Source organism: Pseudoliparis swirei, chromosome 11 (assembly GCF_029220125.1).
Source record: "Pseudoliparis swirei isolate HS2019 ecotype Mariana Trench chromosome 11, NWPU_hadal_v1, whole genome shotgun sequence".
Taxonomy (NCBI): Eukaryota; Metazoa; Chordata; class Actinopteri; order Perciformes; family Liparidae; genus Pseudoliparis; species Pseudoliparis swirei.
Window position 1 is genome coordinate 15,690,823 of NC_079398.1, and position 70,946 is coordinate 15,761,768.

The following is a 70,946-nucleotide window of genomic DNA, read 5'->3' on the forward strand; positions in this document are numbered from 1 at the left end:
TTGCCCCGAAAAACCTGTCAGTGAAGTTGAGAAAATCACCAAATCAAAGACCAGGAGCTGGATTACTGACAGCAGCTCACAGACGGCCTCAGACTGTCTGTCTGTGCTTATGAACTAATTACAAGCTCACAGACAGAGTTCAGTCACAGCCATCACACTGACTGGAGTCACATGACTTGATGGCATTATGATGAGAGCTGAACTTACATGAGTTGCACTGACTGATCATGTTGTCAGTGTTGTGTTGTAATGTAAATAAATAGAACATTTATATTGGTAGTTCATCCAGCTGCTCATTGCAAATGTGTTTTTTCTTGTTCATATTGTGTGCGGTGAACAAATATCTTACTTTTTATATTGCACTTAAATTCTGTGTTCCTGGTCTCATCAATTTGAAAGCTGGACCAAAGTGTTTTGATTTCATTCAATTAGAATTAGGCCAAATAAAAAGCCTCAAGTCATAAGTCTAGTTTGGACTGTCGTTTCCTCTCAACGTCTCAATAGGTAGATCTTGCCGGTCATGAAGGCGAAGTTCAGGGATCTTGGGCTCAAAAAGGTTGGTGACCACTGTTCTAATAGTTAAAATCTTTTCATAAAAGAAGTTGATAAAGTCATTACCACTGAGGTCTATAGGAATACTCGGCTCCACAGAGCTGTGACTCTCTGTCAGCCTGGCTACAGTGCTAAAGACAAACCTGGGGTTGTTCTTATTTTTCTCTATAACTGATGAGTAATCGGCTGCTCTGGCATTACGGAGGGCCTTCTTTTATGTTTTAAGACTATCTCGCCAAACTAAGCGGGATTCTTCCAGATTAGTTGAACGCCATATGCTTCCAAGCTTTCGTGACGTTTGCTTCAGTTTGCGGGTCTGAGGGTTATACCAGGGAGCAAACCTCCTCTTCCTCACTGTCTTCTTCTTCAGAGGGGCTATCGAGTCCAGTGTCATTCTCAGTGAGCCTGTGGCACTGTCAACAAGATGATCCATCTGGGACGGACTAAAGTTAGACCAGGAGTCCTCTCTTATATTGAGACGTGGTATCGAATCAAATGCAGAAGGAATCGCTTCTTTAAATTTAGCTACAGCACTGTCAGTTAGACATCTGGTGACTTCCTGCCTGTTGCTGTTTGATTGACAGGTGGAAACCCGCCAGGCGGTCCGGGTCCTCTGGGCCTGAGAGGCGTGAATGGATCTAATTTACATTTGTAATTTTCACTGAGCCGAACGTAATATTGTATCCAAATGAACGTGACTTAATTATTTCCGTCTGCACGGATCTGTGTGTGCAATTAAAGGAGAAGCAGCATCACAAGGCCTCCTGAGGCCTCCTGATGCCGCGCTCACACCAAAGCGCCACGATTTTTACTCGCGCGACCATTCGTCGTGTTCACACATAAAGCGTTGCGAAGCTCTGCGAGGGGCGGGGCTTATCTCTGTGACTTGTCTCCTTCATCCACCAGGAAGAACTAACCACTAGTTCTGTTTATACTTGTTGAGGACATCACACACACGTCTGAACATGTAACGCCCTCGTGTCTGGGTTCATAACATTAATATATATTAATATATATATATATATTAATACATATGACATCACCCGTGCCTGTTTTATTCTGTGAGATTCCGGTACTCATAAGTAGGGTTGGGTACCGAAACCCGGTGCCAATATGGTACCGGTTCCAATACAACCGGTATTACCCGGACCGAAACGCAACGCACATTTCGGTGCTTCATTCCGGTGCCTGAGCCGATTGAAGTGACTATTTTTTTTGCTCCATCCCAATGCGCGCAGACCGGCGTCGGAGCTCTGCAGCGGAACAATCGATCGGCGTATTGAGCACCCCTGCATTCAAGCATTAAATAGCCGAGAGGTTTTTTCAGCGTGAGGAATTCGATGTGTGGCGGGAGTGCGTGAGATAAGACCGAAATGCGTGAGTCTCACGCTCAATGCGTGAGACTTGAGAGCCCTGAGGTTGTGTAATAATGTTATTATGTCACTTTAGGAAAATGGCATGGGCTTAAGTAGGCAGAGGACAGTGGAAGTGCTTGTGGAACTAGGAAGAGGGGACTGAATATGCTTGTGTAACTTGGACAGTGATGTACACAGGCACGTGCACAGATAGAGCCCTAGTGGTGCTCAAGCACCAGCCCTTTTGCCCTGGATGAGAAAAGTGCCCTTTCTGCTGGAGCCACATTTTTTCTTCATTATCAGTATTTAAGAAATAAAGTTACTCTCTGACATCAAGTTCCCCCAAATGTGTATGGATGTCTGTCGGGGCCCTCCTCCTCCACTTAGGCGCAGTAAGCATGAAAAACAACACTTGTAATGACTATACTTACTAATTGAGAATGAGGTCATGCCAGGAAATATCAGACTTCGGTGAAAACGTTATAATGCCTCAGTCTGATATTTCACGGCATGACCTCACTCTGGGTTAGTAAGTAGTTATTACAAGTGTTGTCTTTTCTTGCATTTACTCTTTTCATCCGAGCGGTCGAGGTTAGTAAGTCGTTTATTATATGGCATTTTTTCGCTCCTAATGTTTTGTAAATAAAAACAAATTGTAATATGTCATTTTGTTCAGCTCTCATGTCTTCTCACGACACGATGTGTTTCAGGTGTTTCCTAGCAACCAATTACTTAACTTCAAGTTACAGTGATCAATCGAAAAATAATTTTGCCGATGGGTGCCCTTTTGGGGGGGTTTGAGCACCTGCCCCCCAAAATGTCTGTGCATGTGCCTGGATGTACAGGACAGGGGACATTTTATTCAGAAATAACAGTTTCTCAACAGTTCCATCTTATCACCTATCCTTCTCTCCTCACTCTCCTAACTCTCCAAACTATTTCTCTCTCTAAACTCTCCAAACTCTCAACCAACAACCCACATGTTGAATGGAGCCTGAGGGGTTTATATTGCTGTCAAACCTCCCGGCAAAATCTGAACCACTTCCCGAAGCAGTCATGTGGTACAGCCAGGCAGCGAGGCTTCGGACGTCATCATTTTTGGCTCCTCCCCTAAATGAAGCAAGCCCCGATACGCGCTTCGAGGAAACGCCCCCTCCATTACTCGACACACGCTTCGAAGCGTCGGCATATCTCGTAACAACACTAATGTACAGCGATCCCGGCTGTATACCCGGTGTTACCGGGAATATAATGAGGGAGGAATAAAGACCGTGGGGCGTCACTTTGTTTCAGTGTAACTCTCCCTGTCAGAAGCAAAACTTTATTTGTCACGTGTCATCTTCAGTACCTCTGATTGGTTGTTCTCTTTGCCCATCAACACAGTGACAGGATTAACCCTATAAAGTCTGCACATGACAATACATATCACATCATATAATGGAGAACATATATTGTGTATGTTAACAGTCTGATATCCGTTGTTTGTCAGTGAGTGCGTTTACATGCAATCGAATTATTGGCTTAGTCGGACTGAAATCGAATTATCCGTTTCATGTAAACACCTTAGTCGGACTATGTGCGGTCCGACTTGATCCGATTAACACCCTGGATAGCTCGGTCCGATCCAGTTGATAATTCGACTCGCGGCATGTAACTCTGAATTCGATTCGAACTGGACTTTGCGTCTTTGCGCATGCTCGAGATCCGCCGCCCCTCCTCCTCCTCCCTCCCATGTCGTGACCCGGAAGTCGAAGAGGCGATAAGTTGTCACTGCCGGCAGCCTGGCCGGCAGAAAACAAACAAATAACCAGTCCCGCTGCTAACCATGTTGGTGCCCTAAGCATAACTCCTCATGATGCCCCCTGAGATAGGGTCTGTGTGCGCGGATGTGTCGGCGCGCATCACGGCAGAGCGATGCGACCGAGAAGTGTTAACGGGGTGCTGAGCGATTAAATATATCTCTTGTTCTGCCTGTTTTGTGATATACATGCCTAAAAGGCGCCTAATATTTCTAGACTGAAATAATATCGGCATTATAATTATTATAACTATGAGGATTTTATTAGTTGCCTATTTTGTGGAGCCCCCTCAGGACTTGGTGCCCTCTGGCGCGGCGTCGTCGCAGCGTTATGGGAGCGGCGGGACTGCAAACAACGCTATGGAGAACACAAGAGCCACCACACTCTGGACCGAAGAGCAGACAGAATGTATGCTTAATGTATTGAAGGAGTTGAACATACTAAAGTTCATGGTTCTTTCTCGAAATGTTGATGTTGTTGTTGGTGGTGGTGAAGAGGTCAAGCGGAAATGGCTGTATCACCACGAGTTGTAATGAAAACAGCGCCACCTATCGTATCGGATATGACATGCTTTCGGCCAATGATTCGAATTACTCACTGCCATGTATATTGGGATAACAGCTGATCCCCCAAAAGATAGCATAGTCCGACTAAAGCAAGATTCGAATTATACCATCATGTAACCGCACTGAGTGCTTCATGATAACGGCTTCTACAGGGAATATGGCCGAAGAGGTTTTTAATGTCCTCATTGTGCGTTTAAAAAAGAAATATCGGTTCAGGCACCGTTTAGGCACCGGTATCGTTTTAAAAGTACCGGTTTAGCACCGGTATCGGAAAAAACCCAAACGATACCCATCCCTACTCATAAGAGGTATTAAAGAGCTCCGGGTGCCCGCAAACCGCAACGATGAGTGCATCCTCCATCTTGTTCTGATTCAACAACGGCGGGACAGCGATGACTTGTGGAGCAATTCGAGAGCTGATTGGCAAAGGTTGTGAAGTTATCGGCAAAATTTGAACTGGAGGCAAATTAGCGCCACCCAAAACGCTTCGCCTATAACCCGCCGCCCAAAACGCTTCACCCATAACGCGTCGCCTAAAACGCACCACCCAAAACGCTTCGCCTATAACACGCCGCCCAAAACACGCCGCCCAAAACACGTCGCCCAAAACGTGCCACGCAAAACGCGTCGCGTCGTCCACAACGCGCCACCCAAAGCTAACGGTACTTCGTGTTCACTGAGCAGTTTCTCACTGAACTAAACAACAATACTGCAAATTACAAACTGAGTCTCCACGAGCAGAATGAGCTAAAATAGACAAATTGTACATTTAAAACAGTTAAAACTGTACATATTTTATTAATTAAAAGAAAAAGTATCCCAAGATAAATTTGAAATAATTTTAAACAGATTTTCAACCAGGAGATTTTGATTTAAAAAAATTTCATTGATAAATAAATGTGGATATTAACAGCAGCATGAATGTGTAGTTTATAAAAACGGATTAAGTTAGTTACATTTCTGGTGTGAAGGCAGGATTGCAAAATTAAACGAACAACAAACTTTTTTCGGGTTTCACTTTCAGTTTTCATAAATATCTCATTTGGATCCGAGGAGAAAAAAGATGAAGAAGATAAGAAAGAATGAAACAACCTGAAGAGCTGCTGACATATCACACACCGCCCAGAGCAGCTCAGTCACTGCTTCATTTCCCATTATCTAGAACACACGCATGCACACGCACACACACACGCACACACGCACACACACACACACACACACACACACACACACACACACACACACACACACACACACACACACACACACACACACACACACACAGTACTGCAGCAGCTGTCTGACCTGATTTAAACATGTAAATCTCAATGTTTATATTCGCACACTTAAAACTCTATTTAACTTCTATCTCCGGCCAAAATAATAATAATAGCTATAATAATACAAACCCATTAAGATGTCCCATGTCTCCCTCCAGTGGACGAACAGGGCATCTCAGTCATTGTGTGTTTTATCTCTTTATTACTTGACTCAAAGGTTGTTCACTATCAGCAGGAGGGTTAGTTACGCTAAACGCTAAAAGAAGAACACGGAGAGCAAATACTAAAATATTATTTTCTAAAAAAACGTTTTATTTTCTAAAAAGTTGTATTACTAAAAAAATATATATTTCTAAAAAAAAAGTGTATTTCTAAAATATCTATATATATATAGATATATATATATCTATATATATATATAAAAAAGAAGTTATGAAACCAGATCTACTGGTTCCGGGTTCAAACGACTGCAGTCAATCCAGTTTTATGGGTCCAGTGGAAATATACGTGTCATTTGATTCATGTCGCTGTTATCTCCACCAGGAGAGCCTGAACGCACCACAGGAACGCCTGAACACACCACAGGAGAGCCTGAATGCACCACAGGAATGCCTGAACGCACCACAGGAGAGACTGAACGCACCACAGGAGAGCCTGAATGCACCACAGGAATGCCTGAACGCACCACAGTAGAGCCTCAACGCACCACAGGAACGCCTGAACACACCACAGAAGAGCCTGAACGCACCACATGAGAGCCTGAACACACCACAGGAGAGCCTGAATGCACCACAGGAATGCTTGAACGCACAACAGGAGAGCATCACAATTACTGGTTATTGTGTTTTTACTCAAAGGGTGTTCTACCTTTAGGTTCATCTAATTGTACTTGTAGGTTCCTGTAGGTTCTTGTACCATCAGGTTCTTGTACCTTTAGGTTCTTGTACTTGAGGGTTTCCAGTGTTCTGTCACGTTCTACTTCAACATAATGAACACAGTAAGATGTTAAAGGTTAAAGGTTCATTCCTGAGCTCCCTCACCAACGTCTGGTGTCACGTTTCAGATGTAACTGTCTCCCTGAGTCAGAAACTGTCTCCACGTCCAGCAGCTGCTCAGGTAAAGGTACAAGTACACATGTACTCAGTACAAGTACACATGTACTCAGTACAAGAACACATGTACTCAGTACAAGTACACATGTACTCCGTTACAAGTACAAATGTACTCCATTACAAGAACAAGTACTGCACTTAAAATCACTCCTAAAACTACAGACGTGATACACATGTACTTAAACACTAAAACACTGATACAAGTACCTTGTATGGTACAGTAATGTAGTAAATGTACTCTTATCTAAGAATATACAATCGTATATTTTAGCAGAATAAATACTTTTGATAATTGGAGTCGGCTACTTTACTAAACATTACTGAACTGGTACTTTTACGTCCGTCATGGATCTTAAATTGTTACACGCAGTATGCCCGCATGCTTTAATGCCACATTCCAGGAAGAACAACAACCTGTAAAGTGATCTTTAAAAACCAATAGGTAGACTAATGTTGTGAAGGTAAGTCTGAGCTGTGACTCCTCCCCCTGGTCACACCTGTGTAATCATTAACTCCTCCTCCTCCTCCTCTGTAGGTTCTTCTCATGCAAAGCAAAGTCTACTTTTTATTACCATAAAGGAGCCGAGAGTGAAAGGAGGTCACAGAAGGAGAGGGTGAGGCTAATCTAGAGCTAACATGGAGCTAACCTGAGGCTGACCTGGAGCTAACATGGAGCTAACCCGAGGCTAATCTGGCGCTAACCTGAGGCTAACCTGGCGCTAACCATAAACTGAGCTGCAGGTAAGAGGATGTGTCTCTCTGGAGTCTGAGCCTCTTTAACTCTTTAAACTCTTTAACTCCTTAACTTTCACATGATTGTCATCCCTTTCTCAAGCTCTGAATCCTGACCTTGTATGATCTGTTATCATTATGATGATGTCATAGTTTTGACCTCTAGTGAGAGTTTAGTGTCATAAAGTTTTAATGGCTTTGTGTCTGAGTTACACAATGAAGTTATGAGACATTAGAATCATATTATTAGATGTGATAATCATGGTTAATCTTCTATGTTTAATGATCTAATAAAACATTGAAGACTTCAGTTTTCTTTATGTTTAAACTCTAAATTATCCGAAGTGCAAGAAATATACAAAAAAGCTTCTTCCCGCCTTCCTTAACTGTCAGATTTATGAATGACTTCACACAGAAAGCAAAATGACGACTTCTTGACTTTCACTTTGAGTTTTCTTTTACAAAGTTGAACCAGTTTGACAGGTTAGACATTAACATCTTTATTTACACACTCAGTGGTTGTAAGGCTTCAGCGGTCTGCATCATATTTAATCAACAACAACAACAACCAGTGGATGCTCCATTTGCACTGGTTAAAAACCATCAAGATGAATATAAATCAATATGATCATAAACAAGGCGAATAAATCAATAAATAGAAACATTCATCAAATGCACAATATACACAAACATAGAATATAATTTTACTAGTATTAAACTAAAACAGAGAACCAGGAAGCTGCTGTTGCATCATCTCCCTCTCAGCTGTTGACACGAGCAGGTGGAGATGTTACCTGTAAACACAGAAGGCTCCGCCCCCTTAGAGCCTCTCACCTGTCATTCCCTCTGAGGTGGGACAGATGGACGAGGACGCCGAGTCCCTCTCGAGCGCCGCCGCCGCCTCGCCGGGCGTGCTGCAGACCATCAGGAGGACCATCCGGAGGGCGGCGGCCAACAGCCCGCTGGTGTCCGGGGGCAAGGGGTCAAAGGTCACGGCCGGCGACGCCTCGGACTCGCGACTGCCGACGTCACCGAGTGAGTACCGACGTCCAGCTGTCACGTGACCTCTGGAGGTCAGGAGACTCTGTGAGGCTGTGTACATGACTCCTTTCTTAAAGACGTGGTGGACTACATTTCCCAGAGTTCCCTTCACCGCACTCTGGTTCCACTCTGTGGTTCTGTGGGAGGAGCCAGAGGGAGTGAAGGTCTCTGCTTGTCCTCTGCTCAGGGGAACAGTAATCCTGAAGTTGGACATTCAGATTTGTCAGGTTAGCCTCAGGTTAGCTCCAGGTGTTAGCTTCAGGTTAGGTTAGCCTCAGGTTAGCTCCAGGTGTTAGCTTCAGGTTAGGTTAGCTCAAGGGGTTAGCTTCAGGTTAGCTCCAGGTGTTAGCTTCAGGTTAGGTTAGCCTCAGGTTAGCTCCAGGTGTTAGCTTCAGGTTAGGTTAGCTCAAGGGGTTAGCTTCAGGTTAGCTCAAGGTGTTAGCTTCAGGTTAGGTTAGCCTAAGGTTAGCTCCCAGGTGTTAGCCTAAGGTTAGCCTATGGTTAGCTCCAGATGAGACTCGGGTAATGTTAGCTCTAGGTTAGATTCAGGTTAGCCTCAGGTTATGTTTGTCATTATTATTTATTTTAAAGCATCTTTAATGTCCCGTGTTTGAAGGGTGGACATAATAACAACAACAGAGACCAGTGGGGTGAGCTGGGAGTGAGACAAGCTGGGTCCTGTTATGTAATCCACCTCACCGGTCTAGTCCAGGTCCTGGAGCTCCAGTCTTTAGATTCTGGAGCCGAGCCAAACTCACCCGCAGACCTGGTCTCTGCATTCCTGGTGGTTTAGTCTCAGGTTTCTGTGTGAGGACCCGAGACACAAAGTCCTGCAGCACACTGCTCCTTAAAAAATCGGGAGTGTGACAAAAATACGCGGGGTAGGGGGCCACAAACTATTGTCTGCGAGTTTGAGATCCCTGCTTTACACCCACTTACATCTAATAAAAAGAGTAATTTGATTTTTTAAAACTCAATTTATAACACTTGTTTATGTCAACATGATATTTAATAAATACTATTGATGTTTAAATATGATGGAAAATATACAGCAGGATCGGAAATACCAACTGTTGATAACAAAATCACAGTATATTGCTGACCAATTCAAGTGTGCACTTAATGTCCTCTATCCCGAAAGGTAAGACCGACTGAAACCTTATTACTACACAATCTGACCTGCGATGACATGAAAGTCGTTACTCACATCTAAGTTATACATGAAGACCTCAATTTTGAATTTAAAAAAAGGTGCAGTTTACTTTTAAAGTAGATATCAGGAAGGTTTTTAAATAGTTTCAAATGTAAAGCAATTATTATTATATTAAGTAAAAAAGCTACATTTAATGTACTAAAATAAAAATATATAATTGATTAAAAATAAATAATACATTCTAACTTTTTAAAAATATATATTGTGTTTCATTTAACTTAAACAACCTAGTAACTCTCCTTTTTTATTGTAAACGTTGCTCTGGGCTAATAACTAGGACATTCCGATAGGGGGCGGTAAAGCGCAGAATCGTTAAATGCACTAGGGGGCGATAAAGAGCAGAATCGTGAAATCCACTAGGGGGCGATAAAGAGCAGAAGTGTGTGTACAGTTTACTATGTTTCTGAGGTCCAAGCTGAAACTTTGTCTGGGGCCTAAAGAGGACCAGATCCAGGTCTGAGATCTATCCGAGAGAAATTCAAAGTTTTATTTAACTTTAAGTATCTACGAACGTGACGAAGAGAGACAAGTTCTTCTAGTCCTGGTCCTCTATATACCTCAGTGTAGTCCTGCTCCTCTATAGACCTCAGTCTAGTCCTGGTCCTCCTCTATGTTTCAGGTCTGAGCCTCGGTTCTCCGTTCTCGTCTCCTCTGAAGAACATCGGAGGACTTTTCAGCAGGAAAGAGCAAGATGAGAACGACAAAGGGAAAAGTGTGACGCGTTCAAAGACAGATAACACATTCACTTTTATACATATATATATATACAGGGGTGCACATAACTTTTTCAGTGAGTTACTCAGGTGAGTACCGGGAAATGGTGTTTGGTACTCACTCCATATGTAGCGTCAGCTTTTGTGACGTTCACCTACGGGGGGGGGTGAGTGACACTCCGGGGTCACGAGCCAATGATGATGCGGCCTCTCGAGTGGAGTGAAGTATACGTTACATAGGCCCAATCCAGACCCGCGTGCTGCTGTATTTACTATCCTGCAGCGTGCAGTGCCGCTGCGTGCAGCATGTTTCTGTCCACTGCGCCCCTTCTAACCTCATTCCTCCTCCAGCGTTGTTGCAGAAAGTCTTTTCCCTCCTCTTGCGCCGCTCGATCAAAATAATTCACTAATTGGAGCTCGCCTCTGCAGGGGGTCTGTGTGTGTGTAGGTGGGCGCACTTATTCGAACCATGTGTTTTTGTATAGCGGGCAGGGAATAAGTCAACCTCCCTTTACACAAAATCGAAATCCTGAAAAAATAGACATATGGCATGTTCACTGAATCTAGAGGGGAGGGAGGCGTTGGAAATGTCATGTAATTGGAAAAAGAAAAACGTGCTGGCTTTACCTTTTCCACATCCCCCCTCCCCTCTAAAAGGTTTCCAATCCCACGGGCAGTTTTCTTTTTTAACTCGTGGAACTATAATACAATAAGGATTCACACTAGCCACAGAAACCAGGGCTCCATACCTGAGTGGAAGCCCACACACACGGCCTGAATGGAATCAACTCATGACGATGTAAATGTGAAGCAGACTCCAGGAGGTGGTGTGCGTCTGTGTGTGTGTTTTTTTTACAGCTCTTACAGTCGCCTCCGGATCGACTGGCACCACAGCCTCGTTAAAGGAAATTTAGAAAATGGCCAACTAAACATGTAATTAGAATAAATTCAAACAAATTGCTATGGGAAGTGAAAGCAGCCCCCAAATAATAATAAAAACATAGATGAGGATGAAAAAACATGTTTGCAGCACAAACTCTGCTTTCTGGCAGAAGTCTGGCCTTATTTGGTCATTTCTCCTTTTAAAAATGTTTCTTTCAATTTGACTGCTTCTGGGTCATCAGTCAGGAGTTCCCCTTCCACTGTACTCCCCCTAATTCCACACACACACACACACACACACACACCCTCTCTTCCACGTTGCCATCACTCCCTCACCCATATGCTTGAGTGTTCTCCTCTCTGTCTCCGTTGTCTCCTTTGGAGTGTTTCATGTTGCACTGGGCACGAGAACAAGGGGATCGGATACACACCCCAAACAGGAAATGAGAAACTCAAGCAAATAGACCTACGTCTGAGAGAGAGCGAGCGACAGAAGCTCTCGGGGAAGGAATGCAGATAGATAAAGCGAGGGCAGACGGCGGAGGAAGTGAAATAGACGGAGTGAATCAAAGGGTGAAAAGGTTGTTGCATGCCGTGGGTGTGTGAGTGTGAGGAAAGACAGAGGACGAGGAACACCCCGAGTGTAATATTTATAGACGGTGACCACCCCAGATGATGCTGCGTAGCCCTGATGACGAACCATGCAGAGTTAAAAAACGTCCAATAAAGTGAAGACGCCCCAGGTATTAGGTGTAGAAAGCTTTCACTAGACCCCAGAAATCATGTTTATGTCAGCACATGAGGGATTATCTCATGAAATGGGTCTTCATTTGCATACATCTCCACAATGGATGAAGCTGGGTTCAAAATTCTTGTTTTCATTTGGAGTGAAATACTTTTTTTAATCTCTTATGTAGGAAGAACATGTTGTATAAATCATGCTACGAATGATAAATGAACAAACCCCTCTGGGAAAAACTCCAGAATGTAGAAAGGAATGAAACGGGAATGTTTGGAGTGTGTTACTGAAGAGGAGATTTCTGGCTCTAAAGGAATAATTGAGCGAAAACGGCCTTTAAAAATATGTTATGTAAAGTGCCATTCATTTTGAAGACATCTATGATGGAAAGGGTAAACCACTAATTCCATTGATTACTTACACAAATTTGCAATATCGTTTGTCTAAATATGCAAATGAGGCATTATCTAACGCTATCATTTGGTGACTTTAGTAGACATCTACAGACAGCAATAGACAATACAGTAAAATAAACACCCAATGTGTATTTTTAAAGTTTTTTTTCCACGAGTCTCAAAGAAGATTTTTTTTTTTTTTTAAAGACCATTGCATGAAAGATTGCTTCTTGCCTGTTGTCATTCCCAGGGTGTCAAATAAGACGCTTTGTCATCTTACTATTGTTATTTATTTATTAGTGATATTTGTGGTGAGTTTTTTCCCCTCATGTTACGGAGTTGGTGTACAGCTTAGTTTCCATAGATATTTTAAGCCCATGATGTTTTTTTCCTCAACCTAACTAAGAGTTCATTTAGTTTCAATCAGTTTCAAGTTTTTATTGTCACATCCCCTTTTATACAAGTATAATCGGTTTGTGAAATTCTTATGTGCAAAACACCCGACAGCAGTAGCAGACTAAAAAAAGAATAAGAATGAGAATAAACTATACAATATCCACACAAAAAAAGAAGAAAGTATTAACAATATATATATATAAAACAATGTAATAGAATATACATCATGACAATATATATATATAAAACAATGTAATAAAATATACACTTTTTTGAGACAATATATATATATATGTATATACATACAATATATATATACAATATATATATATATAAAACAATGTAATAAAATATACACCATGGCCATAGATATTCACAGAATATGTTCTGGTGTATAGTGTTAATGAGGGTCTCAGTCCTTGTTCAGCAGCCTGATGGCCTGACTGAAGAAGCTGTCCCTCAGTCTGTTTGAGCGGCACTTGATACTGCGGTATCGCCTGCCTGACGGTAGAAGGGTGAACAGTTTGTGGCCGGGATGGTTATTGTCTTTCATCATCCGTTTGGCCCTGGCCACGCACCGCTTGGTGTATATGTCCAGGATGGAGGAAGCTCACCTCCAACGATGTACTGTGCCGACCGCACCACCCTCTGTAGTGCCCTACGCTCCAGGGCGGTGCAGTTCCCGTACCAGACGGTGATGCAACCTGTCAGAACACTCTCGATGGTACTGGTGTAGAATGTTCTGAGGATGCGGGGGCCATGTTGAATTTCCTCAGTCGCCTAAGGAAATACAGGCGTTGTTGGGCCCTTTTCACCACGTGAGTGGTGTGCGTGGTCCATGTGAGGTCCTCGGAGATGTGCACGCCGAGGAACTTGAAGCTGCTGACCCTCTCTACTGCAACTCCGTCTATGGAGATGGGGTGTGCTCTCCTCTCCGCTTCCTGTAGTCCACGATCAGCTCCTTGGTCTTCTTGGCGTTGAGGACGAGGCTGTTCTCCTGGCACCACTGTACCAGTGATCCAACCTCCTCCCTATAGGCTGTCTCGTCGTCGTCGGTGATCAGCCCCAACACTGTTGTGTCGTCAGCAAACTTGATGATGACGTTGGAGCTGTGCATGGCCGTGCAGTCGTGGGTGTACAGGGAGTAGAGAAGAGGGATCAACAAGCATCCCTGAGGGGCTCCCGTGTTGAGGGTCAGCGGCTCTGAGGTGGTACTGCCCATCCTCACCACCTGGCGGCCCGACAGGAAGTCCAGTATCCAGCTGCACATGGTAGAGTGCAGGCCTAGACCTCTGAGCTTGGTGTCGAGCTTGGCGGGAACAATAGTGTTGAGCGCTGAGCTGTAGTCCACAACCAGCATTCGCACACAACAGTTCCTCCCTCCAGGTGGGAAAGGGCGGTGTGAAGTGCCATGGCAATTGCGTCGTCGGTGGATCTGTTTTGACGATATGCAAATTGCCATGGGTCCAGCGTGGCAGGCAACATGGAACAAATGAAGTCCTTGACCAACCTCTCAAGCATTTACTGACAATCGAGGTGAGGGCTACGGGTCTCCAGTCATTCAGGCAGGTTACCTTGGGGTGTTTGGGGACAGGCACAATGGTGGACATCTTGAAGCTCTCAGGAACAACAGCCTGGGACAGGAGAGGTTGAAGATGTCTGCGAAGACTCCTGCCAACTGGTCTGCACATGCTCTGAGGGCGCGCCCCGGGATGTGGTCGGGACCTGCCGCCTTCCGGATGTCCACCCGCTTGAAGGCTCTGCGCACGTCAGCCTCTGAGATGATCAGCAGGCTGGTCTCCTCGGGCAGCGCTGCCTTCGTGGGCTGCCGTTCACGTCGAACCGAGCAAAGAATGTATTTAGCTCGCCTGGGAGGGAGGTAGAGGAGTTCTCTTCACCGCTGGTTCTCCCTCTGAAGTCCGTGATTGTCTGTAGCCCTTCCACACACCTCTCACGTCATGGCTCTTGAGCTTTTCCTCCACCTTGTTCCTGAACTCCCGCTTGGCAGAGCCGATGGTCTTCTGGAGGTCGTGGCGGGCTCTTTTGTATTCCGCCATATTCCCGAGTCAAAGGCGGTGTTACGCGTCGAGTGCAGCGCGAACATCGCCATTTATCCACGGTTTCTGGTTGGGATAAATCCGAACCGACTTGGTAGGAACAACGTCATCTATGCATTTCTTGATGAACCCGGTGACTGAGGACGCGTACTCACTGACGTTGTTGTCCGACGCGACCCTGAACACATCCCAGTCAGCACGTTCAAAACAGTCCTGTAGCATAGACTCCGATTGGTCCGACCAGCGTTGCACTTCCTTCACAGCGATTGGTTGCTGCTTTAGCCTCTGCCTGTAGGCGGGGAGTAGTTGGATGGAGCGGTGGTCCGATTTGCCGAGCGGTGGGCGGAGGAGGGCTTTGTATCCATCCCGGAAGGGAGTGTAGCAGTGGTCGAGAATCCGCTCCCCAGCGTGTTGCTTGTTATGTGTTGGTAGAACTTGGAGAACTTTCTTCAGGTTCGCTTTGTTGAAGTCCCCCGCCACAATGAAAGCAGCCTCGGGGTGTGCCGACTCCTGCTCGCTGATCGCCCCGTAGAGTTCCTTCAGCGCTATGTCCGTGTTAGCTTGAGGCGGAATGTACACAGCAGTTACGGTGACTGCTGTAAACTCCCGCGGTAGCCAGAATGGTCGACACATGAGCATTAGGTACTCCAGGTCCGGGGAACAGAACGACTTGAGAGTATGTACATGACTTTGGTTGCACCAAGATCTGTTTATCATGAGACATACCCCCCCTCCACGATCTTTACCAAGATTCAAGAGATTCAAGATGTTTTATTTGTCACATACACACACAGGGTGTGCAGTGAAATGAAAGTGGCAATGCTCAGCAGGAATGTGCAAGGGCAACAAGTACACACTATTTACAAATAAAAAACAACACAATATTTACAGTAAGTGTGTGTGTGTGTGTGTGTGTGTGCCTAAGAGGGGCAGTTGTGTGGGTCTATGTGGGGGTCCTGGTGAGGTCGGAGTTCACAATCCTGATGGCCTGAGGAAAGAAACTCCGTCTCAGTCTCTCTGTTCTTGCAGCGTGACTACGGAGGCGCCTGCCTGACCGCAGCAGCTGAAACAGTCTGTTGTTGGGGTGGTGAGGATCCTTCATGATCCTGCCGGCTCTGGTTCTGCACCTCCTGGTGTACAAGTCCTGCAGGGTGGGAGTGTAGTTCCAATAGTGCGCTCAGCCGAACGCACTACTCTCTGCAGAGCCTTCCTGTCCTGAGCGGAGCAGTTGCCAAACCAGGCTGTGATGCTTCCTGTCAGGACGCTCTCTACAGCTCCAGAGTAGAAGGACTGAAGGATCCTCTGGGAAACTTTAAATTTCCTCAGCTGCCTGAGGTGGTAGAGGCGCTGCCTTGCCTTTCTCACCAGAGTGTCTGTGTTTGTTGACCATGTCAGATCCTCGGTGATGTGGACTCCCAGGTATTTATACCCGCTCACCCTCTCCACAGTAGTCCCGTTAATCCCCAGTGGTAGTACCAGAGAGAGTCTTTGTTCTGTCCGCGCGGTGGACGGAAAATCCTGCCGGCTCGATGGCTGAGTCGGTAACCTCCTCCGACATCCATGTCTCCGTAAGGCAGATGATGCAGTTGTCCTTAGTTTCCCGGTGGAATTGAATACGAGCCTGTAGCTCGCATAGCTTATTGTCCAAAGACTGTACATTTGCCAGTAAAATGGTGGGTAGTGGGGGTCGATTGGCTCGACGTCTCAGCCTGACCAGCACGCCAGCTCGCTTCCCCCTCCGTCGGCGACGTTTGCGTGAGATCGCGCCTAAAATGGACGGAGATAGTTCCGCTACTGTTCCTGGCGGGACGTCCGAGTAAGAGTTGAAAAACTCTGGTAGGCGGCGAGCAACTGCCGATCCAATCTCCAGAAGTGTGCATCTGTCGTACGTTAACTGGCTGCTAACGTTTTGTGCAAAAATAGTCGCAATAAGAAGAATAAATAACAAAAAACTACTACAAAATCCGGGAGCTCGCAACACAGCAGCCATCACGTACGGCACCATATCCAGTGTTTGTGTCTGACTTCGCAGCGTTAACCTCGTGTTTACTGCGATACAAAGTGATGCGAAGGGCTCCCATAAAGCATCAGTGACGAGAAGGAGTGTGTTGGCCTCCATGTTGGGATCTTTTTTTCACTTCTGATTCCAGGGGCTGTCATCGCACGCCCACCTCCCACAGTTGTACCAACGTGCCGAATACCGGGAAATGGTGTTTGGTACTCACTCCATATGTAGCGTCAGCTTTTGTGACATCCACCTACGGGGGGGGGGGGGGGGATGTTAGTGAGAGTGTGCTCACCTGTGTGTGCGCATCACGGCTGAGCGATGTGCGCGCCGGCATCTGATCTCTGCCGAGCCGAGAAGAGTTGTTGACGGGGGGACGGGGGGGGGGGGTGCAATACTTTTTTTTTCGTCCCGATGTGCTTGCACACGCCGGCATCGGAGCGCTGCCGCGCGCGAGTCGGAGAGCCGAGAAGAGTTAACGCGACACGTAGAGACAGAAATGACATGCTGTTGGTTAGAGACGATCAATATCAGATCGGTCTTGTACGCAAAGGCGCGAAGTAACACAAGTGGCATTATGCATTGTTGATTATTTTCACGCATGGTACCTGCGTACCAGTTATGTGCACCCCTGTATATATAAATATATTAATTAGGGCTGTCAATCGAATAAAAAAAAAGTACTAATTAATCGCACATTTTGAAATTCATTAATCGGGATTAAAAGTTTTTTTTTCTTCTAAAGACTAAATCTTCTAAATGAACGAGTAATCCCTTCAGACAGCGTGTATTTTAGACACTTGTTTAATTGTATTCTTTTTTAAAGACAAAACTTCACACAGAGCTGTGTTTTCAAAGAGGCTCCTACATATAAAGTGCCAGCGAGGTATTTAATATCGTGGATGATAAATTGTTTCTTCAGTGAAACATCCAGATTTGTAAGAAAAGGTGTATTAGAGACCCCATTGGTCCTGTCATCTTTAACACTGAACAGCAGCAGAACCAGTGACCTTGATAAACTGACCATTCTATCAGGGTGAGGCCCCGCCCCCCTGTAATGTTCTCTATCGCGCCAGATTACAGCAGAAGTAATGTACGGTTCTTTCCTTAAAGACGTCTTTGTTCTTTTATTAAACTAAACATCTGTTGTTGGTCGTCTCTACAGCAGCATGTCATTCTGTCTCGATGTGTCGTTCACTCTTCTCGGCTCTCCGTCTCGCGCGCCGCAGAGCTCCATGCCGGCGTGTCTGCGCGCGCATCGGGGCGGAGCAACAAAAAAGTCCCCTGCACCTTCCGCCCCGCGTCACCGACACGTCGCCCTCTGTTTCTCTGTGAATATCGAGGAGCAGACGCGAGGAAGGAGGCGGACTGCCGCGGCTCGACACTCAGAGGAGTGCAAAAATTTCAACGCACACCAGAAGTAAACAAAGTTGCGTTAATTGCGCTAAAATATTTTTGTGCGTTAAACGCGGCCAAATTAATCGCATAGATTGACGCGTTAACGCTGACAGCCCTAATATTAATATATGTATAATATATGTATAAATATATATTAATTGTTTTCATATATAAATATATTAATAAATATATAAGTATAAATAAATATATTTATATATTTTATATCAATGCAGCAATGTGTGGGTAAAAAGCCTTGTGGTCACTGTGAGTTTCTCTTCAGATCCCAACATGAGCTTCGGGGACTCTCTTCTGAAGCGAGGCGCCTCCATACGGAGGAACCTGACATTCAGCAACAAGAAAGATAAAACCGGCAGGCAGGAGGCGATGGGCTACGTCTCCGAAGGCCCGGCGGAGGAGGGGAAGGAGCAGAAAGAGGAGGTGGAGGAGGAGGCAGAGGAGGAAGAGATGGAGGAGGCTTACATGCTGCCAGACCTCCCCCACACCCCACTGTCAGGTACCAGCTCCTCATTCAGTTATCAGTCTGTCACCTGATGTACGCCCACTAGCTCCCTCTGTTAGCTCTGTGTTTGGTCTCCACCTCCTCTCTTTGCTCTGTGATTGGTCTCCACCTTCTCTATTAGCTCTGTGTTTGGTCTCCACCTCCTCTCTTTGCTCTGTGGTTGGTCTCCACCTCCTCTGTTAGCTCTGTGTTTGGTCTCCACCTCCTCTAATCCTCTGTCCGTATACTTCATCTCCTTCGTGCTCCAGTGATGCAGATCAATAAGCTGATCGAGATGGAGGTGCTGGAGGAGGCGCACCTGAACCTGCTGGCCCTGCGGCAGGAGTTCCAGAGGGAGCGTGCGCGGTGCGGCGAGGACTCGCCCATGGAACTGTCCAAGAAAGAGAAAGACCTGCACCTCCTCTACGGCGAGCTGAGGAACAAGCTGCACGGCATCGTGCGCGACTCCAACTCCCTTCCCTCCAGAAACAAGGCGCTGCTGGTTCCCGTGGCTCGCATCATCCAGGAGGAGGAGAGGAGGGGGGTGGAGCCCGGCGGGCTGGCGGGCAGCTGGATGGCGGCGTGGAGGGAGGCGGTGGGCGAGGGCGTGCGGCTGAAGGTGGCGAGCGTCCACCTGGAGCGGCCGGAGCAGAACGTGTCCTGGCTGGCGGTGCACCTGGGGTTGCTGGGCAAGGCCGTGGTGGAGGACCTGCAGGGCGTGAGGCGCGAGCTGCGCTGGTCCTACCCGCCCAGCTTCCAGGTCTTCAGCGCCTACGTGAGGAGCTACCACGCCGCTGCCGGGCGCCACGTGACGGCGCTCGGGCTGCAGACCACCGAGCTGAAGGACCTGTACGCCCTGCTGGACTGGATCCTCAACCGCTACCAGAGGTCGGTGCTCTAGACCAGCACGTTGAAGTCCTCCTCACCAGGAGGAGACGGCGGAGGGATCTGAGGAGAAAGTAGAGCCAGTAGAGTCATCCGCTAATAAAGTAGTTCATGAATTAATATTAATATAAATACACTAATAAACTAGTTTATTAATTAATATTAATCTAACTGAACTAATAAATTAGTTGATTAATTAATATTAATATAAATACACTAATATACTAGTTTATTAATTTATATAAATACACTAATAAACTAGTTTATTTATTTATATTAATCTAAATTTACTAATAAACTAGTTTATTAATTAATATAAAAACACTAATAAACTAGTTTATTAATTAATATAAATATAAATACGTTAATAAACTAGTTGATTAATTCATATTAATATAAATACACCAATAAACTAGTTTCTTAATTAATATAAATATAAATATGTTAATAAACTAGTTGATTAATTCATATTAATATAAATACACCAATAAACTAGTTTATTAGGGACTGGTTTCATTCATATCCGTTGATCCTCACAGGAAGCGGCTGAATCAGGACAAACAACCTAAAACAAATCCTCTCACAACATTTGAATCCACAGTTGAAGCTTGACATTCTCTGGATGCCAAAACAGGAGAAACTGTAACGAGGCCTCGAGTCCCTCAGATTATGTAGAGTAGCACTTCAGAAAGATTTGAATCACATGCCGTCACACTCCGAGCGGGAAATACATATATTAATATATTACATCACAATGATGCACTTACAGATAATAAAATAAGTATTTATGTGCATTAAAAAGAAGAGCTGTGGTGACATGGGACGGGTTCTCCTTCTGTCTCCTGTCTCCTGGTCTCATGGTCTCATGTCTTCTGGTCTCCTGTCTCCTGGTCTCAGCGAGAGGATCATGGGAAGTGAGTCTCTGCAGCCTGACATGATGGGCGAGAGCGCCGCCCTGCTGCTGGAGGACGAGAACCTCACACAGCTCAGAGACAAGTTCTGCTGCCGGGTGAAGGTGAGGAGGCCTGCTGGGGCCTTGAGGGTCAGGGGATAGACCTGAAGGGTCAGGGGCCAAACCTGGAGGGTCAGGGGCCAAATCGGGAGGGTCAGGGATCAGGGGAACGGGCCCTCTAGTCCTCACTGCTGGTCTTGAGGTCTTCTTTGTCTCCTCAGGAGGACATGAGGTCTTCTCTGGACCGGGTCATTGGCCTGGAGCAGGAGGACGTCTGGAGGGACGGCCGGTCTCCAGAAGAGGAGGAGCAGCTCCTCAACGCTCCCTTTCACATGGACATCTGGACGGTGAGAGCATTAATTATTATATTAAACATATAATAATAATGTCATGGAGACACATGTCCTTCAATAGCCCGGGTTTAGTGGATTAAAATATTCGTATTTATATTAAAGTAAGTACGACTGAAGCATAATAATTAGAAATAGTCCATGACAGCACATTAGTACCTGAAATATTATGGAGACATCTTCTCATGTTCGAAGAAATGAATGTTATTTTGCTTAAAATCCTACTTTAAACTAACTTTTAAAATGTTTGTATATATTGATTTAAATTATTTAAAAACCAGTACATTAAATATGTAAACATTAATATATGTACTATCTTTACAAAGAAAACAAATACAATATATATATGTTTTTGTGTTTGTTTCTGTTTTTCTTCTACTTTTAACTTTTGAAAAAGAATATGCGGTGGTAGCAGAAAGCTCACCATGTCCTTCTCTCTCAGACGATGAACGGGTTCGTGAAGCTCTCCGGACTCATCGACGCGGAGCTGAAGCAGAAAGTCACGAGCTGCTGCCTCCAGGAGCTGAGGGGCTTCCCCAGGAGGTGGGAGACGTATAGAGATTCATATGTGTGTATATACAGTATATTCGTGTGTGTGTATATATATATTGTGATGCAGTTTAATGATTATTAATACTTTGTGATTGATTTATATTTTAATTAATAATCTTAATCTGCTAAACTGACAAAAGTAAAATATTTATTGGAGTAAGATGGAAATATTACTATTGGTGGTCTGGTAGACTGACTCCTCCTCCTCTCAGATTCGAGGAGGAGTTCCAGCGGCACTGCAGCTCCCTCAGGCCTCAGCCTCTCTGGACCGAGTACCAGATAACGTACATCAACAGCTTCTCTGCTTTACAGTAAGTCACGTGACTTCCTCAAATTACCCATGATGCTTAGGGGCAGCCCGACGTGCCCAGACAAACCATGACAGGTGGCACACCCCGGGGAAGTACCTTGTTCAGATTACTCACCAATGAGTTCCTCTTTTAGAAATCTACGATTCAGTCCTTCAGACCTCCCTGGAACCATCTTTAAGGTTCCACCTGGAACCCTTTCAGAGGGTTCTACCTGGAGCCATCTGTGTAAGGTTCCACCTGGAACCCTTTCAGACAGTTCTACCTGGAACCATCTCTGTAAGGTTCTACCTGAAACCATCTGTGAGGTTCCACCTGGAACCCCTTCAGAGGGTTCTACCTGGCACCATCTGTGCAAGCTTCCCCCCCAGGTCATCCTGTGAGAGAATCTAAAGTCCACTGTTCTACGGCGTAACGGTTCCACCCAGAAACGTTCCACCTCATAGGGGTGCTAACAAGAATCAACCTGGGAGGTTCTATCAAGAACCCTTTTATACTCAAAGGGTTCCACCGAGAACCTTTAGTATTACAAACAACCTTTAAAAGAACCCTTCCCCCTCCCCAAAAGGGTTCTTTACAAGCAACAGGACCGTGATTTTCTCAAGACAAATACGATCCAACAACCTAGTTCTATTTTGGTTTCATGATCTTAAACTCGTGATTTTTAAGTTCTGCATCCTTACAAACAAACAAACAAACAAGCGGTTCAAAAGGTAGTTTAGAAAGATCCTGGAGAACGTCTTGAGAGACAGAACGTTGAACCCTGGTGACTCATGGCGGAACACTTGACTAAAGGAACGGTATTAAAACAACAAAAACTCCAGTAGAAGTAAAAGTACTCTTGTGAAAGGAAGTCGGCTCGGGGGGAATTCAAGGTTGCCGCATCTGTAAATTTGGAGGTGAAACATGAGGCCCCAAAAAAGACGTTTCATTTAGTGTAAGGCTCCTTGAACCAGAAGGATTGTAAATTGTTGCTTTGACATTGATGAGATGAAGTAGGGTAAGAAGAGGGGTCCTGTGCTCCTGCAGGCAGCACATGGACGGCTACCGGGACGCCTGTCCGGACCAGCTGGATGGGTTCAGGCAGGAGGCGGCGGGGCTGATCGGCCGGCTCTCCAAGGCTCTGGAGGACCAGTTCAAAGACGACGTCCAGGTGAGTCTCACGCCACACCTGGTTTTAGGGGAAAGCCTCAAGGTTCTGGTCCTGGTCTTGTTTCCTCACTGAGAGATGCTGCGGTTTTCTGAAAGGGGAATCTAAAAAAGAGGATATTCCTTTTGAGGAAGTCTTCAAGAGTCACGAAGGAGCCGGACATCGGTTCACTGATCTGAGATCTGCAGCTAATGCCGCTAATACCGCTAAAGACGCTAAAGCAGGTAAATGTAGCAGCTAATGTATATAAAGAAGCTAATGCCAATAAAGTGGCTAAAACATGCTAAAGCGGCGAAAGCAGCTAATGCTGCTAAAGACGCTAAAGCTGATAAAGATAATAAAGCAGATAAAGGTAAAGATGAAGATAATAAAGGCAAAGATAATAAAGGTAAAGGTAAATATAATGAAGGTAAATGTAATAAAGATAATCAAGGTAAAGATAATATCTATATTATCTTTACCTTTATTATCTATAGATAAAGGTAAAGATAATATAGATAGTAAAGGTAAAGATCCTGAACGCATCATCTCACTCTTCCGGTAAGCTCCGGTTGCCAGCTCAGCAGCGAGCATGACTTCTTCTTCTCTCCCTCCCGCTCCCTCTTGCTCAGTGTGTCTCATGTATAGTTATCCCTCTGCCTCCCTTAATGATAACGATACATGCAACAAGTGTAGTTTATTTGCTAGGTTGGAGGCAGGTCTAAGTGGGTTCGATGCACGGCTCCACGACATCGAAGCTCAGACAGCTAGGCTAGTTAGCCCGCCCTCTCCCGTAGTCGGCGCGGAGCTACAGTCAGCTGTTAGCTGTTCTCCAGCAGCAGCCGAGCAGCCGGGAGGGTGGGTAACTGTTCGTAGGAGTATTAAGTCTACACAGAAGCTCGCTGTGCACCAACCACTTCACATTTCCAACTAGTTTTCCCTGCTCAGCGACACACCCGCTGAGGAGCACATCCTGGTTATCGGGAGCTCTATAGTCAGGAACGTGAAAATAGCGAAGTCGCGGACCACAGTCGTGTGCCTCCCGGGGGCCAGAGCGGGCGACGTGGAGTCTTGTTTGAAACTGCTGGCTAAGGATAAGCGGAGATACAGTCAGATTGTAATACACGCCGGTGGTAATGACTCCCGAGCCCGCCGGTCGGAGGTCACTAACATTAATGTGGAATCTGTGTGTGCTTATGCCAAGACCATGTCGGACACCGTAGTTTTCTTTGGCCCTCTCCCAAATTTGCTGACTGACGAATTGTTTAGCCGAATGTCGTCTTTCAACCGCTGGCTGTCGAGGTGGTGCCCAGCGAATAATGTGGGCTACGTAGACAACTGGAAGACTTTCTGGGGAAAACCTGATCTGATGAGGAGAGACGGCATCCATCCCACGTTGGACGGAGCGCGTCTCATTTCTGCAAATATGACCAATTTGATCGCCGGACTTAATCCATGACAACCCAGGGTTCAGATCAGGAACCGGGAGCAGAGTTGTAGTCTTACACCCTTCTCTGCTCTTCCATTCGAGCAGTTACCCACCCACAACTCTAGAGGAGAGACTGTGTCTGTCCCACGGCCACTTCAATTAAATAAATCAAAAGTAAGCAGAAGAGGAGTCGTACACAATAACCTTATACAAGTTAACACCATTATTTCAGCAGTGCAACAAAACGGGACTATTAAATGTGGTCCCCTAAATATTAGATCTCTGTCATCTAAAGCTGTGTTGCTAAATGATTTAATATCAGAGAATCACATTGATTTATGTTGTCTAACTGAAACCTGCTGAGTCATGAAGAATATGTCAGCCTAAATGAATCGACTCCTCCAAGTCATATTAATACTCACATTCCTCGAGGCACCGGTCGAGGAGGTGGAGTAGCAGCCATCTTTGACTCGAGCCTATTAATAAATCCTAAACCTAAATTAAACTACAACTCATTTGAAAGCCTTGTTCTTTGTCTTTCACATCCAACCTGGAAAACACTACAGCCAATTCTATTTGTGATTCTGTACCAGCCACCAGGTCCATATTCAGAGTTTATATCTGAATTCTCAGAATTTATATCAAGTTTGGTTCTTAAAACTGATAAAATTATTATTGTAGGAGATTTTAATATTCATGTTGATAATGATTGCCTAGGTGCTGCATTCATCTCATTGTTGGACTCGATTGGCTTCTGTCAGAGAGTACAGAAACCCACTCACAGCTTTGGCCACACGCTTGATCTTGTTCTTACTTATGGCAAAGACATTGAGCATTTGAAGGTCTTCCCACAGAATCCTCTTCTGTCAGACCACAACCTCATAACTTTTGAATTTATACTACCGGAGTGTACACCGTTGGTCAAAAGTTTCTACACCAGATGTCTAACTGACAGTGCTGTAGCTAAATTTTAAGAAGCGATTCCTTCTGCATTTAATTCAATACCACGTCTCAATATAACAGAGGACTCCAGGTCTAACTTTAGTCCGTCCCAGATTGATCATCTTGTTGATAGTGCCACAGGCTCACTGAGAATGACACTGGACTCGATAGCCCCTCTGAAGAAGAAGACAGTGAGGCAGAGGAGGTTTGCTCCCTGGTATAACCCTCAGACCCGCAAACTAAAGCAAAAGTCACGAAAGCTTGAAAGCATATGGCGTTCAACTAATCTGGAAGAATCCCGCTTAGTTTGGCGAGATAGTCTTAAAATTTATAAGAAGGCCCTCCGTAATGCCAGAACAGCCTATTACTCATCAGTAATAGAGAAAAATAACAACAACCCCAGGTTTCTCTTTAGCACTGTCGCCAGGCTGACAGAGAGTCACAGCTCTGTGGAGCCGAGTATTCCTATAGACCTCAGTGGTAATGACTTTATCAACTTCTTTAATGAAACGATTTTAACTATTAGGGACAAGATTAATAATCTCTTGCCCTTAACCAGTGCCAATCAGTCCTCAAGTGGAATGGCCTTGGAAAAGCGCTGTATGCCCTGGTGTATATTTGGAGGGCTTTTCTCCCATCAACCGTGACCAATTATCTTCAACGGTTTCTACTTCGAACACGTCTACCTGTCTCTTGGACCCCATCCCGACGAGGCTGCTTAAAGACGTTTTGCCTTTAATTGGCAGCTCTCTATTAGATATTATGAATATGTCTTTGCGAACAGGCCACGTACCACACTCCTTCAAAGTGGCTGTAATTAAACCTCTCCTGAAGAAGCCCACTCTGGATCCAGAGGTGTTGGCTAACTACAGACCGATCTCTAACCTCCCCTTCCTCTCCAAGATCCTTGAGAAAGTGGTCGCAAATAAGTTGTGTGACTTTCTACATCATAATAGTTTATTTGAGAAGTTTCAGTCAGGATTTAGAAAACACCACAGCACCGAGACAGCACTGGTGAAAATTACAAATTACCTTTTAATGGCAGCAGATAAAGGACTCATCTCTGTCCTGGTCTTGTTAGACCTTAGTGCTGCATTCGACACCATTGACCATGACATCCTGTTACAGAGACTGGAGCAGTCGATTGGCATTTCAGGCACAGCACTAAGTTGGTTTAAATCCTATTTATCAGATCGATCTCAGTTTGTATTTGTAAACGATGACGCCTCGATAACCAGCAACGTTAATCACGGAGTTCCACAAGGTTCTGTGCTTGGACCAATTTTATTTACCTTATACATGCTTCCTTTGGGCAATATTATCAGGAAACACTCCATAAACTTTCATTGTTATGCAGATGATACTCAACTATATCTATCGATCAAACCAGAGGAGAGCAACCAACTCGGTAAAATTCAAGCATGTCTTAAAGACATAAAAACATGGATGACCTGCAACTTCTTGATGTTAAACTCAGACAAAACCAAAGTAATTTTACTCGGCCCTGAGCGCCTCAGAGATCAATTATCTGGTGATGTGGTTTCTGGAGATGGCATTGCTCTACCAACACCACTGTAAAGAATCTTGGCGTTATCTTTGATCGGAACTTGTCCTTTAACTCCCACGTAAAGCAAATCTCAAGGACTGCATTCTTTCATCAACGTAATATTTCAAAAATCAGGCACATCTTGTCTCAAAAAGATGCAGAAAAATTGGTTCACGCGTTCGTTACTTCGAGACTGGATTACTGCAACTCCTTATTATCAGGCTGCTCTAATAAGTCTCTTAAGTCAATTCCTTATTATCAGGCTGCTCTCATAAGTCTCTTAGGTCCCTCCAGTTGATCCAGAATGCTGCAGCTTGTGTTCTCACTAAAACTAAGAAAAGAGATCACATCACTCCTGCATTAGCTGCTCTGCACTGACTCCCTGTAAAATCAAGAATCACTTTTAAAATTCTTCTCTTAACGTACAAAGCCTTGATTGGTGATGCACCATCATATCTTAAGGAGCTTGTATTACCATATTGCCCCAATAGAGAGCTGCGCTCACTAAATGCGGGACTACTTGTAGTTCCTAGAGTCTTAAAAAGTAGAATGGGAGCCAGAGCCTTTAGTTATCAAGCTCCTCTTTTATGGAACCAGCTTCCACCTTCAGTCCGGGAGGCAGACACAGTCACCTCATTTAAGAGTAGACTTAAGACTTTCCTCTTTGACAGAGCTTATAGTTAGGGCTGAATCAGGTTCACCTGGTCCAGCCCCTTGATATGCTGCTATAGGCTTATAGCTGCCGGGGACGTTAGGATGCACTGAGTACCTATCTCCTCTTTTTTCTCTCCTTAGGGATGAATTTTCATCTCTCAATCACACGTTACTAACTTTGCTTTCTCCCCGGAGTCCTTTTGACTTCACGTCTCATGGGGTCATCGGACCCTATGAGACGGCATAGATCCTATCTGCCTGATGGATCATCGAGGTCTGGGTCGTGGAATTCCTGCTACCGACTACGCCACTGCCCTGTTGAGACTCCGCCCACTGTTGAGACTCCGCCCACTCCTCCTCCCCACCGCCATCTGCCTGATGGATCGTGGAGGTCTCCATCGTGGAATATGCCTACTATGAACTAGTCATACACTCTGTCATATTCATTGAATGTATTTAAACTCTAAATCTGTCCTTCTGTACACATTACATCTATTGATCTGTCCATCCTGGAGAGGGATCCTCCTCTGTTGCTCTCCTGAAGGTTTCTTCCCTTTTTTTCCCCCTGAAGGGTTGTTTGGGAGTTTTTCCTGGTCCGATGTGAGGTTTTGGGGCAGGGATGTCTACGTGTACAGATTGTAAAGCACTCCGAGACAAATTTGTAATTTGTGAAATTGGGCTATACAAATAAACTGAATTGAATTGAATTGAATAATAAAGCAGATAAAGGTAAAGATAATATCTATATTATCTTTACCTTTTATTATCTTTATCTATAGATAAAGACAATCAAGGTAAAGATAATAAAGGTAAAGTTAATATAGATGCAGATAAAGGTAAAGATAATATCTATATTATCTTTACCTATAGATAAAGACAATCAAGGTAAAGATAATAAAGGTATAGATAAAGATAATAAAGCGGATAAAGGTAAAGATATAGATAATAAAGGTAAAGATAATATAGATACACATAATAAAGTAGATAACGGTCAAACGGGCGATCAAAGTTGTGGAGAACAAAGAAACATTTGAACTTCCTGTTCTGCAGCCGTTCCTGAGGAGGATGATGACGAGGAAGTGGCTCACCAATGATGAAGACTTCGGCCATCTTCGCCGTCGGACGGAGCTGCTGTCTCAGCACTGCACTCTGATGAGGTCTCCACACAATCAGGTGAGGAGGAGGTGGAGGGATTGAAGGGATTTTCAGAGCCCCCCCGCCTTGCTCATGATTGGTCAGCTGCCAAAGTGTGGGCTAAGATGAGAGACTTCCTGGCACCTCCTGATGGGGCCCCTGGGAGGTGACTGGGAACAGTGGTCAGACAATGAGGGGTCAGGCTGAGTAATCACCCTGGAGCTCGGGAGAGGAAACCTTGTTTACTCTCTGCACCACCTTCTTGGAAGTTCCAGTTTATCAAATCTGACGCCAGGATGCTGCAGGACTTGTTCATGGAGCCGGACCGGTCCCCCTGGACCCAGTCAGGCGGACTGGGAAGAAGCCAATGGGGTGTTAGTTCATGTGATGGCTGCTGGTCATGTGACAGACACATGAAGGGAAACACCCTCATTTCCCTTTTCTCTTCCTGCCATCCTGTTATGTGTGTGTGTGTGTGTGTGTGTGTCTCTGTGTGTGTATGTGTTTCCTGCCTACAGCACCTGGTGGGCCGTCTCCACTACCACGTGGTGAGGGAGTACGTCGGCCAGCTGATGAAGAACAACTATTCCTGTAAGAACAGGAAACACCAGAAGGCGGCGAGGAAGATGAGGCTTCAGTGGAGAGAGCTGAGCAACCAGTTTGAGAACATGGTAACCGGTGCTTCTACTTGATCTCCTCCTTCTACTTCCTCTCCTACTTCCTCTTCTACTTCCTTTCCTACTTCAAATTCCTCCTCTACTTCCTCTCCCACTTCTACTTCCTTTCCTACTTCAAATTCCTCCTCTACTTCTTCTCCCACTTCCACTTCTACTTCCTATCCTACTTCAAATACCTATTCTACTTCCTCTCCTACTTCCACTTCCTCTCCTACTTCAAATTCCTCTTCTACTTCCTCTCCTAAATCCCCTCCTTTATCCTCTTCTTCTTCCTCTCTTACCTCCTTTTCTTCTTTTACTTCCTGTTCTACTTCCTCTCCCTCTCATACTTCTACTTCCTCTTACTTCTTCTCTTACTTCCTCTCCTACTAACAGAATGGGGGTCAAGCTCCAGAAAGGCTGGATCCTACATTCCCCATGATGCAACAGTAAATAATCTGTTTAGACTCACATTCCCGTGTTCTGATGGTCTCTGATCCAGAAGTCGGCTCACGAGTGGCTCTACGCGGCGGGAGACGACCTGAGCGACGTCTTGGTGCAGAAGAACCACAACGACATCAAGGACCACCTGCAGCCCCTAGTGGAGCACTACCCCGACTTCAGGTAGACTCGCATACCCCTTCTGGTCCACCTAGTCAACCAGACCACCTCGCATACTCCTTCTGGTCCACCTAGTCAACCAGACCACCTCACAGACTCCTTCTGGTCCACCTAGCCAACCAGACCACCTCATAGACTCCTTCTGGTCCACCTAGCCAACCAGACCACCTCACAGACCCCTTCTGGTCCACCTAGTCAACCAGACCACCTCACAGACTCCTTCTGGTCCACCTAGCCAACCAGACCACCTCATAGACTCCTTCAGGTCCACCTAGTCAACCAGACCACCTCACAGACCCCTTCTGGTCCACCTAGCCAACCAGACCACCTCATAGACTCCTTCTGGTCCACCTAGTCAACCAGACCACCTCACATACCCCTTCTGGTCCACTAGCCAACCAGACCACCTCACAGACCCCTTCTGGTCCACTAGCCAACCAGACCACCTCACAGACTCCTTCTGGTCCACCTAGCCAACCAGACCACCTCATAGACTCCTTCTGGTCCACCTAGCCAACCAGACCACCTCATAGACTCCTTCTGGTCCACCTAGCCAACCAGACCACCTCACAGACCCCTTCTGGTCCACCTAGCCAACCAGACCACCTCATAGACTCCTTCTGGTCCACCTAGCCAACCAGACCACCTCATAGACTCCTTCTGGTCCACCTAGCCAACCAGACCACCTCACAGACCCCTTCTGGTCCACCTAGCCAACCAGACCACCTCACAGACCCCTTCTGGTCCACCTAGCCAACCAGACCACCTCACAGACTCCTTCTGGTCCACCTAGCCAACCAGACCACCTCACAGACCCCTTCTGGTCCACCTAGCCAACCAGACCACATCACAGACCCCTTCTGGTCCACCTAGCCAACCAGACCACCTCATAGACTCCTTCTGGTCCACCTAGCCAATCAGACCACCTCACAGACCCCTTCTGGTCCACCTAGCCAACCAGACCACATTACAGACCCCTTCTGGTCCACCTAGCCAACCAGACCACCTCATAGACTCCTTCTGGTCCACCTAGCCAACCAGACCACCTCATAGACTCCTTCTGGTCCACCTAGCCAACCAGACCACCTCATAGACCCCTTCTGGTCCACTAGCCAACCAGACCACCTCACAGACTCCTTCTGGTCCACCTAGCCAACCAGACCACCTCACAGACCCCTTCTGGTCCACCTAGCCAACCAGACCACCTCACAGACTCCTTCTGGTCCACCTAGCCAACCAGACCACCTCACAGACCCCTTCTGGTCCACCTAGCCAACCAGACCACCTCACAGACCCCTTCTGGTCCACTAGCCAACCAGACCACCTCACAGACTCCTTCTGGTCCACCTAGTCAACCAGACCACCTCACAGACCCCTTCTGGTCCACCTAGCCAACCAGTCCAGCTTACCTGAGTCCAGGAGGTTCTGTCCCCTCCTGTTTGAGTCCTTTATGACCCCTGTGATAATAACTCTCTGTATCTCTGCTCCCTGCAGCAGGAAGCACCTGCAGGCCGTCCTGGCCTTCAGGGGTCCGCTGGGAGTCCGTGAGCGCCAGCTGATCCTGCAGCGCTACGAGGAGCTGAAGGAGAAAGTGGGCATGGCCGGCGACCTGAGCCGGGTCCTCTTCGCCGATATGCCGGTCACCGTCACCACGGGCTGCCTCTCCAGCCTGCCAGCCTCCTGCCTCCGCCGGCTGCTGCCTGGCAACTAGCGGGAGGCCGGGACCTCTGCACCAGGACCTGGTCGTGGTCCTCAGGACCTGTTTCTCCTCTCTGGAGCTGTGCTTTGGGGGTCGGTAACCTTTGTCTAACACCAACACCTGGCGACGTTTGCTTCAGAGGAGGAGGAGCAGGAAGAAGAAAAGGACAAGAGGAGGAAGAGGAGAAAGAGGAGTAAGAAGAAGAAGGCTCCAGACCTCCAGGATAAGAAAGGGAGAGATGGTTTCTGTAGATTCATCCGCCGCTGAAAATAAAGCTTCAGATCAAAGAGAGAAAAGACTGTAAACCTGCACTGTGACAAGGTGTGTGTGTGTGTGTGACTTCCTGTTAAATCTCTGATGCCAGATGAACTTGTGTAATCTCGAGTGAGAATAAATTCACTTTTTATGTCTTCATGGTTCATGTGTCCATGATTCATGTCTTCCTGGTTCATATCTTCCTGGTTCATGTTTCCATGGTTCCTGTCTCCATGGTTCATGTTTCCATGGTTCCTGTCTCCATGGTTCATGTCTTCATGGTTCATGTGTCCATGGTTCCTGTCTCCATGGTTCCTGTTTCCATGGTTCATGTCTCCATGGTTCATGTCTTCATGGTTCATGTGTCCATGGTTCATGTCTTCATGGTTCATGTGTCCATGGTTCATGTCTCCATGGTTCCTGTCTTCATGGTTCATGTCTCCATGGTTCATGTCTTCATGGTTCATGTGTCCATGGTTCATGTCTCCATGGTTCCTGTCTTCATGGTTCATGTCTCCATGGTTCATGTCTTCATGGTTCATGTGTCCATGGTTCATGTCTCCATGGTTCCTGTCTCCATGGTTCATGTCTCCATGGTTCATGTCTTCCTGGTTCATATCTTCCTGGTTCATGTTTCCATGGTTCCTGTCTCCATGGTTCATGTCTTCATGGTTCATGTCTTCCTGGTTCATATCTTCCTGGTTCATGTTTCCATGGTTCCTGTCTCCATGGTTCATGTCTCCATGGTTCATGTCTTCCTGGTTCATATCTTCCTGGTTCATGTTTCCATGGTTCATGTCTCCATGGTTCATGTCTTCCTGGTTCATATCTTCCTGGTTCATGTTTCCATGGTTCCTGTCTCCATGGTTCATGTTTCCATGGTTCATATATTCCTGGTTCATGTTTCCATGGTTCCTGTCTCCATGGTTCATGTCTTCATGGTTCCTGTCTCCATGGTTCATGTCTTCATGGTTCATGTGTCCATGGTTCATGGTTCATGTGTCCATGGTTCATGTCTTCCTGGTTCATGTGTCCATGGTTCATGTCTTCATGGTTCATGTGTCCATGGTTCATGTCTTCCTGGTTCATGTGTCCATGTCTTCATGGTTCATGTGTCCATGGTTCATGTCTTCATGGTTCATGTGTCCATGGTTCATGTCTTCCTGGTTCATGTGTCCATGGTTCATGTCTTCCTGGTTCATGTGTCCATGGTTCATGTCTTCCTGGTTCATGGTTCCTGTCTCCATGGTTCATGTTTTCCTGGTTCATGCGTCCATGGTTCATGTGTCCATGTTTCATGTATTTAATAAAACAAAAACATGTGACTCAGAATCAGAATCAGAATCAGAAACAGTTTTATTGCCAGGAATGTTTACACAAACGAGGAATTTTTTTTGGTGGAAGGTGCAACATTTGGACATGACAAACAAACAACAATCAACACGACAGAAAGACAACAAGTAATGTGAAAGTGTTTGGGTGTGTGCTTCAAGTGGTGTGTTTTAGTTAAAAGTGTATGTTACGCGTGGCGTGTGTTTAAGTTAAAGTGCATGCAAATAAAGTGGCATGTGTGTGGAGGAGGCCTCAAGTTAAAGTGCATGTTAAAGTGACGTGTGTGGAGGAGGGAAGAAGAAGGAGGAGGGAGGAGTGGGAGGAAGAGGGAGGAGGAGGAAGAGGAAGGAGCGGGAAGAAGGAGGAGAGAGGAAGGTGGAAGAAGAGGTGGTAGTCCTGGGGGTGACAGTCAGTCAGTCCGGGTTCCATTGATGAGCCCGACTGCCGACGGAAAAAACTTTGGTGTGGCGGGTGGTCTTTGTCATGATGGACCGCAGCCTCCTCCCAGAGGGGAGGGACTCGAACAGGGAGTGTCCAGGGTGGGAGGGGTCAGCGACAATCTTTCTGGCCCGCTTCAGTGACCTGGAAGTGAACAGGACCTGGAGGGAAGGCAGATTGCAGCCGATAACCCTCTCGGCCGAGCGGATGATGCTCTGCAGCCTGCACTTGTCTTTGGCTGTGGCTGCAGGGTGCCAGACGGTGATGGAGGAGCAGATGATGGACTCAACGATGGCCGTGTAGAATTGTACCATCATCTTCCCTGGCAGGTTGAATTTCCTCAGCTGCCTCAGGAAGAACATCCTCTGCTGGGCCTTCTTGGTGATGGAGCCGATGTTCAGCTCCCACTTGAGGTCCTGGGTGATGATGGAGCCCAGGAAGCGGACGGACTCAACATGATCTCATATTAATATTCCATCTGTTCTCAGATCAGATCATAAACACCCAGCTGATCCTGTTAGAGGTTTTAAGGCCTTGTGCTTACCCAGAATGCAACAGCCCACTGTATCCCCCAAACTAATGTTAAACTATAATTTGTGTTTTCCACATTCCAGTTATGAGAATGTAGAGATAGAGGTTCAGTCATTGCCATGTAGACCACATGGAAACAGCTGTATCCTGTAAACCTCCTCCGCCGTGTCGCCGTGGCAACGGGCGCTTACTTCTCTTTTAGTTTAAAAAAATTTAATTTACCAAAAAGTTGCATTGACGCCTGTTGAGAGAAATGATGTCCCCAAAACACTCTTCTTCCTCTTCTTCTTCTTCTTCTCTCTCTGAGGAAGTCCCCGTTGAGATATTTCGCTCTTAACCACAGTCACAACATTTCCTCAGCCTTAGCGTGCCAACAGCCTCAGAGTGTGTGTGTGTGTGTGTGTGTGTGTGTGTGTGTGTGTACATGGTTTAGGCTCCGCCCCCTGCTCTATATAAAGTAGACCTAGAGGTCGGTGAGTATCTGGAGGTTGAAGCTCTCAGCAGATGTTCAGCAGCTGGATTATTGCTCCACCCGGTGAGCCTTTACATTCAACAATGAAGCTGAAGAGTCAATGTTGGTATTGTTGTTGTTGGTATTGTTGGTGTTGTTGGTGTTGTTTTGTTGGTATTGTTGTTGTTGGTATTTTTGTTGGTGGTGTTGGTATTGTTGTTGGTGTTGTTGTTGACTGTTTACCCCTCTTCAGTGAGTTTTTTAAAATCTGGATGAAGATGAAATGGACGTGTTTTGTGGTTTTATTTGTTTACTTATTGTTGACAAACAATTCCTTGACACCATTCTAAACACATAACTAAAATGTTTGTATTGTGCTTTTATTTTGAAAATAGCATAGGAAACTAGTTCCGTTAGCGCAGTAGTGAGCTAATTGTTTCCACAAAAAAAATACAAAACAAGGATTTATAATCAAGAGCTAACTGTAAGATAACATGTGATAAATACGTTACACTTTAAATGAGGTCAATATTTAATTTGTAGCTTGCTAATGTAGCATAAAATGCTAACGTGACATTTGAAGTTCACTTTCTCCCCACAGACTCCTCAGAGTGTCCTCGTCTCCTCGTCTCCTCTCTCCTTCATGATGAGGACCGAGAGGCTGAACTTCCTCCAGCCGATATTCAACTTCCGGAGGAGCCCAAGGGTTCGGGCCACCGGCGCCGGCGCCACCACCAACGCCACCGCCACCACCAACGCCAATGCCGGCCAGGAGGCGGAGCCCCCAAACGGTCAGCTGAGTTCATCAGTTCATCACATTACTGAAACTAATAAATAGAGACGTGTCCGAGTCCCTTATCTTATAATATTTTATAGAAGTGTTATTGTGAAGCAGCATTAGTGAGATGCGACCACGGTGCTCTTATTTTGAAGGATGGTTTCCCCAGGTCAGGTGTAGCTTTAGCCTGTTCTGTGGTTCCCCCTCAGACGTCCTCTCCTACTGCCAGATGCTGGAGGCACGGCGCTGGTGTGACGCCGGCCGGCTGCTGATCGACAGCGAGGAGCGCCTGTTCAGGGAGGAGGAGGAGGAGGAGGGGGGGGAGGAGAAGGAGGCGCAGCATGAGGCGCAGGTCAACGCCCTCGCCACAGACCGCGGTGCCCTGCAGGCCCTGGTGCTGCAGACCCTCAGCCGGTCCCTCGGCCCGGACCAGGCTGGCTCGCGTGCGGCGCTAGCCTCCGCCGTGAGGGCCGTGACCCAGGAGGAGGACCAGGACCGGCGGTGGACCCAGAGGGGGCGGACCCCTCCGGCGTGGAGGCCCGGCGGCTGGAGGGCGCTCCACGACTCGGCGCTGCGCGGCCTGGTGGAGGAGCGGATGGACAGCCCCCTCAAGGCCTCCGCCCCTCAGCCGGGCCGGTCCTCCATCCAGGAGGGCATATGCTCCATGGGCCGGCAGCTGAGGGAGGACCTGCTGCACGTGGCCCGCGTGGTGAGGGGCTGCTACCCCCCCCACATGGACATCTGCAACCTCTACGCCCGCCTCTACCACCACGCCTTCAGCGCCCACGTCACCAAGGTCGCGGACTTCGGTCTGGAGGACCAGGACTGCACCTTCCTCCTGCAGTGGGTCCACCAGTACTACCCACAGTGAGTCCTGTGGAGGCGGAGCCTCTGGTATCAGATTGTGATGGAGGCAGAACCTCTGGTATCAGATGGTGATGGAGGCAGAGCCTCTGGTATCAGGTGGTGATGGAGGCAGAGCCTCTGGTATCAGATGGTGATGGAGGCAGAGCCTCTGGTATCAGATTGTGATGGAGGCAGAACCTCTGGTATCAGATGGTGATGGAGGCAGAACCTCTGGCATCAGGTGGTGATGGAGGTCTCTCTTGGGACAGGGTCCTCCAGAAGCCGGAGCTATCCTCTGAGATGGACGTGGACTCGTTGGGGAAGCTGCTGCCTGAAGAGCTCCTGAGACCTCTGGAGGACCAGTACCTGAGCAAACAGCAGGTGTGTGTGTGTGTGTGTGTGTGTGTGTGTGTGAGAGTGTTCGTGTGTGTGTCCTCAACCCTTTGGCCTTGTTGGTTCAGGCCGAGCTCACCACGTTCGTCGGCCGCATCCTGGAGGAAGCCCGGCAGAGCTGGATCAAAGGGGAGGAGCCGATCAGAGAGGACGGCTACTTCGTGAGCCCCGTCGCCTACGACGTCATTCAGGTGGGTACCCCTCAGGAGGAGCTGAAACCCCCAGAGCAGACCCACAGAGACCCTCAGGAGGAGCTGAGACCCCCAGAGCAGAGCCATATGTAGACAGGCAGAGGGCTGTAGACCTGGTCTCCCTCTCTGTGTGAACCAAGCTGTTCAAACACATGTGGGACCAGCAGGACTCAGAGGCCACGTTCACATGGCCTCGTTCACAAATCTAGATTTTTCAGGCTTTTGAACGTCATAACTAAAACTTTTAGAACAAGATTCACCAACTAGGAAGCACTGTGGGGGTCCTGGTTCCTACAGGGGTGTCTAGTGGGGGTCCAGGTTCCTACAGAGGGTTCCACTGGGGGTCCAGGTTTCTACAGGGGGGTCTAGTGGGGGTCCAGGTTCCTACAGGGGGGTCCAGTGGGTGTCCAGGTTCCTACAGGGGGTTCCAGGGGGGTCCAGTGGGGTCCAGGTCCCTCTGGGTCCTTCATGCCCTCATTGATCTCCAGCTCATCAACGGCATGGTGACCTCGGCTGAGAAGGTGGTGGGAGACCTGCACAAGGCCCAGAGCATCACCAGCCAGCTGGAGGGGCTTCTGCAGAGGTAACCCCACTGCATTCTGGGTATTCTCTTCTTCTTAAAGATAGATTGTCTTGAAGATCAAAGCTTGTTTCATCTGCTTCAGGTTCCAGATGTTCCAGGATGAAATAATGAAGCAGAACCGGCCCAACAGCCGGCCAGCCGTGAAGGCCCACCTGGGCTGCATCCAGCAGTTCAGGTGCGTAGGGGACGCTTTGATTGACAGGTGTCCGTCTCTGTTGAATGTCCCCTGTGAGTTCATTGGCGTGGTCCGTCTGCAGGGACGTCCTCCAGAAGAAGAGCCATCTGTTCGGACGGGAAGTCCAGCAGAGCTGCCTGCAGCTGATGGCCCACATGGAGAGCTCCGCCCACCTCTACCTGCTGAAGCCCGTGCACGCGGCGCTCAAGGTGAGCTCACCACGTCCATCTCCCGCGGGAAATAGTCCCGACTCAATGCATCATTTGCTCTTGTTTTTCATTTGACATTTTTCAAAACAAAGCAGCTAACGGGGCATGTTGGCTCCTCCCACAGCCCCAGTACCGCAAACTGGGAACCAATGACTGGTTCAAGAAGCCTCTGTTTGAGAAGATGCTGCCCGCCATCGAGGAAGAGCTCCAGGGTCTTCAGGGTTCCATCGGATGCTGCCACCAGGTAACGAGAAGCCACCAGGTGGAAGTCACCAGACCCAGCCAGCTCTCTAGTGGGGTAATGTGGTACTCCAAGCTCTCTAGATAGATAGATAGATATATACTTTATTAATCCCCAAGGGGAAATTAGTTCTCTGCATTTAACCCATCCTTAGTTATTAAGGAGCAGTGGGCTGCAGTGATGCGCCCGGGAAGCAACTGGGGGTTCAGTGCCTTGCTCAAGGACACTTCGACTTGCAACAAATAATGGGGAGAGCCGGGATCGAACCGACAACCTTGGGGTTGCAGGACGACCCCCTTACCCCACTGAGCTACAGCCCTCTAGTGGGGTGATATGGTACTACAAGCACTCTAGTGGGGTAATATGGTACTGCAAGCTCCTTAAGATATGTCGAGGCTTTGCTTTAAAAACTCTGAAACTCTTTGATGTGTTTGATAAATAGTCATAAATAATGTGACGTATTCATAACGTTCATAGTAAATAGACCTTGATGTGTGATGTCATGTCAGCCTAACCTTCTGATTGGCTCCAGGAGCTGGTGGGCCGGCTGCACCAGGAGGTGACGGTGGAGTACGTGAGGAGGCTCCTGAGGGGCCAGGTGAAGCTGAGGGACAAGGAGGAGCAGCTGAAGGCCTCGGCCACCATGAAGGACCAGGCCGAGAGCCTGCACCACCTGTTCCTCAAGATGGTGAGAGACACAGAGAGGTACCGCGACAGACTAGGTCCTCCTCAAAGACTAGACCCCACTGAGCTGCTGCGTCTCCACAGGGGTCCCAGGAGGTCCACCTGAAGGACATCCTGACCAACATTGCAGAGGTTCTGAAGCTGCAGGACCTGCCGGCCATCCAGGTGCAGGTCGCCTCTCTGGGGGCGGAGCACCCCGACCTCAGGTAACCAGACGGTACTTGTTGTTGTTGATGAGTAAACAATCTTACCGGAGACCTGTGAACATGAAAGACCAACAAACTGGAGAAGTGTTCAACAGTTCAGAGTCCTCCTCATAGTCATGAGCTCATGACTATGTGTCATGGGAAACAGAGGCACAACCAACAGAAATGTCAACGAGCCTGTAGAGGTCGGTGTGATTGACACTTTGCTAAGTCCCGCCCCCTTTCACGCAGACCGCCAATTTCAATTCAATTTATATTCTACAATCCAAAATTGCAAATTCAGTTTTTATTCCTGTTGTTTAAGTTCCTCTAAAGCAAAAACATCACTTTTTTGTTTTATTTAGTTTTTCTTGTGTTTCTATTGTGACCTTCTTCTTCTTCTTCTCCTCCTCTTCCTCCTTCCTCCTACAGTGAGAACCACGTGTCTGCTCTCCTGAAGCTGAAGACCACCCTCTCCAAAGCCGACAGGAAGATGATCAGAGACATCCTGTTGGACTCTAGAGGTCCTCAGAGCGATGGAGTCGCCGTCCGGCCCTTCTTCTCTGGCGTCCTGATCAAGTGACCCGTGAACTGGTCCCAGGTCAGCTGAAGGGACCCGTGAGCTGGTCCCAGGTCAGCTGTAGGGACCCGTGAGCTGGTCCCAGGTCAGCTGTAGGGACCTGTGAGCTGGTCCTAGGTCAGCTGAGTGATGGATGAGTTCCTGTTGAAGGTCACAGTGTCGCTGGTTGACACAATGTTTTTCACTGACACAAGTATGTGTGTATAATTATATGATAGTGTATTTTAGGTATAAAGCCATTCTTATAGTTTGTCCATTTTTTATTTTTAGAGTTTTATATTTGTATGTCACGTGATCTCACGTCTTGAGAGAAAATGTTGAATTTAAGTCCATAAACAAATAAATGTGGTGAAACCGATGTGAGCTTTGAAGGTGATCTTGCCTCTGTTGAAGAGATGCTAATATAGTAGCACAACAGTACAACGGCTAATATAGTAGCACACAGGCTAATATAGTAGCACACAAGCTAATATAGTACCACACAGGCTAATATAGTCGCACACAGGATAACATAGGAGCACAAAGGCTAATATAGTAGCACAACGGCTAACTCAGTAGGACAACGGCTAACATAGTAGCACACATGCTAACATAGTAGCACAGACGATAGAGGCTATTACTGCTCTGGCCTCCAGGTGTTATAGTTCCAGAGAAGGTTTTTCAGGACCAGGTCTTTAGTTGGGGACCAGGAGGGGTCCATCGGGACCAGGAGGGAACATTGGGATTCACTGGTGGCACAAAATAAAAAGTGAGTCATCAAAGTGATTATAGTTCATAGTTACACAAATAATAAGAGGAACCAGATTGTGCTTTTATGAATAAGACAACTCTCTATCCGTCTCTAAAGCAGAAACACTGCCCCCTGGAGGTCAGAGGTCTCTTCATATTCATATCACTCTGTCTCACATCCCAACAAACAATCCCAGGAAGCCATCGAGGTGTTTCCAGTTTATTATCCCAGAGTCATAATTCATCTCCTCACAGGAAGGAAGCGAGAAAAACACGTTAGGCGAGTGTCTGTGTTTGTGTTGGTGTCAGAGGAAGTGGTCAGGTTGAAGGGGGCGGAGCTACGAGTTCCCCACAGTGGAGGCAAATAAGCTGCTGCTGGTTGGACCACCTATGTTAGTGACTGATGGACAGGTAAACCGTAGCTCCTCCTATCAGGGTGTAGCAGAAAGGGAGAATTAAAAGCCCAGACTAGCCCTTCCCCTTCCTAATAGCAAAAGAGGGTGGAGCCAATTAGGGGTTAAATGAGCACACCTGTAGGGGGGTGGGGGCAGCATGGAGATCAGAGAGAGGAGCCAGAGTGGCTGAGGGGAAGTTGATGTAGGATGGAGTTTCTCCAGATCTTTAAATAGTACTTAAATACGAAAGCAGCTAAGGAACGGAACCGTCTGAATGGACCACGTCATGGGTCCCCTGAGGGGGGGTACGGGTGGACAACGGATCCCAGAGGGGGGGTAGGGCTGTTCGGGAGCAACTGGATCCTGCTTGGATGCCACAGAGGATCTCCTTCCTGCATTAGATCCTCAAGATAAGTAAACCATACTCTCTCTATCTCTCTCTCTCACACACTTTTCTTTCTAACCTGTGGAGGATACACCTGTCTATATATATATATATCAGTGGCGGGCCGTGGGCCTGGGGCCTGGGCCTTCAGTGAGGTCCTACACCAGGGGTGCTCAATACGTCGATCGCGGCGACCTGCCAGTCGATCGCGGCGTAGTATGGTAGATCGCATGACATAAAAAAAAATTTGGCCCGCCCCCCTGTCACTTTCTCTATAGCGCCACATTACAGCAGCAGCACGTCATTTCTGTCTCTACGTGTCGCGTTAACAGTCCTCTGCCCGCCGTCTCGTGCGCCGCAGAGCTCCGACACCGGTTTGCACGCATCGGGACGGAGCAAAAAAAAAGTCACTAGCACCCCCCCCCCCCCCCTGTCGGTCGATCGCCTTGACTTGGTCACATAATAAGTAGCTCGCATGCTGAAAAAGTGTGAGCACCCCTGTCCTACACAGTCCCACCCGAATTAATCCACCTCTTATTACTCTCATTATGATGCCATGGCTCTAGACCAGGGCTGCTCAATACGTCGATCGCGACCTACCGGTCGATCGCGACGTAGTATTGGTAGATCGCATGACATTAAAAAAAATTGGCCGCCCCCGTCATTTTCTCTATAGCACGTCTTTGTTCATTTATTAAACTAAACAGCCGTCTGATGTTGATCGTATCTACACAACAGCATGTCATTTCTCTCGGGTCTCCGTCTCGCGCGCTGCAGAATGCGCGCATCGGGACGGAGAAAAAGAAGAAAAAAAGTCACTTGCACTAGTTTGTTCACTAAACAGGGCATTGTCGCACCCAAAGCAGTTTCACCGTGATGATAAAGACACATAACTATTCACTGAAAATAAAAGAAAGAAAACAAATAATTTGCAACATAGGCTATTTGCCATTTTATTTTGTGCCAAACATACATAAACATTGAATAAAAAATAGAATGCATTGTATGCCTACTCACCAAAGACTGATTATTTGAACACAAAATCCATCCTTCTTTCTTTCAGTCTATCAAATTCAGTTTCCTAGTTCTGAGGTTCTGCATATACCTGCCCATAGGCCCCGCCTCTTAATATTGGTAATCCAATCAAAAGACGTGCAGCACTCCGCCTGCTAGCTGGCTCCTGTGCCGGTTCCGGGGCCTTCTAGAAGGCCTACAGGAGCCAACTCTAAAGCTGATTGGTTGACACAACATTGTCATTCCCATTCACTTGAAGCTACCAGCGCCCGCAATGTTGATTCTGAAGGCCTAAGGGCAGATTTTAGCCCCCTGGCAACACACGATGGCTGAATATGATTGGATAAAAGATCTAACATAAAGACCAGCCCTACAAATCTCAACCTGGCGCTGGCAGCAGCGCAACCAAGAGGAACGCTATGAAATTAAGAGAATAACTCTTACTCTGGGAAATAATTGAATACATATTCGTGGGAAAATATATTTAGAAAAAAATATATATTCTGATGATGTTTAGGCCAGCAGAGAAGGCCTTGCTGGCCCTGACGGCCCGCCACTGATATATATATATATATATATATATATATATATATCTCTATCTCTATCTCATTTGTGATGTTTTGGAGGTCTCCAGATCATTAGGTATTGACACTGGTCTGATTTCTCTAGATCAGGAAAAGGCCTTTGACCGCGTTGAACACGGCTTCCTCTGGAAAGTTCGGGGGAAGTTTGGGTTCAGCGCTGGCTTCATAGCTAAGATCAAAGTGTTGTACAGTGATGTTGAGAGTGTGCTGAAGAGAAACGGCAGTCTGTGTGCTCCTATTAGAGTGGGTAGAGGGGTCCGGCAGGGCTGTGCTCTGTCCGGGATGCTCTACGCCAGCGGTCCCCAACCTTTTTTGAGCCACGGACCGGTTCCGTGTCAGGAATTATTTTCACGGACCGGCAATATAAATGACGTAATAAATATGACGTCAATCAATTATACGAAGGGCATAAAGTGCCAAAACTACAACTCATCATGATGCCGAATTAGCCGTGCGCTTGTTTACCTGCAACGAGCCACTAATGGAGACGGCGACACAGACGTGTGTTTGGTCCGCTGCTCCTAACCGAGTTCTGGTCGCTGTCATTAGAACACCGGCAGAGTTGTTGTGTGAAATGTCCCTTAAGGCCACCGTCATTTGCATCTCCAACACATTTTCTTCTAGCTCGGACGGGCTCGATTCACCGGGTGGGTTTGTTTACAAATGGGTTGCAGGTCTATTCTTTTGCAGTCGGGTCTTTTGTGGTTAGAGTACCGCTCAAACTCTTTTAAAAGCCTCTTCCACCCGGTCAACGTCTGAAACATGTAGAATATTCCGCTGTTCACTCGTCCACACAGCAGCGACTTTATCGGCCAACTTGAAAACAGTTGTCATTTCCCTAGCAGAGGGTTCGGCGCGCGTGAGACTCGCCTGCAGCGATAAACCCGAACTTTAAGACTCCTGAACGCGGCTCAGACGTACACACGGGTGTATCCGGTCCTTTTTCAAAATAATATATTTTTCCGACTGATTAAAAAAAAAAAATTACAACTTTATTTATTCACTTTTTTTCCGCGGCCCGGTTCCAACCAAGCCGCGGACCGGTACCGGGCCGCAGCCCGGGGGTTGGGGACCCCTGCTCTACGCACTCTCCCTCGAGCCCCTCCTCCTCAATATGTGCTCCAGCCTACATGGTTTGGTTTCACCTGGTTTTAGTAAGAACATGATTTTAGCGGCGTATGCCGACGACATTGTTCTTTTTATTAGGGACCAGAGGCGTGCAGACCTTTTAAACAGAATTGTACAAGATTTTAGCAAGGCATCGGCAGCGAGGGTGAACTGGAAAAAAAGCGAAGCCCTCGCTGTCGGTGAGTGGCGTGGCGGCCTCCCAGTTCTTCCCCAGAACTTAGTGTGGAGGAAGGACGGTTTTGAATGCCTAGGAATATATCTTGGACAACAGAACATGGTCCAGAAGAACTGGAAGGGCGTAACAGAAAAGATTGAGGGGAAACTTTCGAAGTGGAAGTGGCTGCTCCCTCAGATGTCTTTTAAAGGTAGAGAACTGGTTTTAAACAATCTTATAGCATCCCAGCTGGGGCACCGTGTAACCTGCCTAGACCCTCCCTCAGGCTTTTTAGCCCAAATACAGAGGAAAATGGTGAATTTATTTTGGGAGGGTCTACACTGGGTGCCGCAAGGGGTGCCATTTTCAATGTGTTAAAAAATACCTGACTTGTCTGGGGTTTTTGGTGTGGAGAGATGTGGCCAGCTGCATCCTCAGACGTGCTGACAACCTGGGGCTGGATATTGCTCTGTTTTTAATAGACTCCAGCATTTTAAAGTTAAGTGGGTTGCCGCCGTTTTATCAGGGTGTATTTAAGAAGTGGGCCCTTTTTAATCACGAAAGGTGCCCACAGTCTGACTCTGTTCTGGTTGTTGAGAGAACCACTGATTCACAGGGCCAAGCTGGACATCAGCAGCAGCGTCACCTCTGGGCTAACGGGGGCGCTGCTGCGATCAAAGACCCTGTGCCTGCAGCTGGTGGATGCAGTGGGGCCGACGCTGAGCGACCACTCCCCCCCCCCCCCCCCCGGCCCTGGGCTCCCCGCTGGGCCTGCATTCCGACCGGGTGGTGAGTAGGCTCCTGGAGCTGTGGAGGCAGAGGCTGACCGGGACGGAGAGGAGCCTTTCCCGGAGATCTCTCTTAGCCCGGGGTTAGGGGGACTCACCGGCCCCCTGCTAAAGATAAGCCATCCAGAAAATTGCACATTAACAAAAGCAGACAAGAAGACTTTGTATTTTAACTGTGTGAAGAGCACGTACAGGTCCGGACTGTGCAACAGACCGCCCACTGTGTGGTCAGAGAGACTTGGACAAGGAGGACCTGGCCCACGGTGGGGGATCCTATACAAACCTCCCCTCAAAAAACGGACTGCCGACCTCCAGTGGCGGATTTTACACGGTGCTGTCGCGTCCAATGCTTTTATTTCTGTCCTTAATCCCGCTGTCCTGAGCCAGTGCCCCTTCTGTGACCTCCGGGAGATTATTTACCAGGTTTTTACTGAGTGTAAGAGACTTTTAAGTTTCTTCTCTCTTTGAACATTGGTTTTTAGTCTCTTTAATGTGTTTTTTTACGGAGAAGGTTTTTATCATGGGAGCTGCCTACAAGAAAGCAGAGAAAGAAAAGTGGCAGCTCCTAAACTATCTGTCCGGGGAAGCCAAAATGGCCATTTATTGAAGCAGAAAGACCCGGGTGTGTCATGTTGCCATCAACACATTCCAGAGTTTTCCCTGTGTTTCCTCTGTTTCCCTGTCCTTCTGTCTCCTGTGTGTTTACCCTGTCCAGGGCTCACCAAGAAGGTGTGGCTGTCTCCTCCCTCCCCTGGTCAGTGATTGCCGGAGCAGCTGGGACTGATCGTCAATTAGGACGCTGCCTACTTAACCTGTACTCGTACCCCTTGATGTTGTTGGATCGATAGTCTCTCTCCTGTTGCCAGACTGTGGTTCTGCTCAGTACACGATTAAAGAAACCTTTGTGCTGCTTTTGGGTTCCTGCCTTGCTCACCCCTAACAGGGTGGAGAACAGGGAGGGGCAGGAGGCCGGGGCAGTGTGGCTATGCAACATCAGGGCCAGACTCTGGCTGGAGTTCAGGTTTTATAAGCACATTGGAGACTTGGAAGCTTTAAAACAACGGTTGTGTTTTAACGGTATTGTTTGTTGGGTTGTGGAGGAGGAGCTGGTGCTCACAACTTTTTATCAGACGAAGCATGTTTATTTTTTATTTTAAACAACCTGGTTTTCTAAACACTTCATTTTAAAGAAATGTTTTAAAGTCTAAAAGATGCAAATAAAGTGTTTTTCAAAAATAAAAATAAAATCTCTCTCTCTCTCTCCCTTCCTCCATGATGCTCTCACTCTACAGGGCCGGCTGCACCAGCCTCGTCCTGTGCTGCTTGTAGTGTTTGGTTGTGTTGCAATTGTGTTATTGTTGTTTGTATTTAAGTGTATTAATATTCATATTAGTAGTTTACGTTGTTTTGCTACAGCAGCATTTGTACATAAAAAAAATGTACAAAAAATAAAAACATAAAATTCTAATTTAAAAATGTACAATGTGTATAACAAATATTATATAATAATATTTTAATTAAACTAACAAAACGAAACTGTAGGCAAGTGTGTGGGGGGAGGGTGTGATGTATGATTTCCCCGTTAAATGAGGAGTATCGATGTTTTAATTAAGTATTTTTCTTTTGTGTAATGTATTTTATTTCCTTCAAACATGTTTAAATGGGTTCCTGAATGAAACAAAATATATAGAGTAATTTTTTTTAAAGGAGTAATATTATTATTATTACAGAGACATGATCTTTTTGTGTAAATAATCAACTTTGTCATCAATTTAAAAGTCAATTATAGCTCAATGGTCAACATGCGTCTCTGCTGCCCTCTAGTGGCCAGACACAGTCCCGCAGGTCCAACAAGGCTCCATAACAACAACCGGCCGAGCTGAACTTTTTTGCCGAATCGTCTTAAAATCTGTGTTGTAAGTCTTGAGATTTTACATTTTGAGAAATACACAAACTACTCTATGAAGCGCGGAGAGAAACAGGAGCTCGTGTGTGATTGGCGAACCTTGAGAGGGTTCGGCCAATCGCACGCTGAGAAATAAAATGTGACGTGAAATGAAGAAAAAAATCCACAAACCATTAAATGAGATTCAAAGAATGAAATATTAAAAAAATGTATATGTTGATTCCATAATGGGTTTATTTATATATTTATTTACACAGTATTAAACTGAACTGTTGACGACAACTCTGACCCCTCCATGCTCGAGGCCTCGTGTCCAGCTCCGGGTGGACAGACTTTATACACACACACACACGCTCAGTCACACACCAACAACAAGTATTGACCTTTTGTTTGACAATGCCACGAGGGGAAACATTGGACTTTCTTCCCAACTCTATAATAATATAAGAGGACGTTGGAGTAACTCACCTGAGGGCCGACACCACGCCGACCCCAGAGCCCCAGGACCCGTCGGAGCTGCCGACCCCCGAGGTCCAGGAGCCGTCGGAGCTGCCGGACCCAGAGCCCCAGGACCCGTCGGAGCTGCCGACCCCCGAGGTCCAGGAGCCGTCGGAGCTGCCGGACCCAGAGCCCCAGGACTCGTCGGAGCTGCAGAACCCCGAGGTCCAGGACCCGTCGGAGCTGCCGACCCCCGAGGTCCAGGACCCGTCGGAGCTGCCGAACCAGAGCCCCAGGACTCGTCGGAGCTGCCGAACCCCAAGGTCCAGAACTCGTCGGAGCTGCCGACCGCTGAGGTCCAGGACCTGTCGGAGCTGCCGACCCCCGAGCCGACCCGTCGGTGGAGGGCCGACTCCGGATCCCCGGGCCCTGTCGGAGGTACCAGCTACCGCTGCTCCGGATCCATCCCGGCCGGTCCCGGCTCCCCGTTCCCCGTCCCGAACCCCAGAGCCCCCACATCCTAAGCAGTCGACCCCAGAGCCCCCTCCTGCCGAGCCCGGTCCCGGTCCCCCAGGGCCCCTCCTCCGCCCAAGCTCTCATGGGGGGGGGAGGGGGAGTAGGTTAGGCCGGAGGGAGCCCCGGCCTAAATCGAGTGGTGGGGAGTGTGGCAGCTGTGTCTGATTTGGCCTCGGCTGCTGGTGATTGGCAATCACTCAGCAGCCGAGGCCACCCTTATAAAAGCTCCCACTCGAGAGTGGAGAGGGGGAGGTGAGCAGAGGCACGTGTTTTGCGGTCTGCTCGGTGTCGTGTGTGTGGAAATAAATATGTCCTTGGACCAAACCTCTTGCTGTCTGGTGGATCCTTGGTGCTGGGGGGGGGGGAACCCACGGGTGGTGGCCTCAGGCCTGCTACAATAATATATATATAATATATATGAAGAGAGGTATGTGGATCGCATTAAAGAGCCGAAGCACACCTTCTGTAGCTAGCGTTAGCACAGACGTGCTACCGAAAGTGCTAACCGACAATCTAACAGACGTGCTAACGCTAGCTACTGAGGGCCCACCTTGCTGACGTCTTTTGATGTGGAGGTTTAGTTTGATTCCTTGTTGATAATCTGAATCTCCACGTTGACCTTTATTTAATACACACAAAAATCTAGAAGGAAAAGTGAACGCCGGACGCAAGCTAACCGCGCGCAACAGGATGCAAGCTAACGGCGAACAACAGGACGCAAGCTAACGGCGAGCAATAGAAAGTCTCTGCAACTGCCAAATAGCCATTTTTTAACACTCCTGTTTAGGATTAAACAAAAGAGATCGCCTCCATCAGTGTGTGTGTGTGTGCGTGTGGACTGAGTTCAATGGAGGGAGGGGGAGACTCAGGTGGAAAAACAATGAGAGAGACGGAGTGAGAGAAGGATGGAGGAAGAGGAAGAGGAGGAACACCAGTGGTGTGCAGGAAGCCGCCGCGTGCTTCGATTCATCTTCATTCAAGCTACTGTCGGCGAGAGAAAGAGATGGAGGGGAAGAGAGAAGGGGGGATGAGGGAGGAGGGAGGGAGGGAGAAACAGGACCAACAGACTTGAGACATGAAAGGACTTCTTGTGCGTTTTCAGTTTGTTTTTGCTAAAGCTGCTAATGGTCAGCTGTTTATCTCCATCGACACACACACACACACACCCACACACACACAGACACACACAGACACACACACACACATACACACACACACACACACACAAAGCCTTTTTCAGAGAAAATAATGTCAGCAAATTATATTTTCATCTAAATTAAAAGTCACACTTGAATAAAATAATTCTATTTTTATATATATATATATAATATATATACATATGTATATATGTATATATATATATATAGAATTATTTATATATATATATATATATAATTATTTTATTCAAATGTGACTTTTAATTTAATACACATATAAATAGAATTATATATATATATAATTCTATATATATATATATATGTGTGTGTATATATATATAAAGCTGTTAAGAGGATTTTAGAGTTATTAACTTGTGCATTACGGGTCACAAAGAGCTGTGAATGATGTTCTGTGTTGTCCCTTTTTTAAAGATCATGCTGGTGAGATTAAGAGCTGAAGGTCATGACTTCATTTCTCACTGTAATCCACGGCAAAGCCTCAAAGCATTGTGGGAGACGCACCGCGCAGCGGGGCCACTCATGTGGAGGATTACGAGGCGTCGGCTCGAGAAAACCGACGACGTCCCGGGCGTCGGCCCCTCGGGCCGGATAACGCCCGACTGCTCGGCACGCCGTTAGCCGAGGTTCATCTGCCAGCGGCACCCCGACAAGTCGGTGACCCCGAGTTGACCGTTAGCCGTGGTGACTTTAGCCGAGGTGACGTTAGCCTATGTTTATCTGTCAGAGGTACTTCCTGTCTAGAGGGAAGAGGAGAGACGCTGTATCTGGTCCCCCCATCATCTGGTAAAATACAGAAGAAGAAGAAGAAGAAGAAGAAGAAGAAGCAGCCTCCACGACTCGGTTATCGTAATGGACCACGAGGAGGAAAAGTACATCAGGAGATATAAAGAGACAGAAAGAGGCTGATGGTAACACACACACCTACACACACACACACACACAGACACACACCTACACACACACACACACACCTACACACTGCAGGGTTCTCAAGTTTTGAAGACAGGCAAGAGTGACATTTCCATCAGCAGCACCCCCCCCCCCCCCCCCCCGCTCGCAGAAAGAAATTTTCGGATATCAGTCAGTCGCGCGCAATTCCAGGATGCTTTATTTTCATTGGTTGCTGGATTAAATCTTACCCAGATACAACAGATACGGTGTTTTTTCTGATTGGCTATTGTGTAGCCCTTTTTTTTGTGTGTGGATTGGCTGATAAGTGGCTCCTCACAGCAGAACTCCAGGGGAGCGCTTGATTCCTCCACGGTGAGGGCAGCGCGGCTCATGTTGGCGCGCTGCGGCACATTAAAACATTAAATAGCCGAGAGTTTTTTTCAGCGTGAGAAATACGATGTGTGGCGGGAGTGCGTGACTTAAGACCGAAATGCGTGAGTCTCACGCTCAATGCGTGACACTTGAGAGCCCTGACACTGTTATGACCCAGAGTGTCATGGGGATTTGTAATGTTGTTCATCTCCCTGCCTGAGGGGGGTGCTGTGTGTTATGTGTTGTGTTCTTCTTTCTTTCAGGAAATTGGACGGCTATTTAGGAGGGAACCTGTATTGCGGGCCCTTCCTCTCCACCTTCTAACCGGGCCATGCAGCGGAGCACAATTGTGTGGGTGGTGGGGTTAGTTAGTGTGTCGGTCGGCGTGAGGTGCTCTTTTGTTTAACCCTGTTTTCTGCTAGGGAGGTAGGTAAGACACCTGTACTTTCTTTGTTCCTTTTGTGGTCTAGGGAAGTTAGGTGACTTGCATAGATTGTTTTGTTTGTTATTTTGGGCCAGGCCTCACCCTGAAGAATATTTGGCACTTGTGTTCATGAATAAATGCCTTTTGGTGACTATAAGCTGCCGCATTGGTCCTCATTTGGGAGGTGGGGAGACCTGTATTTTTGTCACGCTTAAGCTCGACACACACACACACACCTACACACATACCTACACACACATCTACACACACATCTACACACACACACACACGAGCCATATGATTGAAAGCGTGACTGACAGTTCTGCTGTGGGGTCATCAGTGGCCGACAGCGCACACACACACACACACCGGAGGGCTCTCCAGTCACCGCTATGTACAGTTCGAGATTGATGGGAGCAGACGGCCTCTTCCTCTCCTTTACTCACCGTCCTACACCTCCTTAACCCCCCACCTCCTCTCCCTCTCCTCTCTACTCTCTCGTACCCCCCATTTCACCCACCACCCCAACACACACAGCTCCTCTCCTTCTCCTCTGATATCCATATTGACCTCTCTGCCTCTCTCTCTCCCTCCCTCTCTCAGTCTCTCTCTCTCTTACCCTCCCTCTCTCTCTCTCTGCAATAACAGCTTCACACTGCCTCCCCCTCTCCACTGGGACACACACATTAAAGAGCTTCCTCTTTATGAGGGAAACTAAAGAGAAAATACCTAAACCACACACACACACAGACGCATGCATGCTTGTCCCTGCAGTTACGTAAAGGTTATGATTATTAAAATTAATTCTAGCGCGGGGCTGTCTTTAAAGTACTGTGTGTGTGTGTGTGTGTGTGTGTCTGTGTGTGTGTATATGTATGTATGTGTCATTAGCTCATATCTGATGGAACCCTGTTGCTACTAAACATGAGCTGGTGGTGCAGCTTGTCCTGCTAGCAGTGATGCATTCTGGGATTGAAGTAACAACCACGCATCTTATTTATGGCCCTTAAAAACCTCAGAGGACACGATTCCTTTAATAACACCTGAACGTAAGACTCACTTTACATTTTACTTTGAAAAGCTTCTGAAAACAAGATGCCACGTGATTCCTGTAGAGGCCACCGCGACCTTCACAGGTTCTCCTCTTCCTCCTCCCTCTCTCTCTCGGTGCTTAATGTTGTAACACAATGTTCTCTCCATCCGCCCTCCGAGCGGAAGATAAGAAGGTTTCTCCTCGCTGCGTGAAGTCGACGCTGGTTAAAGAGTTCTGAGCCGGTCGCCTCACATCATGAAGGGTTCTTTAAGCACCATATATGGTTCCTAAAGAACCCTTCAATTCAGGTTTTTCTTAAAGAACCATATATGGTTCTTTAAGACACCATATATGGTTCTAAAGAACCCTTCAAACCAGGGTTCTCTAAAGAACCTTGTCATTACAGACTTCAGTCCACCAGGTTTTAACCGACGTGTTCGAGTCCACGCAGGATGAACATGCTCAACTTCCTGATGAGTCGGCGTATTTGAAGGGTGACTCGTCATGCCAGGTGGAGACTCAGAGAACCCTGGGTAACTATCCCTTTGTAAATGAGATGTACAGTATAGTTTCTTCTCCTCGTTTGAGATGAAGAAGAAATATGAGAGAGAGAGAGACCCCGTTTGTCATAACGCGTTCTTGTGCGTACTTCTCTTTACTTGTGTTCTCGTGACTCGTGAAACGTCATCAGACTCAGCATGAGTACATGTTCCAATTCAAAGTTCGCTTCTCGCAAAGTACGGTCAAAATGCCCGGATGTGACTTGATCCTTCCACTTTCCGGAGGATGACTTTTTATAAATACTACTGTTGTTGAGTCACGGAATGTAATTTTACGATGTTTTCAGGCGAGAAGTTATTAGTTTAAAAATCAAATCTGTGGTCAGTTTGTTTTGATTCAGCCTGAAAACTTTAGCTTATGATATTGTGTCTATAACATTATAATAAACATGAGCAAATATATTGATGTTGTACATCAAATTAAAGAAGGCAACTTGGGCTACAAGTATCAGTGAGCCATTTCAACACAACTCAAACAACAACTGAAATAAAAACTAAAATATCATAATCATAATTTTGTCAGGTGTCGGCCCACTCAGAACGTTTCCGGAGCGACATGTGACAAATGAGATGTTAGAAAGCACACAGATTCTAAATATCTATACAGAATCCTTCTGCGCCAAAGTATCATGGAGATATGGGCCAAAAAACAAAGAAATAGGAATCGCTTCATAGCTTTACAGCCAGCAAATTCAACTTACTTTTGTGCTTGATAAGAAGAAAAAACGTTTCTCTCCCCTGCGTTTCAGCTGGCATGGCTTCAGTGTGTGTGTATGTCCCTTTAAAAACCAGGCGGACTTTTGGGGAAGCGTCATAGTCAGCTGTCAGGAAGTTCAATTTCAGCGAATCTAATTTCACATTTCAAATATGTCGACGCCTTTCTGTCTCCTATTGGCTCACAGTGCTGTCAATTTTGTCTTTCTTGGTACCAATCGATTCTATTGGCTCTAATGATTCCAAAGACGTGTCGCTCTTTAAAATCCGCCCTTCCCCGGCGGAGATATCTGCGCGCGTAACAGCTGCGCTGTGACGGATCCAAAAACTGTCTTTACGCGCAGCACGCACGCGCACGTGCACTTTGTTTGATCGTTTTTTCTTCTTCTTTGGTTTACTGTTTTAAAGCCACAGAATGATGTATTTGGATGTATTGAACACCAAAAGTAAAAGTGAAAGTGAAATAAATGGTTTGGTACATGAGAAAAGTAAAATGGCACAGATGGTGCTCCAATGTGCCCAAATGCAAATGGTAGAGACCTCGCCTAAATTCTCTTTACTAAGAACTCTCCAACTATTGTTCTGCTTTATTTTTCCTGATTCATACTTTGCAGAGAGTCTGTTCACACGTTGTGTTATTATCTGGGTGGTTTTAGGCCTTTGCTGTGCATCCATCCAGGAGATATTCATCCTGAATGTGCTTTTTTTTCTAATCGAACCTGAAACTTCTATTTTCATAGAAGATTCATCTTTATTTAGTCTTAACCAGTAACATATATCCTAATATTTACACATCTGAACAAAAGCTAACATGTGTTGCCTTTATTATAACACCAACATTATTCAAATAGCTGTTGTGGTTGCAGAGTTACACCCTTTTTAGTTTGGGTATGTCATTTCGAGCAGAAACCTAAAAAATCGTGTGGGGACAAAAGGTTCTGCGTGCTCAGTGAGCTCCGCAGCGCCGGGCGGTCAGCGCGTTGTGTGGCCGCCGAGAGCAGCCTGATCTCGGCAGGACTTTTTTAAATGCTCCGCTGGCTCTGATGTCTCCGTAGAGGTTAAACATGACATATAATTCTGTTTGGAGGATTTAATGAGCACAAAGAGTTTATTATTTATTCACAGATAACGTTAAATCAGTTTGACCCTGGGTTAAAATTCAGAACTTAATATTTTAATTAAACTTTAACGTTGAACTATCGTGCAGTCTTTTTACTTTTGACCGAATTGTTTGCGATTACATGTGTAATATAGTTATATTACACATACAAATATATATATATATATATATATATTTGTATAAAACATCTTTATTATATATATAATCTACATTTTTTTAAACAATATATATATATATGTTTTTATTTTTTACACAATATATATACAATTATATATGTATGATTATTTTAGTTTGAATTGTGTGTATACATAAATATATATATATATATATATATCACACAAAATTCAAAATAAAATAATTATATTTCAAGGATAATAAAAAAAGAAGGGTTGTCATATTTTCTTTAACTGTAAAAAATAATTGACAGTGAATAATTGGAGTAAACTCATGAGCAAGAACAGCTGATCATCAGCCGTCATCAAGTAAGCTGCTGTTCCAATCTCAGAAAGACCGTCCTCCCGTCCTTCGGAGTCTGGACTCCCAAGACCAAACTCCCAAGTCCAGACTCCAAAAGAACACAAGTCTGTACTCAGTGTACTCTGAATTGAGAAACGGCTAGAGAGCAGGAGGCCGCTGGGCGAGTGTTTGGGGCGTTTGTGAGGTGACCCAGTGGCGTCCCTGCTGGTCCGGAGTGGGTATGACACTCTGGAGGCGACGCTCATTAATCATCTCATTCAGACACAACTTGCAACTCCTCGTTGCCTTCCTCTCCTCGTTGCCTTCCTCTCCTCCTCGCCTTCCTCTCCTCCTCTCCTTCCTCTTCTTCCTCTACTCCTCCTCTCCTTCTTCTTCCTCTTCTCCTTCCTCTCCTCTTCCTCTCCTGCTCTCTTTATTCCTCTCCTCCTCTCCTTCATCTCCTCCTCTCTTTCCTCTCCTTCCTTTCCTCCTCTCCTCCTCTTCTTCCTCCTCCTCCTCTTCTCCTCTTCTCCTTTGCTCCGCGGTACCAGCGCTCCTTAATGGGGTCATCACTCCCATTTAAGAGAGACAGATGGAGGAGAAGAGAAGGAGAGGAGTGAGTAAGTGAGGAGGGGGGGGGGGGGGCGGGGGCATATTAAGAAGAAGTGAGATTAAATAAGAACGAAGGAAAGAGGGAGGGGGAAATTATTACGGAGGGAGGTGTTTGAGGAGCAATTAAGAGAGGAAGGAGTGATAGAGGGAGAAGGAGTGATAGAGGAAGAAGGAGCGATAGAGGGAGAAGGAGGGGGGGGTGAGAGGGGGTCGTTCATGTTGCGCACGAGAAACATTATGTTCTTTAATATGAGAACACAGCATGAAGAGAGTGTGTGTGTGTGTGTGTGTGTGAGTGTGTGGGTGTGTGTGTTTCATTCCAGCTCACATAGAGATGCACACAAGCTGTATGGTGGAGCAGATACACACACACACAGACACACACACACAGACACACACAACTCATCTTTGTCCCAGAACCACTGACACACGCCCCAAAAACAACACACATCTGAGCCTAACAACAACTACAACAACAACAACAAAGTAGCGGTAAGCTTCCTGGTGGGCGGCACCGTCAGATCTCCACTTCATTCATTTATTTACTCCTTCTCTTTTCTCCGCCCCTGGGAGTTTAAGAAAAAGAACCAGAGCCCCCCCCCCCCCCCCGAACACGCCCCTCCCCTCAAGAGGGGGAGAGGCGTGGCGAAGGTGAAAGGAACTGGTGCATGCTGGGATTGGAGAGAGAGACACACAACAGGAAGTGTGTCGATCACACGGCCCACTAATCAAAACAATCAACAGCCGTACGTGGGAGGGGGGCAATTAAGACCCCCCCCCCCCCGCTCACCCCCCTTTAGTGCCTGATTGCTGCAATTTGTGTGCAAAAAATAGCACCCAATCACAACGCAGTCGTATCTTAAAACCACACGAGACAAGACACATACACACATAGACACACACACTCACACACACATACACACACACACTCACAGATTCACTTTGGCTTCCACTTCCCGGGGAGGTCGTTATCTCTGACATCCTCTTCGGATCACTTTAAAGACGTCTTTCTCTCCAGTAAGTGATCCGGTGATGGACGCCGGCGCTAACGAGCTAACGAGCTAACGGCTACGCTTGGCGTTCGTTCGGCTGCGCTTTGCCAACATTTTGAGCTTCGGGAGGAATTTGTGAAAATGAAAAAAACACCCAAAAATGTAACGTCAAGGTGCTTCAAAGTGCTTGTGGTCGCAGCAATGGCGCCTGAAGCTCCTACCCACCGTCACGGAGGAGGAAGCTCCTATAAGACGGGTGGAGGCCTCTGAGGGGGATTTGGGGAGTTAAGCATAATGGGTTTCATGTTTTTACGAGTCCCCGCGGAGACACACACACACACACACACACACACACACACACACACACAGACACGCCGTGACACTTCTATTTCACGCGGCTCTGGTCTTTTAGGATTATTGGTGGAAATCTTCAACAAACGACATTAAACTCAAACGTTGCTCAACGGCTCGTCGAGACGACATTTTGCTTTTGAATCAACGGCGGAGTTTAGATCGTTAGTGTTTTGAAAAATAACTTCTAAAAGAATGTTTTTAATATCTTTACAATGTAACACTACTGCACAAACATTAAGAAATAATGTCAAGTATAGCGGTGTGTTGGTGCGCGATGTTTTTTGTTGTTTTCGTTTTAAATACTGTTTTCTGCTGTGATTCCCGGAGCTCTTTCACCAGAGAAGAGCTCATGAACATCAGGGGAACAACTCCAGCGGATTTATTTCCAACGTTTTTAACTTCTGTGGAGTTACTGGACATTTTTGTAAAAGGTGTGCTCACCTTCGCCCACGCGGTGAAACGCCGGCGGAGAGGGAAGCGCTCAGGGCGCTTGTGCGGCTACGGAACGGGATCTCGTACAGCGCTGCCGGGCATATTTCTCCAACGTCCGCTCACTGTGCAACAAACTGGACGAACTCCAGCTGCTGGTGGGAGAGACAGAGACTTCTCCTCATCCTCCGCCCTGTGTTTCACGGAATCATGGCTTAGTGGATCGATACCAGATTCTGCGCTCCAGCTCGCTGGCTTCCAGCTGTTCCAAGCGGACCGGGACACAGAGCTCTCCGGAAAAGCAAAGGGTGGAGGAATCTGCTTTACCTCAACAACGGCTGGTGCAACGACGTAACGGTGATCCTACAGCACTGTTCGCGGACCTGGAATCTTTATCATTCACTGCAAACCCTTCTACTCCCACGTGAGTTCGCTTCATTCATCCTGGCCGGAGTTTACATGCGCCGCGGGGAACGTGCACGAGGCACAGCGGACCCTCGCCGAACAGATACGGTGTGTGGGCGGACCTTCCCGGACTCTTTAGTTATTGTACTCGGGATTTTAACAAAGGAAACCTCAGCCACGAACTCCTAAATATAGACAGTTAATAAAATGCCCTACTAGAGAAGAGCATTCTGGACCACTGCTACACAACAATCAGCAGGGCCTATCACGCCGTCCCTCGAGCTGCACTGGGAAACTCTGACCACGTCATGGTTCATCTGATTCCCTCATACAGGCAGAGACTAAAGCTCTGCAAACCTGTGGTGAGGAAGTTCAAGAAGTGGACCAGTGAGGCTCTGGAGGATCTACGGGCGTGCTTGGACTGTACTGACTGGGATGTCTTCAGGACTGCTACCAACAGCCTGGATGAGTACACAGAGGCTGTAACTTCCTACATCAGCTTCTGTGAGGACAGCTGTATTCCATCCAGCTCCAGGGTGAGTTATAACAACGACAAACCCTGGTTCACAGCGGAGCTCAGGAAGCTAAGACTGCAGAAGGACCAGGCATTCAGGAGTGGGGACAAGGACCTGTACACAGAGTCCAAATACAGGTTTAGCAAGGCGGTGAGAGATGCTAAACGTCTGTACTCTGAGAAACTGCAACAGCAGCTCTCAGCAAACGACTCTGCTTCTGTCTGGAGAGGGCTCAGGCAGATCACCAACTACAAGCCCAAATCACCCCACTCCATGAACAATGTGCTTCTGGCAGACGAGCTAAATGAGTTCTACTGCCGCTTTGAAAGACAATGGAGCAGTCCTGAGACAGCCCCATCAACAAGCCACAGACCATCAGCCCACCCTCCCCCAGCCCATCAGGGGCTCACACCTCTGGAGCACCCTCCATCAACTCAGCGACGACCCTCGTCATCCTGGAGAGAGACGTCAATAGGCTGTTCAAAAAGCAGAACCCCCGCAAAGCAGCGGGCCCGGACTCCGTCTCCCCCTCCACCCTGAAGCACTGTGCTGACCAGCTGTCTCCGGTGTTCACCGACATCTTCAACACCTCCCTGGAGACATGCCACGTTCCAGCCTGCTTCAAGGCCTCCACCATCATCCCCGTCCCCAAAAAACCCAAGATCACAGGACTCAATGACTACAGGCCCATCGCCCTGACCTCTGTGGTCATGAAGTCCTTTGAACGCTTGGTCCTGTCACACCTCAAGACCATCACCGACCCACTCCTGGACCCCCTGCAGTTCGCCTACAGAGCCAACAGGTCTGTAGACGATGCAGTCAACATGGCCCTTCACTACATCCTCCAGCATCTGGACTCCCCAGGAACCTTCGCCAGGATCCTGTTTGTGGACTTCAGCTCTGCTTTCAATACAATCATCCCGTCCCTGCTGCAGGACAAGCTCTCCCAGCTGCACGTGCCCGACTCCACCTGCAGGTGGATCACAGACTTCCTGACCGACAGGAAGCAGCACGTGAGGCTGGGGAAACACGTCTCAGGCTCCCGGACCACCAGCACGGGTTCCCCCCAAGGCTGTGTTCTCTCCCCTCTGCTGTTCTCCCTGTACACCAACAGCTGCACCTCCAGTCACCAGTCCGTCAAGCTCCTAAAGTTCGCGGATGACACCACCCTCATTGGACTCATCTCTGGTGGGGACGAGACCGCCTACAGGTGGGAGACTGACCACCTGGTGACCTGGTGCAGCCAGAACAACCTGGAGCTCAACGCTCTAAAGACAGTGGAGATGGTTGTGGATTTCAGGAGGAATGCAGCCCCACCCGCCCTCTCATCCTGTGTGACTCCCCCGTCGACGCTGTGGAGTCCTACCGCTTCCTGGGCTCCATCATCTCCCAGGACCTCAAGTGGGAGCTGAACATCCGCTCCATCACCAAGAAGGCCCAGCAGAGGATGTTCTTCCTGAGGCAGCTGAGGAAATTCAACCTGCCAGTGAGAATGATGGTACAATTCTACACGGCCATCGTTGAGTCCATCATCTGCTCCTCCATCACCGTCTGGCACCCTGCAGCCACAGCCAAAGACAAGCGCAGGCTGCAGAGCATCATCCGCTCGGCCGAGAGGGTTATCGGTTGCAATCTGCCTTCCCTCCAGGTCCTGTTCACTTCCAGGTCACTGAAGCGGGCCAGAAAGATTGTCGCTGACCCCTCCCACCCTGGACACTCCTGTTCGAGTCCCTCCTCGGGAGGAGGCTGCGATCCATCAGGACAAAGACCACCCGCCACACCAAAGTTTTTCCCGTCGGCAGTCGGGCTCATCAATGGAACCCGGACTGACTGACTGTCACCCCCAGGACTACCACCTCTTCTTCCTCCTTCTTCCCGCTCCTTCCTCTTCCTCCTCCTCACTCCTCCTCCCTCCTCCTTCTTCTTCCCTCCTCCACACACGTCACTTTAACATGCACTTTAACTAAAACACACCACTTGAAGCACACACCCAAACACTTCACATTATTTGTTGTCTTTCTGTCGTGTTGATTGTTGTTTGTTTTGTCATGTCCAAATGTTGCACCTTCCACCAAAAAAAATTCCTCGTTTGTTTGTGAAAACATTCCTGGCAATAAAACTGTTTCTGATTCTGATTCTGATATTAATATTAAACATTATATTATTAATTATTACTCCAAATAGTGTACAATGAACACACACACACACACACACACACACACACACACACGTCCATCATTCTGACTGTCTGTAATAAGGACTGTGTTCTGTGTGAAACGGTGCTACAGCCTTCTGGCCACTAGGGGGCAGTGCAGCGAGCTGCAGCCTCGTACACGCGATATTTATTTATACATGAAGTCATTCCATCCAGTGCCGTTTCTACATTAGATGGATCATCTGGTGGATCAGGTGGGGCAGCCACCAGATGACGCTGTTGCTCAATACATTCGTACTTCGCGCAATATATATATATTTTGTATGCAAAGTAGCGTGAATATGTGTGTGAATAAACTTGACTCACAAGCATTATAGTCTTGTTTTGGAGTAATTTGATTTGTGTGTTTTTCTGTCTGTGTGCTTGCTTTGTTAAATGCTGTCATGTGCTCCGCTGTCATGTGTCCGCTGTTCCTCCCTTTCCGGTGGGGTTACGGCCCACGCTGCCCTACCGTTACCATGGAAACACCAATGAGCGTGAACCACACAGGCCAAAGTTAATATTGAGCGGAGGGTCAATTTCAAATCTGCCCCATGAAATCTGCCTGGCAACTAGACTGGAATAATGCGAACACTGCGAGACCTGTACCCCGTGACTAAGAGAAATAAAACATACAGTCAGATCAATGCCAGCTGCGGGTTAGTTAGCTATCACTAGATTTCGACAACTGTGGAAGAGTTTTTTAAGTAATATGAATAACGTTATAAAAGAATGACTGCTGGATTTTAACAGCAAAGTCATCGAGAGGTTTGCTCAAGCAAAGAACCGCCCCACCAACTTCCTTTTTAAGTGTTCGGCATTGGTGAGTAAAAAAAAAAAATTGGAGCTTTTTAACAAAGTTTTGTTTAATAAATTCTGCAAGTTATTTAAGCTATGTGTCAGTCTAATGTTTTTACTTTGTTGCAATCATTTTACTTTAATGCTGTATTATAGTGCGTACTATGTTGGTACTCTGAGATTCTTTGGAATGAAGAGAGCGTTAAAAATATAATGCAATATTATTATTATTATTATTATAGGCAACATCTTTGTGTCGTGATGAGTGCTTAAGCATGTGAAATGTATTTGAAATAGGATTTCTGCTCCCTGCTGTTACTCAAAATGCAGCCCATAGTATATCCATATAATAATCAGATACCACGATTTCTGTGACGGTGACATGAGGTCATACAAAATTGCCCCACCAGAAATTTCAGTCTAAAATCGCGACTGATTCCATCAGCTGTTATACACACCTATTGATCGCTTTAGTGTGTGTGTGTGTGTGTGTGAGAGTGTGTGTGTGTTTGTGTGTAGGTGAGACAGGTTGTGTAAATCTTGACTTTGTGGCTTCACAGCGGCTCAGATGTTGGTTTAAAAATGGCTTCATAGAGACTCTAGTGCATGTGGTCTCTCTGTCTCTTTGTCGATCTGTCTCTTTGTCTCTCTGTCTCTCTGTCTCTCTCTCTCTCTGTGTCTCTGCCTCTTTGTCTCCTGTCTCACAAACACAAGGCTCTAATCCACTGCAGTATAAATTGGACGAAGAACCTCCAGTATCATTGATGTGAGTGAAATGTAACTGGAAGATACAAATGTAGCAAAAATAATACCCCCCCCCCCCCCTCCCCGTCGTCTTAACGTCTTACTGCGGCGCCATGAAGACGCGGCTTATCGTAACGACGCCCAACACAATCCACCATTTTGCATTCTATTGTGTTACACTGGGGGGGGGGGGGGGCCTCTCTTTCCCTTTTCATCCCATCCTCGGTTCAAATGTCCTCCTGTCCTGTTTAGTTCCCTGTACACCTTCTTATCCTCCTCTCCATCCTCCTCTCTCTCTCTCTGTGATGTGGCTGAGAGACGAGTCGTCTGCTGCAATGCAGAGCGACCGACAGCAGATGCTGCATTCACATGGGTGTGTATGTATGTGTGTGTGTGTAGTTGTTTGTGTGTATGTGTGTATGTGTATGTAGTTGTATGTGTGTGTGTAGTTGTATGTGTGTGTGTATGTGTGTGTGTGTAGTTGTATGTGTGTATGTGCGTGTAGTTGTATGTGTGTGTGTAGTTGTATGTGTGTGTGTATGTGTGTGTGTGTAGTTGTATGTGTGTATGTGCGTGTAGTTGTATGTGTGTGTGTGTAGTTGTGTGTGTGTGTATGTGTGTGTGTGTTGGTCGTGTCCAAACCTCAAAGCTTCTGCAGCACCGTAACTTTTATATAAACATCTTTTCACCGACCGTACATATTTAATACTCCTGCACACACACACACACACACACACACACACAGACACACACGTAGAATTCCGCATGTTCACACTCACACACATTCACAGGGGATTATCTGAGTCCTAAACACCGGGAGTGAGGAGGAGGCATCTGAAGAGATGTGCTCATCACACGCACACTCACACACACACACACATACACACACACACACACACACGTACACACACGTACACACACACACACACACACACTTCAGTGAGAGCTATACCTGTGTGTTGAGCAGCATATAGAGCAGCCTCTCTCTCTCTCTCTCTCTCTCTGTGTGTGTGTGTGTGTGTGTGTGTGTGTGTGTGTGTGTGTGTGTGTGTGTGAGTAATGAGAGAGGGGAGGGGAAGTAGAGGAGAAATGAGACAAGGAGAGGAAGGAATGAAAGAGAAAAGAGTAAACAGAGAGATGAAAGAGGAGAAAATCATTCAGGAAGAAGCAGGGCCGGTGCAATACCCGACCCGGCCCCCGGGGGCCACGGGCCCCCAGCTGTCAAACAGATCCTGTTGATTTCAGAGCATTAAAGTATAATATCGTTAACTTCTACCTCCGTGTTGTAGTGTGTGTGAGGCCCCGCGGGGCCACGTGAACAAGTGTGTGTGTGTGTGTCACAGCATTGCAGGTTGTTGTTGTTATTGTTTTTAGCGTATAGCACCCTTTATTTGTGTTCCGGGGGGCCGGCGGTAAGAAGGCTGAACCAGATGCAGAGTCATCCTGTACAGTAATATAACATGAAACTAAGAATAAATATATTCCCAACTCTACGAGAGAAGAAGCTAAAAAAGTTTAAAGTTCCTCCTGTAGAAGAAGATGAAGAGGAGGATGAAGAAGAAGAAGAAGAAGAAGAAGCTCCAGGTGGGTTAGTCCAGTGTTTTGGAGGTTTGTTTTCTTGCCATTCAAATTTCCTCTGAGAAAATATACTTAAGACCAACATGATATCCCCCCCCCCTCTCTCTCTCTCTCTATCTCTATCTCTCCCCCTCTCAACAGGATACCTCCGTGACTCCATCACTTCTGCTTCATGAGGACATCCACAGCCTCCTAAGCCCCACCTCCTTCTGTCTGTTTGGCTTAAAAAAAAACTCAACTGCAGCCCCCCCCCCCCCTCATCTAGCCCTGTGGAAAAAACACCGGATAACACTGGATAAGCAAAATGTAAATTAACTTCATACAAACAGACTCCACTATTATGTATATTATTATTATTATTGTTGTTGTTATTATTTTTTGGCTCGTCCAGGAAATTTATATTCGGCGGCTCCGATTGGCTCCCAGTCCCTCAGTCGTCCATCTTTGTTTTTTAGATAAATAGATCTGTATTCATAGAAAAATAAGCACTGGCCCCCTGCTGGCTGCTCACTGCTAAGGCACTTCATTGTTTCCACTCGTTTATTATCTCATCCCCTCATCTCCACGCCCCCGCTGGCCGCCGCAGGTTATGACTCAAAAAGAGAAAATATGAACACCGAAGCCCTCTAAAGAGAGAGAGAAGAAGAAGAAGAAGAAAAAAATGTGTGTGTGTGGGGGGGGGGGGCGGGCTGCAGTTGAGGTTTCATGCCTCCAGGCAGATCTGGGACCAGCTGATCCTCGTAGTGGGAGAAGAAAAAATACACCACGAAAAAACATGACCTCAGCTCGTTATCCAGAATAAACATGAGGGGTAGTGGAGTCCGGTTCCCCCACAGGCTCACGGGGATCATCGTTACCGGGTGATTCATCACCAAGGAGGAGGAGGAGGAGGAGGAGGAGGAAGAGGAAGAGGGGAGTGTTAAAACTGGTAAGATCGGTCCAGCACCTCCATGTAGTCCGGTGTGGTCCTCAGTCTGGCTCTCTGCTCCCCCGCCACCTGCTCGCTCTGCACGCCGTCGCCGCTGCCGCCGTTGGGCCCAGCGTCCCGCTCGCCGTCCTGCGGGTGAGGGTATTGGGGCGGCGGCCTGGCGTACCTGTCCGGCAGGTCCCTGAACTCTGGCGCCGGGAGCCTGAAGAGGCAGTCCACCAGCTCCACCGTGGGGGTGGGGCCCTGGCTGTCGATCACCGTCGGGCACAGAATGGCGTCCCCGCGGCGGAGGCCGGGCAGCGGGCCCAACGCCCCCGCCACGGTGCTGATGGCCGCCGAGCACGCGTCCAGAGACCACGCCCTCTCTGCGGCGGCGTCCTCTTTGTAGATCGGGTTGCTGCACATGTGCGGCGGGGGCGGGGCCGCGGCTGGGTCATGACCTTTCGGGGGCGAGATGGTTTCGTACACGTGCCTGTGTTGGGCCGGCGGGGGGGGCGGCGTCTCTGGGAGGCCGTGGTGGTGGTGGTGTTGCTGGTGGTGGTGGTGCGTCTGCTCGGCGAAGATGCCGCACTCCATCTGGATGCCCGCCAGGTCCACCTCGCCCTGGCGGCGGAACGGCAGCTTGTCCCGCCTCCTCACGGCGTAGGCGATGAGCGCCGCCGCCGCGAAGAACGCCGACACGAACAGCACCAGGAGGCTGAGCACGAGCACCGAGAGGGGGATGGAGTCCCTCCCCGGCGGGGGTGGGGGGGCGGGGCCAGAGACGCCGGGGTAGCTGAGCGACACGGCGGTGGCAGAGGCCGTGGCAGCGGCGGCGGCCGTGGAGGTGGCCGCCTCCTCCTGCTCCTCCTCCAGCTCGGGGCACAGCAGCTCCATGGAGAGGGAGCGCAGGTCCATCCGGCTGGTGGGGCCCGGCGCGTGGCAGACCACCTCCCCCACCACCACCACCGCGCTCAGGCCCTGCAGCCAGCGCTTCAGCGGCGCCGCCGCGCAGGTACACTCCCACGGGTTCTGCTGCAGGTCCACCTGGAAAACACACACACACACACACGGCGCTCTGTCATCGGGTGACAGACCACTAGTTACCGTCGGCCCAGTGTTGCGCAATCATAAATCATTTTGTAAATTGCAAACAGAAAAACACATGAAAGCTGCAAACAGCGATGTGCGGGTCCTCGTTCCTCCTTCGCACGTCGGGGTGCTGGCCGGACGCCGGCCCCCTCAGCCGAAAACGCAGGTCCGCCATGCAGGCGTTTTACCCGATGCATTTTAGGCTGATTTGCTTTGGCCACTCGGTGGCGCTATGACTACAATTCAAAATGATCATATGAATGTCTTCAGGGTCAGTATTTTATGACATACAAGTAATACGGAGCAGATTAGATCATGTATGGCCGAGTCACATCAACTTGCATTTCCCCTTAAAACCAGAATAACTCAATGACACATTAAACTCAAGAGGATAAAAAAAAAGTTCAACACTCAACTGTGTGAATAAATATCAGAATATTGAAAGAAATATATCAATATAAATTATTCTCCCCTACAGACAATCAAATAAAGCTGGTACATGCTGAGCTGCTGGGTGCTGACGGTGATCGTCCAGGACGAAGAGGAGAAGATGAGGAGGAGAAGAGGAGGAGGAGAAGAGGAGAAGAAGAGGAGGAGGTACTGCATCGGCTAATATTTTAATAGAATCTGTTGAGGACATTCGTGGTTATAATTCCCTCCATTACCGCACGAGCCACCGAGTCTTAGAACTGAATCAATGTTCATAGCGTTCAGAGATGTCCCCCCTCCTGTCCCCCCTCCTCTCCTCCTGTCCCCCTCCTGTCCCTCCTCCTGTCCCTCCTCCTGTCCCTCCTCCTGTCCCTCCTCCTGTCCCCCTCCTGTCCCTCCTCCTGTCCTCCTCCTGTCCCCCCCTGTCCCTCCTCCTGTCCCTCCTCCTGTCCCCCCTCCTGTCCTCCTCCTGTCCCTCCTGTCCTCCTGTCCCCTCTTGTCCCTCCTCCTGTCCCTCCTCCTGTCCCCTCCTGTCCTCCTCCTGTCCCTCCTGTCCCTCCTCCTGTCCTCCTCCTGTCCCTCCTCCTGTCCCTCCTGTCCCTCCTGTCCCTCCTCCTGTCCCCTCCTGTCCCTCCTCCTGCTCCCTCCTCCTGTCTCCTGTCCCTCCTCCTGTCCCTCCTCCTGTCCCTCCTCCTGTCCCTCCTCCTGCTCCCTCCTGTCCCTCCTCCTGTCCCTCCTCCTGTCCCCCTCCTGTCCCTCCTGTCCCCCTCCTGTCCCTCCTCCTGTCCTCCTCCTGTCCCTCCTGTCCCTCCCCCTCCTGTCCCTCCTCCTGTCTCCTCCTGTCCTCCCTATCCTCCTGTCCTCCCTATCCTCCTGTCCCCCTCCTCTCCTCCTCCTGTCCTCCTCCTGTGCCCCTCCTGTCCCCTCCTCCTGTCCCCCTCCTCTCCTCCTCCTTTCCCCCTCCTCCTGTCCTCCTGTCCCCCTGACCCTCCTCCTGTCCCCTCCTGTCCCTCCTGTCCCCTCCTGTCCCCCTCCTGTCCCTCCTCCTGTCCCCCCTCCTGTCCCTCCTCCTGTCCCCCCTCCTGTCCTCCTCCTGTCCCCCTCCTGTCCCCCTCCTGTCCCCCCTCCTGTCCCTCCTCCTGTCCCTCCCCCTGTCCCCCCTCCGGCCGCTGGGCCTGAATATTAGATCCAATAGTAGAAACTCTAACGCTCACTGAGTATGACGTATTAGACGTGGAGATCAGGACGGAGATTTTGGTAAAAGATACACAAGGCGACCCGTGAACCCACGTGGTACCGACCCGTGAACCCAAGTGGTACCGACCTCGTGAACCCACGTGGTACCGACCGCGTGAACCCAAGTGGTACCGACCCATGAACCCACGTGGTACCGACCTTGTGAACCCACGTGGTACCAACCCTGTGAACCCACGTGGTACCGACCCGTGAACCCAAGTGGTACCGACCTCATGAACCCACGTGGTACCGACCGCGTGAACCCAAGTGGTACCGACCCATGAACCCACGTGGTACCGACCGCGTGAACCCACGTGGTACCGACCGCGTGAACCCAGGTTCTGGAGTTTCCCAGGTGTTCTGGTACTGGACTTCTGTGCTAGCCACGGCTTGTCCAGAACCAACACCATGCTCCGCCACTAGGGGGCTCATACGTGGACCTGGTAACAGAACACCTAAGGCCGGAGATCAGTGATGAACTTAGTGATGGTATCATGTGATCTGGGGTGCTGAGTGGGTCAGATGGAGTCGGCTAGAACGACCTCGAAGCCCAAACGTGGAGTGGGACCGTCTGGTGGAGGACCCGGTCCAGGAGGTCTTCAACTCCCTCCTCCAGATGAACCTCTCACACATCCAGAGGGAGGTTGTGGACATGGAGTCAGAGTGGACCCTGTTCAAAGACTCTATGGTGGCCGATAGGAGCTGAGGTCAAAGGTCATCATGTCCGAGAACCCGGTGGTGGACACCGGGGTGAGGGGAGCTGTGAAGCTGAGGGAGGCCTTCTCCTGAAGCAGCTGCAGTGGTCACGGATGCTAAAACTGAGACATGGAGGAGTTCGGGGAGGACATGGAGGACCTTCAGTTGGCCTCTATAGGTTCTGATAAACCGTCCACGGCTCAGGAAGGGAAAGCCTCTACTGGTCGGTCTACGTTCAGACTCACCGATTGGTCACGAGCTCTGGACCAAAAGAACGAGGTCACGAATACAAGCGGCCAAAATGAGTTTCCTTCGTAGGGTGGCCGGGCTCAGCCTTAGAGATAGCGTAAGGAGATGAGTTTCCTCTGTAGGGATCAGCCTTAGAGATAGAGTAAGGAGATGAGTTTCCTCTTTAGGGATCAGCCTTAGAGATAGAGTAAGGAGATGAGTTTCCTCTATAGGACTCAGCCTTAGAGATAGCGTAAGGAGATGAGTTTCCTCTTTAGGGATCAGCCTTAGAGATAAAGTAAGGAGATGAGTTTCCTCTATAGGACTCAGCCTTAGAGATAGAGTAAGGGGATGAGGTTCCTCTGTAGGGATCAGCCTTAGAGATAGAGTAAGGAGATGAGTTTCCTCTGTAGGGATCAGCCTTAGAGATAGAGTAAGGAGATGAGGTTCCTCTGTAGGGATCAGCCTTAGAGATAGAGTAAGGGGATGAGGTTCCTCTATGGGGCTCAGCCTTAGAGATAGAGTAAGGAGATGAGTTTCCTCTATAAGACTCAGCCTTAGAGATAGAGTAAGGAGATGAGTTTCCTCTATAAGACTCAGCCTTAGAGATAGAGTAAGGAGATGAGGTTCCTCTGTAGGGATCAGGCTTAGAGATAGAGTAAGGGGATGAGGTTCCTCTATAGGGCTCAGCCTTAGAGATAGAGTAAGGAGATGAGTTTCCTCTATAAGACTCAGCCTTAGAGATAGAGTAAGGAGATGAGTTTCCTCTGTAGGGAACAGCCTTAGAGATAGAGTAAGGAGATGAGGTTCCTCTATTAGACTCAGCTTTAGAGATAGAGTAAGGAGATGAGTTTCCTCTGTAGGGCTCAGCCTTAGAGATAGAGTAAGGAGATGAGTTTCCTCTGTAGGGATCAGCCTTAGAGATAGAGTAAGGAGATGAGGTTCCTCTATAGGGTTCAGCCTTAGAGATAGAGTAAGGAGATGAGGTTCCTCTATAGGCTCAGCCTTAGAGATAGAGTAAGGAGATGAGGTTCCTCTATAGGCTCAGCCTTAGAGATAGAGTAAGGAGACGAGGTTCCTCTATAGGCTCAGCCTTAGAGATAGAGTAAGGAGATGAGGTTTCTCTATAGGCGCAGCCTTAGAGATAGAGTAAGGAGATGAGGTTCCTCTATAGGCTCAGCCTTAGAGATAGTGTAAGGAGATGAGGTTCCTCTATAGGCTCAGCCTTAGAGATAGAGTAAGGAGATGAGGTTTCTCTATAGGCTCAGCCTTAGAGATAGAGTAAGGAGATGAGTTTCCTCTGTAGGGAACAGCCTTAGAGATAGAGTAAGGAGATGAGGTTTCTCTATAGGCTCAGCCTTAGAGATAGAGTAAGGAGATGAGGTTTCTCTATAGGCTCAGCCTTAGAGATAGAGTAAGGAGATGAGTTTCCTCTGTAGGGAACAGCCTTAGAGATAGAGTAAGGAGATGAGGTTTCTCTATAGGCTCAGCCTTAGAGATAGAGTAAGGAGATGAGGTTTCTCTATAGGCTCAGCCTTAGAGATAGAGTAAGGAGATGAGGTTCCTCTATAGGCTCAGCCTTAGAGATAGAGTAAGGAGATGAGGTTCCTCTGTAGGGATCAGCCTTAGAGATAGAGTAAGGAGATGAGGTTTCTCTATAGGCTCAGCCTTAGAGATAGAGTAAGGAGCTTGGACATCAGGAGTCGAGCCGCTACTCCTTTGTGTCTAAAGGAGTCAGCTGAGGTGGTTCAGGACCCTTTAGAGGTTTTCCAGGCACATCCAATGGGAGGAGACCCCGGGGAAGACCCAGGACCCGCTGGAGGGATTATATCTCCCAGCTGCCCTGAACGCCTCAGGATCCCCCAGAATGAGCTGGAAGGTGTTGCGGGTGAGAGGGAAGTCTGGGTCAGCCTGCAACTTTAAACACGTTGTTACCTTTCTAATAACCGGATGCTGCTGCAAGAGCCTCAAATTAAAACAGATCAGTCAACCCCCTAAAGATAAATCTGTGTGAGTGTTCAGGCGGCGGCCGTTGGGCCTCGAGAGAGTTCCATGTTGTTCCATCAATATTTTCTCGGCTTGAATGTTTTTTCTATTTATAACATCAGGAAAAGGTGAAATGTCTCTGGGAGAGTTTATATAACTGCAGTTGGCAGAGAGGAGCGGCACCATGACATATGCTTTTTATATGTATATATATATATATATATATGTATATATACAGGACTGTCTCAGAAAATTAGAATATTGTGATAAAGTTCTTTATTTTCTGTAATGCAATTAAAAAAACAAAAATGTCATGCATTCTGGATTCATTACAAATCAACTGAAATATTGCAAACCTTTTATTCTTTTAATATTGCTGATTATGGCTTACAGCTTAAGAAAACTCAAATATCCTATCTCTAAATATTAGAATATCATGAAAAAGTATACTAGTAGGGTATTAAACAAATCACTTGAATCGTCTAATTAACTCGAAACACCTGGAAACACATTTTCAAATGTTTGATTTTGTTTTGCTGTTATAAATCTTTTTTTTACTTGGTCTGAGGAAATATTCAAATGTTATGAGATAGGATTTTAGAGTTTTCTTAAGCTGTAAGCCATAATCAGCAATATTAAAAGAATAAAAGGCTTGCAATATTTCAGTTGATTTGTAATGAATCCAGAATGCATGACATTTTTGTTTTTTTAATTGCATTACAGAAAATAAAGAACTTTATCACAATATTCTAATTTTCTGAGACAGTCCTGTATATACATTCTGGCACAGACTCTGTTGCTTGATGTTGTGATGTTACACAATGCACTTGTTATTTGAAGAACGCTCTAATGCCCTAGTGACACCAGAGTGTTCGACACGCTGCCTCCGCGCCCACTCTTCTTCTTCTTCTTCTTCTTCGTGAAATTCACGCTGACGTTCAGGCTGATCCGCCGTGCAGCTCGCTCCACTCCGACTGTCGGAGGAAAGCCCTCACTAAACGTGCCGGAGTGAGGAGGAGGAGGAGGAGGAGGAGGGACGAAGAATAAATGTAATACCTCGTGTGTGTGTGTGTGTTGGGGCCGCCAGCAAATGCTGTAGTTTAAATGACATTTTGCCGACGCTCTGAGGCATTCAGGGCTGAGTGTCTTTTTCCAGGGCCGTGAGCGTGGGGAATCGAACCGCCGATCTTCTTGATTGAGAGTCATTTCCTGCTAACCACTGCGCCGCCGCCGCCTCTTTACAAAGAAGATGTTAATTATATAACTGAGCTAAAAAAGAATAACGTGAGTTGTTTCTTTTCATCTTCCTTCAGTTTATTTATCTTATTTATTAAATCCACTTCTACAAATACAGCCAATTGCAATTTTCTCCAAACAGAAACCTGAAGCGCAGCCGGAGCTCCGAAACCTGACAGCAGGCGGTGCAGAGGTGACGGAGGCCACGCGGATCATGGAGAGCCTGAGGTGATGGGGTCGTGACCTTGAAGATCTATTCCTTATCTT

General features: G+C 47.5%; 3 protein-coding genes across 7 annotated transcripts in view; 2 read left to right on the forward strand and 1 right to left on the reverse strand.

Annotated features, from left to right (window-relative positions):
* The first annotated feature begins 7,317 nt into the window (after nucleotides 1-7,317).
* Nucleotides 7,318-32,003, forward strand: exoc3l4 (exocyst complex component 3-like 4). 2 transcript variants are annotated; one of them, XM_056427307.1, is made up of 14 exons: nucleotides 7,318-7,405; nucleotides 8,248-8,431; nucleotides 10,270-10,362; nucleotides 18,516-18,749; nucleotides 19,004-19,622; nucleotides 20,517-20,634; nucleotides 20,793-20,918; nucleotides 21,364-21,464; nucleotides 21,686-21,784; nucleotides 22,811-22,934; nucleotides 28,532-28,654; nucleotides 29,134-29,286; nucleotides 29,774-29,895; nucleotides 31,387-32,003. In XM_056427307.1, exons 2-14 carry the CDS (start codon nucleotides 8,257-8,259, stop codon nucleotides 31,601-31,603), a joined length of 2,304 nt encoding a protein of 767 aa, XP_056283282.1. In that variant the 5' UTR covers nucleotides 7,318-7,405; nucleotides 8,248-8,256; the 3' UTR covers nucleotides 31,604-32,003. The 2 variants fall into 2 exon arrangements, with proteins under 2 accessions (XP_056283282.1, XP_056283283.1); XM_056427308.1 differs by lacking the exons at nucleotides 7,318-7,405; nucleotides 8,248-8,431; nucleotides 10,270-10,362 and adding an exon at nucleotides 17,391-18,257.
* Nucleotides 32,004-34,627: 2,624 nt separating this feature from the next.
* tnfaip2b (tumor necrosis factor, alpha-induced protein 2b) lies at nucleotides 34,628-39,821 on the forward strand. Of its 2 annotated transcripts, none has more exons than XM_056426581.1 (12): nucleotides 34,628-34,682; nucleotides 35,200-35,389; nucleotides 35,586-36,243; nucleotides 36,492-36,603; nucleotides 36,684-36,806; nucleotides 37,295-37,389; nucleotides 37,472-37,564; nucleotides 37,647-37,773; nucleotides 37,898-38,017; nucleotides 38,547-38,702; nucleotides 38,783-38,904; nucleotides 39,316-39,821. In XM_056426581.1, exons 2-12 carry the CDS (start codon nucleotides 35,242-35,244, stop codon nucleotides 39,464-39,466), a joined length of 1,905 nt encoding a protein of 634 aa, XP_056282556.1. In that variant the 5' UTR covers nucleotides 34,628-34,682; nucleotides 35,200-35,241; the 3' UTR covers nucleotides 39,467-39,821. The 2 variants fall into 2 exon arrangements, with proteins under 2 accessions (XP_056282556.1, XP_056282557.1); XM_056426582.1 differs by lacking the exon at nucleotides 34,628-34,682 and adding an exon at nucleotides 34,691-34,721.
* Nucleotides 39,822-63,548: 23,727 nt separating this feature from the next.
* The window catches only part of LOC130202000 (SLIT and NTRK-like protein 3), a 19,403-nt gene continuing 12,005 nt past the window's right edge, over nucleotides 63,549-70,946 (reverse strand). For all 3 annotated transcript variants that reach the window (XM_056427255.1, XM_056427256.1, XM_056427257.1), the window contains one exon: nucleotides 63,549-64,823. In XM_056427255.1, coding sequence (XP_056283230.1) covers nucleotides 63,789-64,823 — 1,035 coding nt within the window. In that variant the 3' untranslated portion in view covers nucleotides 63,549-63,788. The remainder of the gene's footprint in view (nucleotides 64,824-70,946) is intronic.

Bases quoted from the DNA above. Each gene is read 5' to 3' on its own strand.
- exoc3l4 (XM_056427307.1), top strand. From the start codon at position 8,257: ATGGACGAGGACGCCGAGTCCCTCTCGAGCGCCGCCGCCGCCTCGCCG. The intron at 18,750-19,003 runs GTACCAGCTCCT...TTCGTGCTCCAG, and splicing joins CCCCCACACCCCACTGTCAG to TGATGCAGATCAATAAGCTG. The intron at 29,287-29,773 runs GTAACCGGTGCT...TCTCTGATCCAG, and splicing joins GCAACCAGTTTGAGAACATG to AAGTCGGCTCACGAGTGGCT.
- tnfaip2b (XM_056426581.1), top strand. From the start codon at position 35,242: ATGATGAGGACCGAGAGGCTGAACTTCCTCCAGCCGATATTCAACTTC. The intron at 37,390-37,471 runs GTAACCCCACTG...CATCTGCTTCAG, and splicing joins CTGGAGGGGCTTCTGCAGAG to GTTCCAGATGTTCCAGGATG. The intron at 37,774-37,897 runs GTGAGCTCACCA...CTCCTCCCACAG, and splicing joins CCGTGCACGCGGCGCTCAAG to CCCCAGTACCGCAAACTGGG.